We start from the raw sequence: 72089 nt of genomic DNA on the forward strand, positions 1-72089 counted from the left end.
ACGCTTTTTGGTCCCGGTTGGTTCTACCAACCGGTACCAAAGCCCCCCCTGCCTAGGCAAGCCGCAGCGGCCACGTGGAGCCCCATTTGTCCCGGTTCGTGGGCGAACTGGGACTAAAGGTTTTAGGCTTTAGTACCGATCCTTTAGTTCCGATTCCCGAACCGGGACAAATGGGCCTTATGAACCGGGACAAATGGGACTTTTTTCTACTAGTGGCCCTAGACCAACTTAGGCGAATAGCCTAAGCTTGGGGGAGTACGTATTTCTCACCGAAATTACATTCATGTTCACACATTCATTCCGGTTGTTGGTGTTTATCCGTTTTCATTGTATTATCCATGCTAGTTTATTTTTCTGGATTTCTTCTTGTGTGTTTGAAAAACTTTGAGAAAATCCAAAAAAATTAGTTGTCGCTTCTTTTTAGTTTTTCTTTCTAGTTTAATTAGTAGAAGTATTAAAAGAAAACCCCAAAAAATTTCTCATTCTTCTTTTGCTTGTTGGGAGCTTTCCCGTGTAAATAGTTTTTCTCGTTCTTGTTTTTGCTTTCTTCAGAAAAACAAAAACTTAAAAAAAATTCAGTGTGTTTCTTTGAAATTCTTTTCTTTGGGTCGAAAGGAGAAGACCACAATGAAAATGATGAGCGGCTCTCATATGCATTATTGTTGATCTAATAGAGAGCCCATATTACCTTGTCTTCTTCTTTGAATAAATGTTTGCAGATTCCAGCTTAGTCCAATGCACGTGCACTCTTATTATTATCCAGACCGTTTGATCATGCAAGTGAAAGGCAATAATGATGATATTTGATGAAATGATTGAGATGGAGAGAAGCTGGTATGAACTCGACCTATTTTGTTTTTGTAAATATGACTAGCTCATCGTTCTTGATTCAGCCCATTATGAATGAGACATGTTTGCAATGACAACTAGAGATTATAGTTACTCATGTAGTGCTTAATTACCTAGGAGTTTATAATAGTTTACCTTGCATGCCAACATGCTTTTAAAATGGTTGTGATGTAGTATGATAGGATGGTATCCTTCTTTGAATGATTCGAGTGGCTTGACTTGGCACATATTCACACATGTAGTTGAAACAAAAACAACATAGCCTCCACGATATTTATGTTCATGGTGATTTATATCCTACTCATGCTTGCACTCAATGATGGCTAATCTCAATGCATGTTTATGACCGTTCTCGCTCTCTAGTTGGTCGCTCCTCAATCTTTTACTAGCATTCACTTGTACTAAGTGGGAATACTGCTTGTGCATCCACGTCCTTAAACCCAAAGTTGTTCCATATGAGTCCACGATACCTACCTATATGCGGTATTTACCTGCCGTTTCAAGTAAATTTGCATGTGTCAAACTCTAAACCTTCAAATGATAATCTGCTTTGTATGCCCGAATCGCTCATGTAGCGACTAGGGGCTGTCAGTATCTTCCATGCTAGGTGGGTTATTCTCACGATGAGTGTTTATTCACTTGTCATTCACGAGAAAGTGGCTGGTATTCGGGATTCCCAGTTCCATGCTCTAAATCAAATCAAAATATAAATATCAAACAAAACTCCCCCAGGATTGTTGTTGGTATGGACGGTACCCGTGGATTCGGTTAGCCGTGGAGTGTGATTGTTGGTGGAGGGGGGGTAAACACTTTACCATTCTGTTTGGGAACCGCCTATAATGTATTTAGCATGGAAGATAGTGAGATCTCTTGGTTGTTATGTTGACAATGAAAGCATACCACTCAAAATTATATTCATCTCTACTTTAAAAGCTCGAGCTCTGGCACCTCTGCAAATCCTTGATTCCCTCTGCGAAGGGCCTATATATTTACTTTTATTGTTGAGTCATCATCCTATTATAAAAACACCAGTTAGAGAGCACCACTGTCATTTGTATGATTTGTTATTAATTGATATTGAGTATGAGTGTGACTGGATCTCTTTTGCCATGAGTTATAATGTCTAGTCAGTCCTTGATCTTTAGGTGTGCTCTGCATTTATGTTTTGCGGTCTAAGAAAGGGGTAGCGAGATACCATTTTTTCATATCATATCATGATTGTTTTGAAAAAGTGTTGTCATCCGAGATTTATTATTATGGCTCGCTAGTTGATTATGCCATTGATATGAGTAAATGTGAGACCTAAATGTTATTGTGAATATGGTTAGTTCGTAATCTTTGCTAAAAACCTGAATGTTGGCTATACATATTTGCAACAACAAGATCAAACAGAGTTTGTAAAAGTTTTTCTTTGTCACTTTTAGTTTATCAACTGAATTGCTTGACAACAAGCAATGGGTTAAGCTTGGGGGAGTTGATACGTCTCCATCGCATCTACTTTTCCAAACTCTTTTGCCCTTGTTTTGGACTCTGACTTGCATGATTTGAATGGAACTAACCCGGACTGGCGTTGTTTTCAGCAGAATTGCCATGGTGTTATTTTTGTGCAGAAATAAAAATTCTCGGATTGACCTGAAAATTTATGGAGAATATTTTTGGAATATATAAAAAATATTGGTGCGAGAAACAACCAGAGGGGGGCACCCAGAGGCCACAAGCCCTGGGGGCACGCCCACCCCCCTTGGGCATGCCCTGCAAGCTTGTGGCCCCCTGGAGCTCCTCCAACCCTAATTCCAACTCTATAAATACCTATTCATGGAGAAAAAAATCAGAGAGAAGGATTCGTCGCGTTTTACAATATGGAGCTGCCGCCGCCTCCTGTTCTTCATCGGGAGGGCTGATCTGGAGTCCGTTCGGGGCTCCGGAGAGGGGGATTCGTCGCCATCATCATCACCAACCTTCCTCCATCACCAATTTCATAATGCTCACCGCCGTGCGTGAGTAACTTCATCATAGGCTTGCTGGACGGTGATGGGTTGGATGAGATTTATCATGTAATCGAGTTAGTTTTGTTAGGGTTTGAACCCTAGTATCCACTATGTTCTGAGGTTGATGTTGCCATGACTTTGCTATGCTTAATGCTTGTCACCAGGGCTCGAGTGCCACGATTTCATATCTGAACCTATTATGTTTTCATGAATATATTTGTGTTCTTGATCCTATCTTGCAAGTTGTAGACACCAATTACAAGTTATGATCCGCATACCCCAAGGTGACAATAATTGGGATTCTTTCCGGTGATTACCGTAGTTTGAGGAGTTCATGTATTCACTAAGTGCTAATTCTTTGGTCTGGTTCTCTATTAAAAGGAGGCCTTAATACCCCTTAGTTTCTCCTAGGATCCCTGCTGCCATGGGAAGGTAGGACAAAATATATCATGCAAGTTCTTTTCCATAAGCACGTATGACCATATACAGAATACATGCCTACATTATATTGATGAATTGGAGCTAGTTCTGTGTCACCCTAGGTTATGACTGCTACATGATGAATATCATCCAAGACAATTATCATTGTCGGTCCATTGCTTACGAGCTTTTCACATATTGATCTTGCTAAGTTACTTTCGTTGTTGTTGTTGTTACAATCACTACAAAACTGCTACAGTTACTTTTGCCATCATTACCGTTACTTCCATACTACTTTGCTACTAGAAACTTTGCTGCTAATACTTGAGAATATTCTTTGGCTCCCCTTGTGTCGAATCAATAAATTTGGGTTGAATACTCTACCCTTGAAAACTGTTGCGATCCCCTATACTTGTGGGTTATCACTCGGCCTCGAGGGTACCAACCTTGTTACGTAGCTGACCCTGCTCATCCTTGCTCTCCTGGAGCTGATCTCGCAAAGCCCCGCACGCATCCCACTCACTTGGATGCTTGGCTCTAGATCCTGCTTCGTCGTAATGAGGCCGACGAGCTCACTCTAAGCAATCCACACAACCTCGTAGGCTTTGTGGCGCGCCTTGGTTGCCTCCTCCAGCTCATGCTAGATCTTGCAGCCTCTTCGAGGGCTGCAAGAGGAACAAGGTCTCAAAATTCATCAAAGACACTATGAAAATAGATGTGGAGCACGAGGCAAAGCAGCAAACTTACACATGGCAGAGTCACGATGGCGCTCCACGTCTTTGTTCACCTCCCAGTGTGTCTCAAGCTGCTGCGGCAAGCCCAACCTTCCAAACAGTGTAGCAGAAGTACTTCGTCTGCTCCCTGACGCCCTCGGTCGTGGTCTTGAGCTCCTTTGGGACGTCGGCCCCCAGCTCACTGGCCATTGGGAAGGATGGCAGCCCCACCACTTTGAGGTCCGCCCCGACCACTTCCACAAACCAGATTTAGAAGCGTCGGCCACAGGCATCAAGGTTGGCTATTGCATGACAAACCAATCCTCCTCTTTTTCTTTGTCTCTTTATTCCACATAAGCAAAAGTGCCATTCAAGCGAGCTTATAGCCTTTTATTGTACATGCTCCAAGAGTGTGGTTAATAGTATAGCCATTGTTGGTTATATCATGTTGCAACTTCATCTATTGTCAATCTTATAGCTAGCAAGTATAGTTGTTAGATATGAATGTGTACTACTTTATTAATACAATGACCCATCTCACTCTTTCACAAAGTGTTTAGGAGCACACGTTCCAGCTGACTCTGCCTGCTTCTCTTCTCGCTCCTCCAACTCAATAAAATATAATATTTAAAGTATTACGACCTACTTGTGTCATATTATTATACTTGTTCTAATAGTTGGTCATACTTGCATACTTTGTCATTACTACGTGGCCCACATTATTCTCTCACAATGGGTGTTGATATCCATGTTCCAGCTGGCTATGATCCTACATCCTGCTTCTCTTCACTTTCTTCTTCTCTCTTTCAACTAATAAAAAGAATATGATGTGGCATTTTTATTGCTCCCCTATGTCACTATTTTACTTGCTCTAATAATGTGACTCTTGATGGCATGACATGTTTATGTAGCCACCAACTTCCTACATTCCTCGAAACAGGCTTGCGCTCTTCTTTATAGATAAAGAAAATATCAAAGTATACGGTCGAACGATACATGGGTGAGGTAGCCCTCTTACAAAGAAGATTCTGGAACAACCGGACCATGTAGAACGCATGCGACTACTCTGCCGAAAGATAATACAGGAAAGCCTTGATACAACGCCATGCTACGCCCTGGTACACCTAAGCTCCACGACAACACACTCACGAGGGAGAACGCGCTAAGCGTCGCTACTGTCGAGTCCGACATGGACATGGGTCTTCACCCGGAACCTTGACACAGAGAGGAGAACCACAATGACATCTTCAAGAAAAAAAGCGACGCCCGCAGCCGCAACCACCGTCGGCGCCAAAGCGCGGAGCTTTTGCTTGGCAGCTCACTCGTGCCACCATGAGGTCTTCAGGACAACCATGACGAGTTCAGGCCCCCAGATTTGGATCTAGGCATCTCCGCTGCCAATGACAGAAAGCGAGCCTGAGCCACCCAACACTGCGCTCCACGTCGCCAACAAGACCAAGAGGCCAAGCCACCACCGCTGCTATGATGCCCGCCGGAGAGCCAGCCATGTGAACCACCTCTCAGGGCCACCGTCCCGGCATCCATGTCCCGCGACACCGCCGACCATCCTCGGCATGGCACACCAACCCCAGCAGGAAGAGCATATGGTAATCCTTCCACTCCTAGCCCGGCATTACTCCGTGAGTCTGGGTCCACACCTCCACAGGAGGAGCTGTTGAAGCCCGCGTCCCCATACTTGCTCTTAGAAACAATTGTTGATGCACTTATTGTGTCTGTAGTGACATGAATGACACAAGAATAATAAAATACTACATATCCTTGCGAAGAGCACAACTCAAGGAAATCTCCATCCGCTAGGTGGAAATGCTATGCCTATCCGTGCTTCGCTTTACGTGGATGACGCCGTTGTTTTTCTTGCGCCTATTAAGGAGGACGTCCAGTTTTTCGCCAACACTCTCAAGCACTTTGGGGAAGTCACCGTTCTGGTCACAAACTGTTTCAAAAGCTTTGTTGCCCCAATCCATTGCGAAAATGTGGATCTCCCGGATATCCTCCAATCCTTCCCGGCCATGCGATGCTCCTTTCCGATGAAATACCTTGGGTTGCCTTTGTCTGTCAAGAGACTGAAGAGAATTCACTACCAGCCCCTTGAGGACAAGGTTGCAGGCCAACTCACTCCTTGGGTGAGGAGGCATGTTGTCTCAGCGGGTCGCGCTGTCTTGGTAAAGTCGGTCCTCACAGCAATTGCGATCTACTACATGACGGTGTTAGATTTACCAGTGGAGGTCAAGAAGAAAATTGATGCCCTCAGGCGTGCTTTCCTCTGGGCAGGTTGTGATAAGGTCACTGGTAGAAAATGCAAGATAAATTGGGAGCAAGTGTGCAAGTCCAAGATGCATGGAGGTCTTGGAATCCTAAACCTTGACAAATTTGCCACTGCCCTTCGCCTTTGGTGGCTGTGGGACGAGTGGCTTCACCCAGATAAGCCATGGGTTGGCTTGGGAACCCCTTGTGATGACAATGACCGAGATATCTTTGCCGGGGCTACCAAGGTCCAAGTTGGGGATGGCGTGCGTGCCAAGTTCTGGGAGTCTCCTTGGCTTGATGGGATTAGGCCCAAGGACATAGCTCCCAAAATCTATGACTTGTCGAAGAAGAAGAATTGCTCGGTTCGGTTGGCTCTGCACGATAACTTCTGGACTTCCCAGGTGGACATTCTTCAGGGCATCACAGTTCAACACCTCTCTGAGTTTGTCTCCCTTTGGGAGAGGGTCTCACATGTCCACCTTGACGTCAACACGCCGGACACTATCACTTGGAAGTTCACTACTAACGGCCACTACTCGGCGGCGTCGGCCTATAAGGCGCAGTTCTATGGCCATACTGACACGGCCATGATTCCGACCATTTGGAAGATTTGGGTGCCTCCTAAATGCAAGTTCTTCGCATGGCTGGCAATCAACAATAGAATTTGGACGGCAGACAGGCTTCAGCGTCGTGGGTGGCCAAACTGTAACCTTTGTCCACTATGCAAGCAAGTTCAAGAGTCGGCAGCCCACCTTCTATTTCAATGCCGATACACTATCAGAGTTTGGCGTATGATCAAAGATTGGCTTGGTCTCCATGATGTGCATCCTTCCGATTGGAGTGACGCGACTTCTGTTAAAGAGTGGTGGAGCCACAATGCTAACAAGAAGACCCAATCGCGAAGGCCGCTTGCTTCCTTGATGCTGCTAATCTCCTGGGAGTTATGGAAAGAGAGGAATGCATGAGTCTTTCGTAATAATGCCGTTCCAGTGGGAGTCGTCGTTGCTAGGATTAAAGAGGAGACCTCACTTTGAAGCATTGCGGGAGCAAGGTATTTGAATAACATAATGCCGCGAGAGTGATTGTTGTAATTCGGCCTTTGGCCTTAACCTCTAAAACTTCTCTCTTAATCAATGAAAATGATAAATCTTTTGCCTAGTTTTAAAAAAAAATACTACATTCACATCCATTTCGGCATCAAGTAATTCGGGACGAAGGCAGTGTATGATAGAAGTGTATTACTAGTAATACTGTACTCACTGGTCAACACCATCTCCACCAGCCAATACGTACTAAAACCTTTCGAGTCCGCCCCTTACCAGCTCAGCACGACTGCACAACGTATTCGCGTTTCTGCACCGGCTTCTTGCATATTTTAGTTTTCTTTCGAGCTGCCGTTTGGCCTCCCGGGAAAGCCGAGGCTGATCCGGACGCGACGTCTCGTACCTCGTTGACACTTACTGTTTTGTTTAACCAAATCCCCAGATCAGCGCATAGCTCCGGGCGCAGGCGATCACCTCCCCAGTTGCGCACGCCGGAATCCACAAAACTAACAACGATAGCGCGTCGCCGCCGCCGCCGCCGCCGCCGTTTACGTACGTACGTATGATGATCGAGGCTGCTGGGCTGCTGCTTCCCGAGCTCGCACGACGGCGGCAGCAGCCATGTGCCATGGTGCACGGCGTTCATCTCCGAACGACCTCCGGCCGGTTACCACCTCCCTCTCCACGTCAACCATCTCTCTCAGCTGTTAGCTGTGACTCTCTCACCTGCATTATGCAGCGTAAACAATTAATGGCACACCCTGCTCCTGATCGCTTATCATGCATTGGAGGAATATATGATTAATTAGGTTTGTTCGCGGGGTTTCACTGGCTCTTGGAGATACCCAAAAGAGGGGGGAGGAATCTTGCAGCGGATAGAGTTCGTGAACGAGCGATCTAAATTAGTTTTTGCTCAATAATTGCTCGCAGTTTGACCCTGGAGAGATCGACGTGTCTGCTACTTAATTAGTGGTACGATGTGGCAGCTTCTATCTTCGTCCGAGCTTGTGAGAACGGAGCGGCCAGATCGGATGGACGGCTTTCCCGCACACACATGGGATTATCTGTCAACCAAAATGTATGATACGTTTTCTTGAGGAAAGCAGAAAAGTCTGATGAAACTAAAAAATACTGTATGAAAATAGTAGTGGTGGACTTGTATTGCTAGTTTCCGGCTCAGGGAGGCTCCATCGTGATTTTCTAACAATATGCACTACCTGATCACAAAAAAGAAGAGAAATACAAATGCAGTCAAACTTAGTTTAACGTGGAATATACGATCTCGTGCCTGGAAGAGCCATGATCGATATGTGTGAGCTTACTCGACCAAGCAAGCAGGAGTACCTGCTCCTGATGCCAACCCGGCTCTGTGAATCTGGTTGGGTTACAGTATAATAAACTATACAAAACATTGCAGGTTTCAATCCTCTTGTACGTCGTAATATTTTTCAGATAATGAAAGAATTTATCTCCCGAGCTCTGCATGAACAGAAGCACATAGCCGAAACCTTCTTGTCGTACGTCACTAACATCCGATTCACATTAAATTGTAGACAGTGTTTGGCAAATACCAGCAGCCCCTGCAATGGATCGGTTGTCTGATCAAGATGCAAACACAACCGTTTGCCGGGCGCCTGTTACCTAAGCAGGAGCCGAGATCGATCGAGCTAATCCTCGAGATACATGATTACCAGTATGCCCAGCTCACAAGTCAGATTCTCTTCTGCCCGCTGCATCCAGTCTCACACCATGTGATTCTCAACAGTCACACTGGCATGCATGATCTGCAAGCTCATGAGCAGAAATAAATCATGGGCATGATTATGTTGTATCTTGGTGAACCTACAAAATTTCGAGGACATCAAGCAACGTGCTATGGCGTTCGCCCCGGCCATACCCACGGAGGGTGTTGGCTGATGGGGCCTTTCGTTGTTCTAGGCCCTTAGGGTTTTGCCATGTTCCCTTCAAAAACATGTGCACTTTTTGTACATTGGTTTCTTCTTTCCCTTCTATATGAAATAGGCAGTGCTCTTGTTGGTTCCTCAAAAAAAAAAACCTACAAAATTTCATCCAAAAGTATGACCATCTATAGTGTGTGAAGAAAGATGAGACATAAGTGCATGGTATCATATGCTATTCACACATAATTTGTTCTTTCTGCACGGGTAACAAAATGGTCCTATTTTTGGATCAAAATTTATAGGTGTGCAAAGCCGGTAGACATTATTTTTTATTTGCATTTTCTTGAAATATGACAACATGTGTGCAGGCACAACTAGTTGCAAACTGTATCTAGTTTCCCTCGACTATACATGGCTGTAATGTCGGAAGGGAACTTATAACTCTGGGGTGCCTTCGCAACCTATATGCACAAAATAATTTAGTAATTGCAAAGAAGTCAAAAAACATGAAACTATTTTGGGAAAAATATGATCAAGTATTTTCCTAGCGTAAAAAGTTTCGCCAAGTTTTTGCCAGGTTTTGTTCAATTAATTGGGCATCTCTCCTCGCAATTAATAAATAAAGCAAAACTTTTGCTTGCGCTTCAAGAAGTTATTGTGTTTGTTTTTTGAATTGTTTGGATTGCTTACCACATGTGTCATGTGGTAACTTGCTGTGTTTGCTAGTTCACCCAAGAGTTACGTTCTGAACCGGGTCCTTGTGCACTTTTACCCCAAAAGGCTAGGTTGAAAGATGGAGGTGCAATCGTTAGTCTTATACCTCAGTTCATCGCCAAAAAGAAAAAGAAAAAAAAGTCGTATACCTCAGTTAGCGATTGGTTGCTTCCAATTATTTTCCCTGCCGCCTGTATACAGGCATGCATCACCAAATATGGCTTGTCCCACGGATGCACTGCATTAGCCCTTGCGACTGCGGAACGACGAGATAAGCAAAGTATTAACTAAACCCTAAACGAGACAAGCAATCAATCAAACACACTTGCGCGGCACACATCACATCTTATGATGTGGCAGAGATCAAGTCAAGGAGATGATCCTTGAATCGCCAGGAAAAGTAGGTCATTAGGGTTTGTGGCCTGTATATTCTCTTGCTTAAAATTTGAGCTGCCCACTGGATTAATCACTGACGACGTGGAGCTTGTGACACTCGTGTATAAAATCCAGTGGGCTGGACGCCTGGACATGGATCCTCAGACGCTTGTGGTTCTTGGCTGTACTGGACGTACGTATGTAACGCATTGTGCTTTTGCTGTATATATAAAATTTGGGAGTAGTGACAATATTGATGAACGTATCAGTACGTAACTCATGGCCCCATCAGTTTGTGTAAGTAATTTATGGGTCCATATAATTCTGATTTTTGTTGGCTGTGTGCATCATCTAGCGTCCGGCGGATAGTTTTTTCTATTATCTAATCTATAAAACCTCCACTCAGAAAAGAAATCTAACCTATAACCATATTTGGCTTTACCATCTTTTTAGTTATCCAAGAGTTATCATTACTTTGGGGCTTGTTCCACTGTGCCCCAGCATGACTTTGTACCTTGTTTTTACTGTGTACTGATGTGTTGGATTCTTGGTTCGTTGCTTTATAATATAAAACGGGAGAAATCTTTTTTCTCAAAGTTATCATTACTAGTTCGACCGAGTTGCATATCTCGAATGCTACCACCTTGTATCATTTCAGCCATTTATGTTTTATCTATAAAGAGGGATGAATGCTTGTTTCATGTATTTATGTGAATAATTCACATGAATACCACAGATATGGCCTCAGAAATCAAATATAAGTATACAATATGAGGTATTAATTATACATATGGACAATGGATCAATTGCTGCATTTTTTGTTACAATGAATACCAAGGAGTAAATTCCTGGTTCTACCACTGACCTAAAGTTGCATGTAAATAGTAAAACATGCCACTATAACCGGTTTAGACATTTACCTTAGGCTGTATGCTTGAAATTCGTTTCCAGTATATTTCATTTCATTTTTTGCTTTTAATTTCACTAACTATCTATACTGACAACTGGTCGATTAACAACTACTGTAACTGCCGTATCATATTCTATCACCCATTTGCATTACATTAGGTATGGTGTCAATTCTAATTTGCAAGTTGCTGCTATAATATGTCGCAATACGCCAGATACTCGAAAACGTGAGCGCGCTTGAGAAAGAAACTCGAAGATGTAAACGAACAGTCAAAGCTCAATTAGCTAAACCAAAAATGGGTGGAATTACAGATATATCCAGGAGAAAAAACTCGAAGATGTGAACAAGCATAAGCATGGAGTAGTAGTCAATTATTGTACAAAAATGCACCCACTTGTTCATGCTTTTCTTCCTTTCTTGAGCAGAATGCATGGTCGTCATTTTACCTGGCTTGCATGCAGCATGCAGCATGCATGGATCAGCCAACAGTTACAATTTTTTTTCGCATGCATGTGGGACATATATATGCCTTGCTCATCCATTAACCTAGCTTAGGTAATTAATTACGTCTAGCACACTGCAAGTAAGCAGCTGGCCAGTATACGCTCGTACTGACACACACAGTTATAAGGATCATGATTCGTTTCTAGTTACTGCAGGGGAATCCAGTTCCCAGGTGAACCTTCTCCAAATCCCGCCTTAACTACTACATCATGATCCTTTTTCTCCAGGTGTAATTGCCCCACGAACGCCCTATATACTACTGGGGTAGTGGGTAGCTGAGATCCTTCCTTCAAAGCCGAGAAGAAGAGGAAAAGGTAGACACCGGTAGATGACTAAGATTAGACTAGAAAGCTAGATGGGCACATGCAGAAAAATTGACCGTGACACTGTAGATAACTTATGATCACATTGTACAGTAGCCAATTTTTTTTATTTTTTGCGAGAATAACTTCGGATCTATTCATCAAGTGGCAAGGTAGTACAAAAAATACTAGAAATAAAAAATTGCATCTATGTCCGTAGACCACCTAGCGACGACTACTAGCATTAGAGTGAGCCAGTAGCCAATTTTGACAGACAGTACAACCAATGCCTAATTGTTCGTCAAAAATATAAATCTTAAATGGCCGGACGTCAGTGAAATTACATGCACTTTTTATCCTCCACTAAATTTGATAGACGAGCCAGTCAACAACAGGTGAAATCAGAGGCACTTTGATAGAGCAGGATGGAAGGAACTCAGGGAGGAGATACTGATTCCCCCACATAATGCACTTGTTTACAATAAACTAAGAGATCGAGACTCACCACCACCTAGCTCAGCAAGCAAAGGTGGGAGGAGGATCTCTCCGATCCCGGGCAACCCGAATCCCGATGCAAAGATCCACCACCGTTCGGCTATAAAACGGCACGCCTGAGGACCACCACTGCCATCACCACCACCACCTTCCCTTCGAGCTCGAGCCTAGCTATAGCGCGCGCCACCTGTCCCGGCTGCTGGTGCTGGGTTGATCCTGCGCCATTCCGGCAGCAAGCGCGCGAGAGAGGGACTAGCCCTAGCTTGGTGACCATGGGCTCGGTGCTGCCGGAGATCGCCGCGGAGGGCAAGGGCATCCTCACGGACGCCTGGGACAGCAAGGGCCGTCCCGCGGCCCGCTCCACCACCGGCGGGTGGGGATGCGCTGCCATGATCCTAGGCGCGGAGCTGTTCGAGCGGATGACGACGCTGGGCATCGCGGTGAACCTGGTGCCGTACATGACCGGCACCATGCACCTCGGCAGCGCCGCAGCCGCCAACACAGTCACCAACTTCATCGGCACCTCCTTCATGCTCTGCCTCCTCGGCGGCTTCGTCGCCGACACCTACCTCGGCCGCTACCTCACCATCGCCGTCTTCTCCGCCGTCCAAGCCACCGTACGTCCATTGCCTCATCAGTGACAGTTGCATGCGCTCCTAGCAGCTAGTATTACGTACGTACTAACTAGCGTATTTCGATGGATGCAGGGTGTGATGGTACTGACAATCTCAACGGTTGCGCCGGGGCTGCGCCCGTCGACGTGCGGGGACGCGACGGGGCAGAGCCCCGACTGCGTTCCGGCGAACGGCACGCAGCTCGGGGTGCTGTACCTGGGGCTGTACATGACGGCGCTGGGGACAGGCGGGCTCAAGTCGAGCGTGTCCGGGTTCGGGTCGGACCAGTTCGACGAGTCCGACGACGGCGAGCGCAAGAAGATGATGCGCTTCTTCAACTGGTTCTACTTCTTCGTCAGCATCGGCGCGCTGCTCGCCGTCACCGTGCTGGTGTACGTGCAGGACAACATCGGCCGCCGCTGGGGATACGGCATCTGCGCCGTCGGCATCCTCTGCGGGCTCGGCGTGTTCCTGTGCGGCACCAAGATGTACCGGTTCAAGAAGCTCGTCGGGAGCCCGCTGACACAGGTCGCCGCCGTGACGACCGCCGCGTGGAGCAAGCGCACCTTGCCGCTTCCGTCCGACCCGAGCATGCTCTACGACGTCGACGATGCGGCCGCCGCCGGTGAGGACCTCAAGGGCAAGCAGAAGCTGCCCCACAGCAAGGAATGCCGGTAAGTACTTTATTAATCACTAGGCAGTCTCCTATCAACACTGACAAACTAAGCAGCAGAGAAATACGTCGTCCACTACCTCCATTTTATTATCCGGGAGCTCATCATCTAGTCCACGGCAACATTCGCATGTCTACCACTACTAGTCATATTCTTGTGTGGACCAACACGTAGTCTGCTACGATATGTTGGCTGTCATCATGACATGGACATGATATGTAGAGCGACATTGTGCATAGCCAATGGCACTAATTTCAAGTTTGCAACTAGTACTAGTCAAATTTGAACCTCACACAAATGTGTACTTCTGTTGTGTTGATATTCAGTTTAGTGATGAAACTAATGGGATGTACATATATGCAGATTCCTAGACCATGCGGCCATCATCGACCGGGCAGAGGCGGCGTCGCCGGCGGAGGCGAGCAAGTGGGCGCTGTGCACGCGGACGGACGTGGAGGAGGTGAAGCAGGTGGTGCGCATGCTGCCGATCTGGGCGACCACCATCATGTTCTGGACCATCCACGCGCAGATGACCACCTTCGCCGTCGAGCAGGCCTCCCTCATGGACCGCGGCATCGGCGGCTCGGGGTTCCTCATCCCAGCGGGCTCCCTCACCGTCTTTCTCATCGGCTCCATCCTCCTCACCGTGCCCCTCTACGACCGCCTCATCGCGCCCGTGGCCCGCCGCATCACGGGCAATCCGCACGGCCTCTCCCCGCTCCAGCGCGTCTTCGTCGGCCTCTTCCTATCCATCGTCGGCATGGCCGCGGCGGCGATCGTCGAGCGCCACCGCCTCACGTCGTCCACTCACGGGGTCACGCTCACGGTGTTCCTGCTCATGCCGCAGTTTCTGCTCGTCGGCGCCGGCGAGGCGTTCACGTACATGGGCCAGCTAGACTTCTTCCTGCGAGAGTGCCCCAAGGGGATGAAGACCATGAGCACGGGGCTATTCCTCAGCACCTGCGCGCTCGGCTTCTTCTTCAGCACGGTCACAGTAACCATCGTGCACAAGGTCACCGGCCACGGGCCACGGGGCAGCGGCGGCTGGCTCGCCGACAACCTCGACCAGGGGAGGCTCGACTACTTCTACTGGTTGCTCGCCGTCATGAGCGCCATCAATATCATCTTTTTCACGATGGCGGCAAGGGGCTACGTGTACAAGGAGAAGCGCTTGGCCGATGCCGGCATCGAGCTCGCCGACGAGGAGGCCATGATCGTCGGTCACTGATCGATGCATGCTACTTGCGGTTCTTCTTTTTCTCGCTTCTCTGGTGTGTATTGACTTGTTTTTGTGTGTATTCGGTGGCGTATGCATAATGTATATTGGCAAGGTAACCATACATACAGTTTGTTTGTACATGTGGGTACGTTTTCTTTTCCTTTCATTAAACGGGTTTGCTATTTCTCAATAGACTGAGAAATAGGTATAGCTCAATCGATGCTATAGCCTTCAGATTATGCGCGTCATGCTAATTTTTGTTTTTTAGTTTTTGGTCCTTGTTTCTCTTTTCTACTCTCTCCGTTGACAAATATAAAATGTTTTGAATATTTTAATATAAAATACATACCGGCTGAAATGAGCCAACGAACTCACCAAAACGTGTCTATATATATTCGATTCAAAAAAATAGATTAAAACATCTTACAGTTATGAACGTCGGATGTTGTAGCCTTCGGATTATGCACATGGCGCTAATTTTTTACGGTTCTTGTTTTCCTTTTCTACTCTTTCTGTTTCAAAATAAATGTCGTTGTTTTAGTTCAAATTAAACTTCCCTCACTATGCTAAACAATAGCTCTAACTGAGTCAAATTCTACAATTTCTGAGAATGATATGTTTTTTATTTTCCACTATGAAAACTTCTCCCAATCCCTAGTCTTTTCTTTTCAGACTTACCTGGTTCTGGTTGATCACCCACATTCATTCATTGTGAGTTCTGTTGTGGAATCAAATCATAGAGCTAGTGCAATTGAGATCTAGAGTCCCGTGCGTGAAACTAAAGAGAATTTTTAGTCCTCTGCTCTACCAAACAAAACCTAAAAGGACACTTTAAACTTGATTTGCCACAGCTAGACTGAAAACACTGCTTGTCATGGGCACATACGCTAATATCTTTTTTTGACCCGGTAATCCGCGTCGTGGTTTTAGTATTGTTTTTTGAGGAAGACGATTTGATCCCTAGGTTCTCTTTCATAACATGAATTTTTATGTCTTCATTAACGAAAGTTAAATGAGTCTTGCACTGCCTCAGAGAATAGTTTTTGGACATTGCCCTCTTAGCTACATGTTGTATGGAGCAAAGCTTAGATGGCCTAGCCCACCCTGATTCAAGTAGTAGACTTGTCACTGGTAGTCATGTATTTTCTAAAATTATGACATGCTTTCACTCGATATTCTTTTGGTGATATGACATGCCCGTTGATTATGAGGTGTATGTGGTGAGTTGTCAATCTCAAATCTATTGGCTCAGTCTCTTGGAGATACTCATATGTGTGTGCGCACGTATATTCACATATGTGTGTGCGCACACATGCGTGGGTGCGCACACACATGTCAAGATGATGCTTCTCAAAAAAGCTAGATGTTAGCACCCGGTAGACAGTTCGGAGTTTCCAGCCAAGGGGGCTATGCTTTTCTTTTTGGGAAATGCTTCTCCTCACTCGAAAGATAACTGGGTTTCATCCGCTGCCTCTGTTGCATGACGCATGTTCATGTTGTTGGGGAACGTTGCAGAAAACAAAAAATTTCCTACAGTTTCACCAAGATCCATCTAGGAGTTCATCTAGCAACGAGTGATCGGATTGCATCTTCATACCTTTGTAGATCACGCGCGGAAGCGTTCAAAGAACGGGGATGAGGAAGTCGTACTCGACGTGATCCAAATCACCGGAGATCCTAGCGCCGAACGGACGGCACCTCCGCGTTCAACACACGTACGGTCAGCGTGACGTCTCCTCCTTCTTGATCCAGCAAGGGGGAAGGAAAGGTTGAGGAAGATGGCTCCAACAGCAGCACGACGGCGTGGTGGTGGTGGAGCTGCAGTACTCCGGCAGGGCTTCGCCAAGCACTATGGAGGAGGAGGATGTGTTGGAGAGGGAGAGGGAGGCACCAAAGGCGTGTTGTGAGAGGCCTTCCTTTCCCCACTATATATAGGGAGTCCAAGGGGGGGGGCGGCCCTAGGAGATCCAATCTCCTAGGGGGGGTGCGGCCAAGGGAGGAATCCCTCCTCCCCAAGGCACCTCGGAGGTGCCTTCCCCCTTTGGGACTCTTCCCTTCCTTATCCCTAGGCGCATGGGCCTCTTGGGGCTGGTGCCCTTGGCCCATGCAGGCCAAGGCGCACACCCCTACAGCCCATGTGGCCCCCCGGGATAGGTGGCCCCACCCGGTGGACCCCCGGGACCCTTCCGGTGGTCCCGGTACAATACCGGTGACCCCGAAACTTGTCCCGATGGCCGAAATAACACTTCCTATATATAATTCTTTACCTCCGGACCATTCCGGAACTCCTCGTGACGTCCGGGATCTCATACGGGACTCCGAACAACATTCGGGTTACTGCATATACATATCCCTACAACCCTAGCGTCACCGAACCTTAAGTGTGTAGACCCTACGGGTTCGGGAGACATGTAGACATGACCGAGACGACTCTCCGGCCAATAACCAACAGCGGGATCTGGATACCCATGTTGGCTCCCACATGCTCCTCGATGATCTCATCGGATGAACCACGATGTCGAGGATTCAATCAATCCCGCATACAATTCCCTTCGTCAATCGGTATGTTACTTGCCCGAGATCCGATCGTCGGTATCCCAATACCTCGTTCAATCTCGTTACCGGCAAGTCACTTTACTCGTATCGTAATGCATGATCCCGTGACCAGACACTTGGTCACTTTGAGCTCATTATGATGATGCATTACCGAGTGGGCCTGGTGATACCTCTCCGTCATACGGAGTGACAAATCCCAGTCTTGATCCATGTCAACCCAACAGACAATTCCGGAGATGCCCGTAGTATACCTTTATAGTCACCCAGTTACGTTGTGACGTTTGGTATACCCAAAACACTCCTACGGTATCCGGGAGTTACACGATCTCATGGTCTAAGGAAAAGATACTTGACATTGGAATAACTCTAGCAAACGAACTATACGATCTTATGCTATGTTTAGGATTGGGTCTTGTCCATCACATCATTCTCCTAATGATGTGATCTCGTTATCAATGACATCTAATGTCCATAGTCAGGAAACCATGACTATCTGTTGATCAACAAGCTAATCAACTAGAGGCTTACTAGGGACATGTTGGTGTCTATTATTCACACATGTATTACGATTTCCGGATAACACAATTATAGCATGAATAAAGACAATTATCATGAACAAGGAAATATAATAATAATGCTTTTATTATTGCCTCTAGGGCATATTTCCAACACATGTAGGGGCCCACCTAATACTATAACACACAACCTTATCCTAGCAAATGTGGCTATCCACACGTTTCCCCTTCATCGAGTCTTCTTCTTCCTTGGAAACCCCCCTTCAATTTCTTCTCATCACTAGCCACGCGCCACACGTTGGATGTCACGAGACACTACCACGGTTGATGCCATCATTGACCAAGCAGGTGACCATGAAACATTGACCAACACTATCGTCGAGGTGTGTCAGTGTTGCACCACAACTTCCTGCCATTTAGGCATAGGCTGTGCCGCCACGCCCTCCAACGACAGAGTCTGCATGGCGGTGTCGCGACTGCAACGGTGATGGGGTTGTGACTGCAATGGTAGTGGTTTTGCAACTATAAGCCCCCCGGGGGGGGGGGTCTTGTGAGTGCGAGGCAGTGGTGTTTTTGCGCAGCAACGACTGAAACGGTGGCCGTGTTTGCGCGGATGACTGCAACAACGATGAAACTGTGACCGCAATGGTTTTAGAATTTGGTGTTTTGCAACCGGGGCTATGTTTCTGAGACATTTGTGTTGTTGCAATAGTATGTAACAGGGGCCAATGTGTTTTGAAACATGTGTAATGTTACAATGGCGGCCACGATGCACTTTTGCAACATTGGTCTTGTTTCAAAGGGTAAAACGGTTCAAGAAAGATTGCAACAATTCTCCTGCTTCAGAGAATCAAGCGCAACACTAGCCTTGTTGCAAAAGCTGGCCTTCAGGCTGGAGAGACCAGACGGCTATTCGAGAATGCATCTAACGGCTGCCGAGGCGGTGGATCTATTTAGATTATCACCTGGCCGACAGCGCTGCCCTTTCTTTTCTTTTTTTCAAGATTAAATTTCGTTTTGCATATTTATAATTGGTGGGTTAGCAATACGTACGTGACAAAGAAAACAAAAACAAAAAAGAGCTACACGTGTATACACGGACACATGCATGCAGCACGGGCAGCCTCAGTGACCGACGATCATGGCCTCCTCGTCAGCGAGTTCTATGCCGGCATCGGCCATGCGTTTCTCCTTGTACACGTAGCCCCTGGCGGCGATCGTGAAGAAGACAATATTGATCGCGCTCATGACGGCGAGCAACCAGTAGAAGTAGTCGAGCCTCCCCTGGTCGATGTTGTTGGCGAGCCAGCCGTCGTTGCTCCCGTGGCCGGTGACCTTGTGCACGATGGTGACTATGAGCGTGCTGAAGAAAAAGCCGAGCGCGCAGGTGCTGAGGAACAGCCCCGTGCTCATGGTCTTCATCCCCTTGGGGCACTCGCGCAGGAAGAAGTCGAGCTGCCCCATGTACGTGAACGCCTCGCCGGCCCCGACGAGCAGGAACTGGGGCATGAGCAGGAACACCGTGAGCGTGACGCCGTCGGCGGACTCGGTGAGGCGGTACCGCTCGACGAGCGCGGCGGCGGCCATCCCGGCGATGGACAGGAAGAGGCCGACGAAGACGCGCTGGAGCGGGGAGAGGCCGTGCGGGTTGCCGGTGACGCGGCGGGCCACGGGGGCCACGAGGCGGTCGTAGAGGGGCACGGTGAGGAGGATGGAGCCGATGAGGAAGACGGTGAGCGAGCCCGCCGGGATGAGGAACCCCGAGCCGCCGATGGCGCGGTTCATGACGGACGCCTGCTCCACGGCGAAGGTGGTCATCTGCGCGTGGATGGTCCAGAACATGATGGTGGTGGCCCAGATGGGAAGCATGCGCACCACCTGCTTCACCTCCTCCACGTCCGTCCGCGTGCACAGCGTCCAGCTGCTCGCCGCCGCGGGCGACTCCCGGTCGACGACGGCTGCGTGGTCGAGGAATCTGCATTCGCACATCAAAAGCCATTAGCCAGTGTACATCAGTAGCGATTTAACAATGCCAGTTACTGAAGTAGTACTAATTGAGTGAGTCCACTGCGTTTTTAATTGAATCTTTGGGCTGACGAGATGCGTCCCGTTAAAACTGAGTCTACTTCTCGCGCATCGATCTCCGTCCCGATTACTCCAGTACGTAGTACGTACGCGACTCGTGAGCACAAGCACACGAGACATATGATATGATATGATAATGCCCTTGGGACGATGCCAGGAGCCACTACTGGAACGTGTGCAAGCGTGTGGTCGAGCACTGCACCAAGTCACCAGCTATCTCGCACAAAAGTCGATGCTGATGCACGGAATCTTGCCAGTCTTGGAGGAGGTGTTCTCAGTGGAGTGACCTTTGGGCGTGGCAGCGAGCCCGTGAGCCGTGAGCCTGAGCAAAGCTGCATATTGTCATGTGGCTGGGCAGTGCCACCCGTGGGAGTTGGGCAGGCAACTGGCCGGCCACGAAAACTTACAAGGAACTAGCTCGCGACCACTCCACTTGGCTTTGGATCGGTCGATCTCGGCCGAACCCAAAAACGCGATGCATTGCACGTTTCTCTCGCAGGGAAGCCGCGAGACGCCTCTCACATAAAAGCAGTGGCTGTGGGCTGTGGCTGTTTCTTGCGCCGAAACTTTCCCTAAATTGACCCATCAAAGTTTCTATGTAACTTTCCGACTAAAAAAAAGTTTCTCTATCACGGTTGGAATTGTACCAAATCAATGACAATTAAGATGAATCGGAGTGAGTACAAGTTTTTTGCTGGTATATACAGTAGTACTCACTCCGATCCAAATTGAGTGTCGTGGTTTTAGTTTAAATTTGTAATAAAACTACCACACTTATTTTTGGATTGGAGGGAGTAATTTTTTTTCCGGGTATTTTTTTTCTAGCTAGCTTGTTAGCGATTCGTGGCCGGTCACGTAGCCTGCCTTATCTGATACGGCGAGCGGGGAACGTATCCGGCTGACAGCTACACGCTTGGACGTTGGAACTGAATATCTCATTTAAATCCCATCGATTAATCCCGGCTAGCTAGATTTCCGCAATACGCGATAGATGTGGCACGATCCATGGGGCCATGGCCGTGCACTGTCGCTCTACACTACACATCGTGTCCATGTCACGTATTAGTCACCGTGGGCCGGTGCCAACTCAATCGATCGCGTGCCCAAATTGTTAATAATTGGCAGGCCGGGCTTCGCCGCGACACACTACTGTACGTGTTGGCCCACACATGCGTGACATGAATGTACAGTAGATAGCCCAACACTAGCTTTGCTTGACACTTGCTTACAATCACTGGACACTGGACCATTGCCTAGTGTCTATTCTAGCTAGCTATTTCTGAACTAAGATTCAGGAAGTACTGTAATGTTCGGACTTGTATAAGCTAGATACGTGAAGCATTGCTACAACCCTTTTTTAGCCAAAACAAATGGGCCTGCATGTGTTGTGACCGGCTAGAGAGAGAGAGGGAGGCAGAGAGTTGTTTTGGTAAATGAAGAGACATTTATTTTATTTATGGACAATGGGTAGGGATGTGAATGTCGCACTGGGCCATGCTAGTACCACCAATGATGAGCTCCCTGGCTGGATACTCAAATCTCAGTTTAATCCCATTTAAAGTAATGGGAGTATCAGACAACCTGGCCTGATACAACTTTGTCAGACGATTCATCTCCTAGAACTCGTCTAGCAGGTTAATTAGTTGTTAAAGCAGCAGACTAGGCAATTTAGGTACGAGGAGCGATGCTCTTGAGCGAATGCTTACCGGCACTCCTTGCTGTGGGGGAGCTTCAGCTTGCCCTTGAGGTCCTCGCCGGCGGCGGCCTTGTCGTCCACGTCGTAGAGCATGCTCGGGTCGGACGGCAGCGGCAGGGAGCGCTTCCTCCATGCCGCGGCCGTCACGGTGGCGACCTGCGTCAGCGGGCTGCCCACGAGCTTCTTGAACCGGTACTTCCGGGTACCGGACAGGAACACGCCCAGCCCGCAGAGGATTCCCACGGCGACGACGCCGTAGCCCCACCGGCGGCCGACGTTGTCCTGCACGTACACCAGCACGGTGACGGCCAGCAGCGCGCCGATGCTGACGAAGAAGTAGAACCAGTTGAAGAAGCGCATCATCATCTTGCGCTCGCCGTCGTCGGACTCGTCGAACTGGTCCGACCCGAACCCGGACACGCTCGACTTGAGCCCGCCTGTCCCCAGCGCCGTCATGTACAGCCCCAGGTACAGCACGCCGAGCTGCGTCCCGTTCGCCGGCACGCAGTCGGGGCTCTGCCCCGTCGCGTCCCCGCACGCCGCCGGCCGCAGCCCCGGCGCCACCGTCGAGATCGTCAGTATCATCACGCCCTGCATCGATGTAGCTATGCAGGTCAGTACGGGGACAGATCCTAGGCGTGCAACTGTGGGTTGTGTGCAAGTCACGTACGGTGGCTTGGATGGCGGAGAAGACGGCGATGGTGAGGTAGCGGCCGAGGTAGGAGTCGGCGATGAAGCCGCCGAGGAGGCAGAGCATGAAGGAGGTGCCGATGAAGTTGGTGACGGTGTTGGCGGAGGCGGCGCTGCCCAGGTGCATGGTGCCGGTCATGTACGGCACCAGGTTCACCGCGATGCCCAGCGTCGTCATCCGCTCGAACAGCTCCGCGCCTTCACCAAAACCAAGATCTCAGTTCTCCATTCGTCCCACACCCACACGATCGATCGAACAGCATCCCACGAAGCGGCCATGCAGCAAAACGACAGGGGCGCTCGTAAGATATACCTAGGATCATGGCGGCGCATCCCCACCCGCCGGTGGTGGCGCGGGCCGCGGGGCGGCCCTTGTAGTCCCAGGCGTCTGTCAGGGCGGCGCTCTGCTTGCCGGCCTCCGCCACGGTCTTCGGCAGCGCTTCCGAGCCCATCTCTGCCTCAAGATCAAGCCTCTCACGTGCTCGTGATGACAGGATCGAGCGAGCGGCCGGGGGGACAGGGAGTGCGGTGACGAGGAAGCTCGGGCTCGAGGGGGAGGTGATCAAGGATGCTGGTGGAGTGGTCCTGCGGGGTTGGGGGGCTTCTTTTATAGCGGGAAGCCGGTGGATCTCTGCCTCGGGATTCGGGCTGCATCTCACCTTTGCTTTCGTTGACGAGCTAAGTGTGATTAGTTTGTGGTTAATTAGTCGTTGTCTCCTTCTGCCACAAAAATAGCCACCGTATCCTGCCTCCCAGGGCTCTTTTTCACATGACTCTGGCACTCGTTAATTAATCGCTCGATTATTGGCTAGCTTGTTTTTCTAACACAGTTCAGACGTAAGCGTTCATACATACAAGCGCATCGTCAGAAATTCTGAAATAATGCAAACACCAGAACTTAAACCTTGGTGGGCTGGAGATACCACTGCCCCTCTAACCATCCAATCACAGGTTGGTTTGCTTGTTCTATTTTCTTAAAAAAAAGGTTTTTATCATTCATTTCACTACTACTCTGAATTGTGTACCCGCTACTCTGATTTGGCACTAGGAATTTTAACTGTTAAAAAATATTATTGCTTCGTTAGGGCATGTACAATGGACCAACATGCCAGCTCTCCCTCTATCTCACTACAATAAAGTTTGGGTCCCATTTGATCCCAACATTGTTCTTATTTTTCTGTAAAATTATTCGCTTGCTTACTCCTGACAAGTGGGGTCACACTTATCATTGTGAGAAAGAGAGAGGTGACATGTGGGTCTAGAGGTATTTTTGTCATATAACATGGTCAACTGGTTTGACTTGACAATAAGAATGCCTAATGATATTTTTGAGTAAACATCTAATGAAATGATAGCATTTTTAAAATATTTAATAGTATTGTTGAGCAAGCATCTCACGGAACGATGACATTGAGCAGTTGTAACTTTAATGACAAAAATGAGTAATGAGACGTAACTAGTGGTATAAATGATAAAAATCCAAAAAAGAAAGCATGTTTTATTTTCCAAGAAGCTCAAACAAATCAGATCGGGAGTAGGCTATTGGCTGAGCAGGCGCCCGGGGAGCTAGCCTACCGGGACGAGATGACAAAAAAAATATATTTTCTTAAGGCATAGTTAATAGTAGAGTCAACAATGACGAAAATTTCATTTTAGAGCTCGAGCTATATGGAGCTCGTTTTTGTAAAACATTCAAAACTAATGTTTCAGTTCTTAAAAAAAAATCCAGTGTCATACAGACGTATACTACATGCCTGCAAAAATTCACAACGAAATACATTGACATGCGGGCTACACAAAAAAGACAAATAGTTGACATTGGAAACGGCAAACAGTGTGTACTGTTCGTTTAGAAAACCAACGATTTTTTTGGTAGCCCCCGAATCAATGTCTTTTCTGATGAAACTATACAGAAGTGTAGTACACATTCATATGTCGGTGTGGAATTTTTTTCAGAATTTTTTGTAACTTTGAAACGTGAATTTTGAATGAAAAATGGGCTCCATGTAGCCCGAGCACCAACGCTTCACTCCAACAATAGGCCCTATCTGTAGTACCCCCCTTCGGTTTGGTTTATAAATTAGACACAGATTTTAGGTCTTTGATTTGGCTAATAAATTATGTATAATGTGTCACAAAAGTTATATAGTTAGAAACTTCATTTGAAACGATGTAAAAAGATACATGTACTCAGTACAAATACATATAAAAATTCAGATGTCTAGATGCACGTGTAATGTCAAAACAAGGTATCCATACGTTTACACACCTCTTACTTAAATTTATTTCATAAACTCCTATGATTATCTCACCACAACAGACCAGGTCTCTTTTTTTTTGAAAATGAGATTAAAACGCCCAGCCTCTGCATCAATTGATGCATGCAGTCATCTTTATTTATTGTTTCACCAAGGTCTAACAAGTACATACATCAAGCCACCCGAAGCCACCACTCACACCTACAAAACTCGATAATGTGGAGTGCTCTCACTCCCCATATCTAAACCGGTGTTGTCGTCGATCCATCCACATAACGTATCGGAACGAACAGCCGGTGCAACAAACCTAAAACATACACCACATGCACACGTTTTACCGCCATCATCTGCGGACCACTGACCCATCTTCAGGAGAGAGATCTACATCATTCTTGCCAGTTCGTCCATCCGTCGACGCCACCACGGAGCCTAATGGCGTCACCGTCCCGCGCTTGTCCATCCAGACGCGAAGATTCTGAAAGATCTGTCGTGCGTAGCACCTGCCGACCAGGCATGACACAGCGTAGCACCTGTCGTCCAGGTGACATCTCCACCGAAGCTCCATGCAAGACGAAGCTGCTCTACCGCCCGCCTCTTTCTTCCAGCGCTGCTCCAAAACGATGCTCCCAAGAGAGAAATGGCACCGCAGTATCGCCATCGTAGGGTTTTCCCCGGAGCAGCACGAGTGGGTTGACAGTCATTGCACGACGATGCCTTCATCAAGGTAACGGCGCAGAACACCGCCATCGCGTGCCATCGGCTCGGTTTTCACCGGAAAACTATGGCTTCCAAACTCGCAACCAGAACTAGATGACGGATCCCGAGATCCGACCATCCAGCCTCAGGCGGACCAGCTCCGACGGAGGAGATGGCCACCACCGCCGGTTGCACCGACCAGATCATATCTGATCAGAGGTGCCGCCAAGGCCCACCAGGCCCTCCACACCGCCGCCGATCCGAAGCCGGATGACGCTCCGCCGCAGCAAAAGTCTCCGCTGCCCGAGCAGACAAGCCGCCGCCCACCTCCGCCCGTGACCGGGCTGCCCAACGCACAGTAGTCGCCGTCGCCCGCGACAGGGCCAGCTACCGCCGCCGCTGCCGCGACCAGATCTGTCGCGCCTCCGCACGTGCAAGGGCTCTGAACCACCCGTGAGACACAGGAGAGAGGAGGATCCCTGCCACCGCCGTCGGCCCCCGGGCACATCCCGACGGCGTCCTCCGGCGGCGGCGGGTTGAGGGAAGGTGGATTCGGGAGGAGCGGGGATGGCTAGGGCTGGGTACTCGCCAGGGTCGCCCGAGCAGGGGCAACGCGGGGGTAAAAGAAAAGGGAAATATAAATATAATGTTGTGTTGTACAAACAAAGTAAGGCCATACATGACGAACTATTTGTGTATGTATATACTTTTCACTCTGTCACTATTTCAAGTAATAGTTTTTGCCATGATAGGCTTATTTTGAACATATTACATTATAACTATGCACATTCATCATCCGATAATTTTTCACACAACATATTAGGTAGGAGATATCATGATGATGTATATTACCTCCACGTAAATTTGTAGCAGGCTGCAACACAGGCTACAAAAAATATTATGGATGGATCAGGCAGTGATAAAGTAGTAAATGCCAATAGCAAACTATTAAATGAGTTGGCTATAGATGGCATGACTATTGGGTAGAGCCCGCGGTTGGTATGTTGCTTTGAACCTAATGGCCATGTTATGATTATTATGATCTAATGGACATGATATGCTTAGGTATAGTTACCAGGAGCTAATGCTCATTATTTGTAGGTACAATTATGAAATTAAATGTCGGGATATGATTAAGTGCAATTATAAAGATCTAATGGGTGTAATTTATTCTATCGTAGCTTGCCACATAACTAGTTAAGGTTTTCAACTATGTAAAAGTTTCCAAAAATACTAAAACAACACACTTATCAGGGTGATGGCGGAGGCCCATCCGGGGCTCGGCGCGGTGGGGCTTGCAGCGGCGTGGCTCCAACCTCATGGTCGGCCTGGTCTTCCCGCGGCTCCGGACGAACATGCTCCGGCGACGGTTCGTCTACGATTGACTTGGGGTGAGCTCTCTCCATCTTCTATGATTTCAGCTACAGGCTCATCAGGCCGGGTTGGCTCCATGGTGCGGTGTGGGTGCGTGCGTGGCCTGCCGGAGGTGACAGGGGACTTCGGGAAGGGGGCAGGGTGCCCCCTTCGTGGCATCTGGCGACTGCTTTGGGTGGCTGCCGGAGTTCCCCTGGCCCAGATCTGGCCGCCGAGGACACCAATCCTACCAAGGTGTCAGCTTTGGGGAGGAAGGGAGTCTTTTGCTCCATTCCGGTCGGCCGTGTCAGTTTTGGTTATCCATGGATGAGGGTGGGGCTTCGATGCCGTGGCGGCGGCCCGGTTTGTGGAAGCCAGGGTGCTCATGGGCGGAGCACGCGGCTCGGGCGCTGTCCGATCAGCATGGCCGTGTGGTAGGCATGTTGACCGGGGTGTGTCGTTCAATGGCGGCGTTGCGGTTGTTTGTAACCCAATCCGATGACGGTGAGTGTTGGCCGGGGTGGAAACCTGCTCTGTCTTGCCAGGCCAGCGACAACATTCTAGCGTCGTTCCCTTCTTGAAGGCACCGTCGGGGCACCTCATCTGTCACCTTGGTGCTCCGGGGGAAACCCTAATCCTTGGACTGGGCGGTGGCGACACTACGATGCCTTTACCTGATAACCCACAAGTATAGGGGATCGCAACACTTTTCGAGGGTAAAGTATTCAACCCAAATTTATTGATTCGACACAAGGGGAGCCAAAGAATATTCTCAAGTATTAGCAGCTGAGTTGTCAATTCAACCACACCTAGAAACTTAGTATCTGCAGCAAAGTATTTAGTAGCAAAGTAATATGACAGTAGTGGTAACGGTAGCAAAAGGTAACAGTAGTAAAAGTAATGTTTTTGGTATTTTGTAGTGATGATAGCAATAGCAACGGGAAAGTAAATAAGCGAAGAACAATATATGGAAAGCTCGTAGGCAATGGATCAGTGATGGAGAATTATGCCAGATGCGGTTCATCATGTAACAGTCATAACCTAGGGTGACACAGAACTAGCTCCAGTTCATCAATGTAATGTAGGCATGTATTCCAAATATAGTCATACATACTTATGGAAAAGAACTTGCATGACATCTTTTGTCCTACCCTCCCGTGGCAGCAGGGTCCTTACGGAAACTAAGGGATATTAAGGCCTCCTTTTAATAGAGTACCGGAACAAAGCATTAAAACATAGTGAATACATGAACTCCTCAAACTACGGTCATCACCGGTAAGTATCCCGATTATTGTCACTTCGGGGTTAACGGATCATAACACATAATAGGTGACTATAGACTTGCAAGATAGGATCAAGAACTCTCATATATTGATGAAAACATAATAGGTTCAGATCTCAAATCATGGCACTCGGGCCCTAGTGACAAGCATTAAGCATAGCAAAGTCATAGCAACATCAATCTCAGAACATAGTGGATACTAGGGATCAAACCTTAACAAAACTAACTTGATTACATGATAGATCTCATCCAACCCATTACCGTCCAGCAAGCCTACGATGGAATTACTGACGCACGGCGGTGAGCATCATGAAATTGGTGATGGAGGATGGTTGATGATGACGATGGTGACGGATTCCCCTCTCCAAAGTCCCGAACGGACTCCAGATCAGCCCTCCCGAGAGGTTTTAGGGCTTGACGGCGGCTCCGTATCGTACAACGCGATGAATCCTTCTCCCTGATTATTTTTCTCACCGAAACCAAATATATAGAGTTGGAGTTGAGGTCGGAGGAGCTCCAGGGGGGCCATGAGGTAGGGGGCGCGCCCTAGGGGGGCAGGCGCACCCCCACCCTCGTGGACAGGTGGTGGGCCCCCTGGCCTTCATCTTTTGCAAGGATTTTTTTATTATTTCCAAAAAGTTGTTCCGTGAAGTTTCAGGTCATTCGAGAACTTTTGTTTCTGCACATAAATAACACCATGGTAATTCTGCTGAAAACAGCGTCAGTCCAGGTTAGTTCCATTCAAATCATGCAAGTTAGAGTCCAAAACAAGGGCAAAAGTGTTTGGAAAAGTAGATACGACGGAGACGTATCAACTCCCCCAAGCTTAAACCTTTGCTTGTCCTCAAGCAATTCAGTTGACAAACTGAAAATGATAAAGAAAAACTTTTACAAACTCTGTTTGCTCTTGTTGTTGTAAATATGTAAAGCCAGCATTCAAGTTTTCAACAAAGATTATAACTAACCACATTCGCAATAACGCTTAGGTCTCAAGTTTACTCATATCAATAGCATAATCAACTAGCGAGCAATAATAATAAACCTCGCATGACAACACTTTCTCAAAACAATCATAATATGATATAATAAGATGGTATCTCGCTAGTCCTTTCTGAGACCGCAAAACATAAATGCAGAGCACCTTTAAAGACCAAGGACTGACTAGACATTGTAATTCATGGTAAAAGAGATCCAGTCAAGTCATACTCAATGTAAACTAATAATAATGAATGCAAATGACATCGGTGCTCTCCAACTGGTGCTTTTTAATAAGAGGATGATGACTCCGCATAAAAGTAAATAGATAGGCCCTTCACAGAGGGAAGCAGGGATTTGTAGAGGTGCCAGAGCTCGATTTTGAAATAGAGGTGAATAATATTTTGAGCGGTATACTTTCATTGTCAACATAACAACCAAGAGATGGCGATATCTTCCATACTACACACATTATAGGCGGTTCCCAAAAAGAATAGTAAAGTTTATACTCCCCCTTCCACCAACAAGCATCAATCCATGGCTTGCTCGAAACAACGAGTGCCTCCAACTAACAAGAGTCTCAGGGGGAGTTTTCTTTGCAATTATTTTGATTTAGTTTGCATAAAGCATGGGACTGGGCATCCCGGTGACCAGCCACTTTCTCGTGAGTGAGGAGCGGAGTCCACTCCTCTTGAGAATAACCCGCCTAACATGGAAGATACAGACAGCCCTAATTGATACATGAGCTATTCGAGCATACAAAACAGGATATTTATTTGAAGGTTTAGAGTTTGGCACATACAAATTTACTTGAAACGGCAGGTAGATACCGTATATAGGTAGGTATAGTGGACTCATGTGGAGTAACTTTGGGGTTTAAGGGATTGAATGCACAAGCAGTATTCCCGCTTAGTACAGGTGAAGGCTAGCAAAAGACTGGGAAGCGACCAGCTAGAGAGCGACAACAATCATGAACATGCATTAAAATTAATCAACACCGAATGCAAGCATGAGTAGGATATAATCCAGCATGAACATAAATATCGTGAAGGCTATGTTGATTTTGTTTCAACTACATGCGTGAACATGCGCTAAGTCAAATCGCTTAAATCATTCAGAGGAGGATACCACCCTATCATACCACATCATAACCATTTCAATAGCATGTTGGCACGCAAGGTAAACCATTATAACTCATAGCTAATCAAGAATGACACAAGAAACTATGATCTCTAGTTGTCATTGCAAACATGTTTATTCATAATAGGCTGAATCAGGAACGATGAACTAATCATATTTACAAAAACAAAAGAGGTCGAGTTCATACCAGCCTTTCTTATCTCAGTCAGTCCATCATATATCGTCATAATTGCCTTTCACTTGCACGACCGAACGATGTGAATAATAATAATAGTGCACGTGCATTGGACTAAGCTGGAATCTGCAAGCATTCAATAAATAGGAGAAGACAAGGCAATATGGACTCTTTTGTCAGATCAACAATAACGTATATAAGAGCCACTTCAACAATTTAATTATGGTCTTCTCCTATCGACCCCCAAAGAAAAGAAAAGAAATAAAACTATTTACACGGGAGAGCTCCCAACAAGTAAAAGAGTAACATGAAATCTTTTTTGGTTTTCTTTTTAATTACTACTACAAGCATGGAAAGCAAACTAATTAAAAGCTACAACTAATTTTTTTTGGTTTTTCTTAAGGTTTATCAAACACACAAGAAGAAAGCATAAAAAGGAAATTAAACTAGCATGGATGATACAATGAAAAAGTATGAGTACCGACATCTAGCAATGAGTGTGTGAACACAAATGTAATGTCGGTGGGAAATACGTACTCCCCCAAGCTTAGGCTTTTGTCCTAAGTTGGTCTATGGCCACGGCTGGCCCGACGGATATCCATAATAATAGCTGGGGTCATACTGAGATGCAGTGGCTATCGCCTCCTGAGCTGCAGCGTGGCGACGACCTTCGCTCTCCTCTCGTACTCATCTGCCTCCTCTCTGGTAATAACATATCTTCCTTTTGCCTGATGATTAAAGAAGGCAGGAGTAGGGAGAGTAATATGGACAGCACGACGTCTGTCAAAAATTAGTCGATACTGGAGAGGTGATTCATTCCTCTCGACAAACTGATGGTGAACCATAGCATTAAAGTCTAGGTAAGCAGGTGGTAATTCAATATCATCTTCGCGTATGGCTACACCAAGAAATTAGCTATGCGGGTTGCATAAATTCCTCCAAAGAAATCTCTATTAAATCTATTAAGATGCAGCCTACGTGCAACAATGGCTCCCAAATTATAAGATTTATCTCCTAACACAGCACTCTTAAGAATACTGAGGTTAGGGACACACATGTGACATGCCTCATCTTTACCATTAATGCATCTACCTATGAAGAGAGTAAAATAATGTATAGCAGGAAAGTGAATGCTCCCTATGGTAGCTTGTGTAATATCTCTAGATTCTCCCACAGTTATGCTAGCAAGAAAATCTCTAAATTCAGATTTGCGAGGATCCCTTATACTACCCCATTATGGAAGTTTGCAAACAGTGGTAAAATCCTCTAAGTCCATAATGTAAGAATTTTCATAAAGATCAAATATGACAGTTGGAGAATTATGTGAAGATGAAAATTCAAACCTCCTCACAAAGGTACTAGTGAGATTGTGATACTGACTGCACTTCTCTTCCTCGAAGCTCACAAGATCAGCGTCACGCAAATATGCGTTGAATTCTTCCTTAATTCCCGCTCGATCCATAAAGTTTTCAGAAGGCCACTCACAAGAACGCACTGGAGCGTCTCTTGGTGGCTCTTCATTAGCATCACGCATTGCAAGCCTGGGTCCTTGCTTCCTTGAGGAACCACCTTGGAACATTTTCCTAAGCATTTTTCTTCCTTTGAAAAATTCTGAATTTTTTTAGTAACTTCAAAATAAAAGTAAACCAAACTCAATAATATTGATAGCAACTACTCCTACAAGTGCCTAGGGCCTATATCATGCATCAAAACTACTTTTGACCATATAAATTTGACATGCAAGCTCAAGAACAGGGTCACCTAAGCAACAAAAATATGCAATGAATAAAGTACTAGAACAAAAACTAATTGGACCAATAGAGGAGTCACATACCAAGGAACAATCTCCCCAAGCAGTTTTGTGAGAGGTGCTTTGAGCAAGGAGATCGAAAATGGCAACAAAACGAGCTTGGACTCGGGTTTGAGCTGGTTATTCGTGTTTGGGGGAGGAAGAAGGAGTGTGTGGGTGAAAGGATAAGTGGAGGAGGGCCACCGTGGGCCCACGAGGCAGGGGGCACGCCCAGGGGGTAGGGCACGCCCTCCACCCTCGTGGGCAGGTGGTTGACCTCCCTGATGTGTTCTGAGTGCCAAATATTCTCAAATATTTCAGAAAAAAATCATATTTAATTTCAGGGCATTTGGAGAACTTTTATTTTTGGGGTATTTTTATATTGCACGGATAATCAGATAACAGACAGAAACATGCTATTTTTATTTTATTTAACTAGCAAAAATGCCCGTGCGTTGCAACGGATGAATAAAATGTCATATGCATCTAGCCCATAATACATTAGCCGACAAAGTATTTGGTGGTTAGTTCTTTAAGGGCGACGCTACGCGTCCGCCGGCGGAAATTGCAAAATGATCCGCCGCCTCACTGCCCGTTGGATGGACACATTAATGACTCGGATCTACCAATGTAAGCAACCATCCTTTGCAACAAGAGTGGTGTTTCCGCAACAGTCTGCTTGTTGCAATCACCCGAGCGTGTTTTATTTTTATTTTTTGCAACATAGATCTTATTACAAGAATTTTTCGCAACAAAGATCAACCTTGCCTGTATTTTTTAATTTTCTGCAACAGAGATCGTGTTTAAGAATTTTTTTTCACAACAAAGGTCTTGTTGCAGAATTTTAAAGATCACGCAACACGAGCATGTATTTTTTTTATTTTTTGAAACAAAGGTCTTGTTGCAATTTTTTTGCAACAAAGATCTTTTTGCAGAAAAAATTAAAGATCGATTGGCGTGCTACGCGTCGTCCGTTGGATCTTTTTAAAAGATCCGCCGCCCCGCGGGCCGTCAAATCTGATGTAAACATGAGTCAAGGGCCGTTCTTCACTTTTCCCACTTTTGCAACATAGGTTTTGTTGCGGAACTTTTTGCAACAGGCGTCATGTTGCAGAAAACATTTGTAACAAAGATTGTCTTGCAGAACTTTTTGTAGATTTTTCTTGCAAGAAGGATAGTGTTGCAGAGTTTTTTTGCAACAAAGATTATGTTGCAGAAAATTTTTGTCCGCATCGTCGCAACGTCGTGTTGCCACTGCAACATTCCCATGTTTCAGAAATATGGAGGTTGTTGCAAAACAATAAGACACACAGTGGATGAGAGTAATCCACACGTGGTTGGCTCTCGAGGCTGTGTTGCCTGCAACATTCCCCATGTTCCAAAAACATGGAGGATGTTGCAGAATCCTAATACATACAGTGGGTGGGACTAATACACACGTAGTTGGCTTCCGAGGGCGGTGGACGCGAGGCGTAGAATTTGTTGGTACACGTAGTCTGTCGGATCAACAGTGATCCAACGGCTCCACGCACAGCGGACGCGAGAGCGCGATCCGTCGGCTGAAAGGTAACGTTTCCCTTTAACAATCACTTTTTCATGTATGTATGCCTTGTATTGTTCCTCTACTGCATCGACTATCATTAAAAAAGATTAAAAGCTTCAGATGGAGAAAATGCTAGATTCTAACTCCTACTCTTCGTATGTCTACGACGGGTTCCAGTGGGTCAAGGGGGAGGCAGGGCCGGTCCTGAGATTTTAGGGGCCCGGGGCGAAACTAAATTTTGGGGCCCTTAATAATAAATTAATACATGTATATATAAAAATGTTTTTGGTGAACACTTGATATTTGTGTTATTGTGATCTTACAAGTATCCCTATATATATAGAAAATATGTGAATGTCGTTATCAAAAGACATCTTTGGAAATATGAAGGCATGTTAATTATCAAGGTTACTAGAACGATGGAGCATAGTTATATGGTTTCAGATACAGAAGGTTCGAAGACAATGACTCCATGAATAGTGCTAAAAGAAATTTGATCAAAAAGCATAGTTGTTCTTGGACTGCTTAATGGTAAGATTATTATTCTATAAATAGCAGTGTCCAAGAAATTAAGATTAGAGGAGCAAATAAATAAAAATGATATGCAAAATATTCTTCATAGATTAGAAATCAAATCTGCAACCATGAAAAGTTACTCCTACTAGTTGTGCAAATTTATTGTGCCATCCTATAATTCAACCCAAAACTACTCGTCACGATTTGTGTCCAGAACATCATCCTGTTTTTAATCTATTTGAGATCTACACCCTAAAATCCTTGTTCCCAAACTGTAGAAGCATATCGGTCAGTGATACGTACAGCGGAAGACATTGACCTGGCAGACAACGCTCAGATCCACAAACTACACGCCGTGCGCCGCCGGCTCCGACGCGCAGCCATGTATCTTTGGGTCTCCTTCTCGAGCAAGCGTTAGGTTAACTGTGGCGATCTCATAGCTAGGCAAAAAGGGCAGCGCGTGCTAGTGGAATGTGCCGTGGCTCCTAGCCCCTGATCCTGACCGACGGTCCAGCTTTATTTAAGGGGATTAGACACTCCAGATAAATCAACGTAGCTATTACTTCTTGGGCTAGGTGGAGCGATCCAGTATAGGCCCAACTACCTTGGGCATTCAGCGATCGGAGAAGAATGAAAGCACTACATGCGCTCGGCTGCATTTTCTCCACACACAAAAACGTGCGCTTGGCTGCACTACGTGCGTACGCTACAGGCTATACGTACGTACCTGGGAGGGGGCCCCTCGATCGTGGGGGCCCGGGGCGGTCGCCCCTTCTGCCCCCCCTCAGGACCGGCCCTGGGGGGAGGGCATTTGCCCATCGGCACGGACTTTGGCGGAGACCTTGACACATCACACTTAGATGATTCCGCTCTTGACGATTGTGACGACGAGCTGATCAGCAAGTCGAGCCCTCGCTAGTTCCTCGCATCCCGTGAAATGCCTCCCTAGTGCACCGTCTATACACAATGGGTTGCCGAGACATGGATGTCGGTGGACATTGATCTGTCGCTCGCATCGTAACGTCCATCTCCTTGCCACGTCGGGAAGAAATGGGATCAATGGGGAAGGACCAGAGGAGGGAGGATGTATCGCGGGAGAGGTGGGTTGGCGGTGGATCAGTACGGACAAAAAATGGGCGTTTACTCAAGCAATAACATGTTTTCCGGGTACAAAGAAAACCTCTTCCTGTCCACCGCCAAGCATGCCCCGTTTAATTATGCGACCGATTTAATTGATGGTCTCTCTCCTAGTACGTAGGTGGAGAGCCCATGCATGACCACAAGTACATTCGTTGCTAACCATGCATGTCCTCCCTAAATCTGAAGACTCTGCCAACCATATTTGTACACGACTTTAGCCATCTTTTGTGTGTGAGCGCGCATGTTTTGATCTCAGGTTAGATCAGCTTGGTGCTTTTTTTTTCGAGAGTACGCCTAGGCATACCATAACTTTATAGAAGGCAGAATTTAGTTACAAGAAAGCTATCACTCGATGCGAACAACGAGCATAGCATGAACACCACACCCGGCAAGACCACAGACAAACACCCCCGCTAGACAAGCTACAATGCAAAAAGCCTATCCTAAACTGATACACAGCACCGCGTCTCTACCGACGCCAGACACCTCCGAAGACCACACTTCCGCAAAACTTCTTTTGTCGACGCACCATCCACCCTTAGCGCCTAAGAGAAAGTGGCAGATGAATGGCAGGACTCGATCCAATCTGGGAAGACACCGTCTTGGACTCACCGACAACAAACGTACATAGCGCCACCGAGGATCAGAAAAGGATAGCGGCGAACACCGGAGGAGAGCAACGAGGAGCCAGTCATGTCTCCAAACACAATGCTCCCAATAGAGGAGCGGCGTCGAGGACGCCGCCATCGTGCCGATCCGAACATCGAATCTAGGCTTTCGCCCGGAGACATTCACCAACACCAAGAGCGCGAGGGATGAGGCAAACACGCACGACGATGCCTCCAAGGAGGGGAATGACATCCACGGGTGCCATCACCGCCGGCCCGGCAGAAGCCGTGCAAGATTTTCATCCGCGCGTCGCCCATCTCCACGCCTCCATGGGATTGGCAGTCCCTGCCAAGAAGCCTCACACCGCCGCCACCGCAGCACTTGCCGATGTAGCTGCATAGCCGAGGACCGACGACCGACCACCCAGCAGGCAAACCGTGGCAACACCATCCACACCCAGCCTGCACAAGGGTCCGCAGCCAACCAGCACCTCCGGCCAGGTCCAGGACTGCCCGCGACGGCCGTCGCCCACTCCAAGGGACGGCCTTGCGACGATCAGACCCGCCTCTCCACGGAAAAATCCCAGGCCGGCACCACCAGGAAAGCACCACCGCTCGCCACGCCGCACAGGGATGACCGACCGCTCGCTGCTCGCAAGACTCCATCTTGGCCGAGCCATCGCAGCGCCGCCACCAACCTGCCCGTGGGAACCCAGCACCGACTCCCGCTGGCGCCGCCGCCACCAGAACGAGCCACCTCTCCGCTTCCAGACCCCGACAGGCCCTCCGCATCACCACCTCACCTGCCGTGCATCGGCCATAAGCCCTCACCTCCGGCCAGCGCAGATCTGGCCTAGCTCGAGTGCCGCTGCGGCGAGGAGCACCAAGCCGCCCCCGGCCTGCGCACTCCGCTGCGATACGCCATCACCCGCCAGCTGCGCCGGGCCTCCCCCCCTCCACCCAGAGCCCACCACTGAGCCATGACGAGTCGACCAAGGAGACACCTCGCGAGCCTCGTTGGATCGAACCCCGCACGACCGGACCAGCAGGAAGACCATCGCGTGCTCGACCCCGCCACCACCACGTGCCGGATCCGGGCTGAGCAGCCCCGGATCCACTCCCCGACGCCGGCAAAGTGGCCCACCGTACCGGATCTCGCAGCGCCGCCGAAAAGGTCCCCCGCTAGTTGACGAGCGCCGACGCAAAGGAGCCCCGCCGCCACCATCCCTGGGGCACGCGCGGCTTCGCCGGCGTCCTCTCCGGCAGCGGCGAAGCGGATGGGTGTGTGCGGGGGTGGGCTAGCGGCGGCGCGACAAGGCTGCCCCCGAGCCGCCAGAGGAGGCGGCGCGGGGGAGGGGAAAGGGGGGCCGAGTATTCAGGTATGAGAACCACCTCCCTAATACGGTGCTTTTCTTTTGGCTTGCCTTGTTACGTTGCCGTGTACCAGGCGGCCCGACCATGCATCGACGGGAAAGCTCCCTAGTGTGGCCCTGCTTGGCCGCTGCCGCCTTGTATACAAGGCCGTCTTGTATACACATACGTCTTTTGTATGCATGGCAGCCCACAAATCAAAGCACGTCCAGCCACAATCTACCCTTTCCAATCAAGGCGCATCCTCTGTTTAATGAGATTCCAATCAATTTATTACGCTACTTGTTGATATTTTAGCCAACTTGCGATCATATATAAATTGATGGGATTTGATTTAAGAAATCAAGGTGGGACTATTTAATTGAGAATATTCATGCATCCTCTGTCTTTATCTTATTTATATATATCTCTTTTACAATAACAAACATGTAAGCGTTTAGCTGGTTATCAGTATCAAGACAAGACTTGTGTATGAGGTTGCAAGTTTGATTCTTGAAAATGCACAATTTTTTTAGCTGATTAGTTGTTACGGGAGAAGGCAGAAAACAACGTGGCTTTGTTGGGCCGTTAGCCTGGGTGTAGGCTCTAGGCTGAGTCCCAGGTGAGCGTGGCCTAAACAGAAACTTACGGGAGCAACTTGGCCCAACGAAGTGACGGACGAAAATTAAAAATTTAGTACCACCTCAGATATAGTAATAAAAATTCTAAAATAATATTGGGTGAACGGATGAAAATATTGAAGAAACGCACTTTGCTTTATTAGTAGGTATAGATATGGATATAAATAACAGAAAGTAAAAGGAGGGTACAGAAGGTTGTGCCTTCTAGTTTCATCCATCTCATGATCATCAAAAGAAATTCACTAACAAGGTTGATCAAATCTTGTTAACGAACTCATTTCGAATAACATGGAACCGGAAAAATTTCAAATACTACTATGTTACCTCAACGGGATATGCACATCCCCAATAATAAGAATATCATATTTCTTCTTGACAGTAGGAAGAGCAAATTCAAGACCTCCAAATATAATCGATGGAATTTTTCCAATAGAGTTGATACTATGAACTTGAGGTTGTTTCCTCGGAAAGTGTACTGTGTGCTCATTACCATTAACATGAAAAGTGACATTGCCTTTAGTGCAATCAATAACAGCCCCTGCAGTATTCAAAAAGGGCTTCCAAGAATAATAGACATACTATCATCCTCGGGAATATCAAGAATAATAAAGTCCGTTAAATAGTAACGTTTGCAACTACAACAGGCACATCCTCACAAATACCGACAGGTATAGCAGTTGATTTATCAGCCATTTACAAAGATATTTCAGTAGATGTCAACTTATTCAAATCAAGTCTACGATATAAAGAGATAGGAATAACACTAACACCGGCTCCAAGATCACATAAAGAAGTTTTAACATAGTTTCTTTTAATGGAGCATGGTATAGTTGGTACACCGAGATCTCCAAGTTTCTTTGGTATTCCACCTTTAAAAGTATAATTAGCAAGCATGGTGGAAATTTCAGCTTCCGGTATCTTTATCTTATTTGTAACAATATCTTTCATATACTTGGCATAAGGATTCATTTTGAGCATATCAGTTAATCGCATACGCAAAAAGATAGGTCTAATCATTTCAGCAAAGCGCTCAAAATCCTCATTATCCTTTTTCTTGGATGGTTTGGGAGGAAAAGGCATGGTTTTCTGAACCCATGGTTCTCTTTCTTTACCGTGTTTCCTAGCAACAAAGTCTTTCTTATCATAACGTTGATTCTTTGATTGTGGGTTATCAAGATCAACAGCAGGTTCAATTTCTATATCATTATCATTACTAGGTTGAGCATCATCATGAACATTATTATTAGCATTATCACTAGTTTCAGGTTCATTACCAGATTGTGTTTCAGCATCAGAAATAGAAATGTCATTTGGATTCTCAGGTGGTTCAATAACAGGTTCACTAGAAGCATGCAAAGTCCTATCATTTTTTTCTTTCTTTTAGAAGGACTAGGTGCATCTACATTATTTTTCTAAGAATCTTGCTCAATTCTCTTAGGATGGCCTTCAGGATACAAAGGTTCCTGAGTCATTCTACCACCTCTAGTCATAACTCTAACAGCATTATCATTATTCTTACTATTAAATTCATTGAGCAAATCATTTTGAGCTTTAAGTACTTGTTCTACTTGAGTGGTAACCATAGAAGTATGTTTACTAATAAGTTTAAGTTCACCTTTGACATTAGCCATATAATCACCCAAGTGTGTTCAAGCATATTTGAATTGTATTTCAATTGTCTACCAAAATAAGTATTAAAATCTTCTTGCTTAGCCATAAATTTATCAAACTCATCTAAGCATGGGCTAGCAAACTTAGTAAATGGGATTTCAGCTTTATCATATCTATAGAGAGAATTTACCTCTACTACCTGTGTCAGGTTATCAAGACCATGAGTTTCTTCAATAGGTAAAGGATTAAGATCATATGTTTCTTCAACAGGCGGTAAATTAAGACCATGTATTTCTTCAATAGGAGGTAAATTCTTAACATCTTCAACTTTAATACCTTTTTCTTTCATAGATTTCTTTGCCTCTTGCATATCTTCAGGACTGAGAAATAGAATACCCCTCTTCTTCAGAGTTGGTTCAGGAATAGGCTTAGGAATTGGCTCCGGAGGTGTCCAATTATTTTCATTTGTCAACATATTATTCAATAGAATTTCAGCTTCGTCCAGTGTTCTTTCCCTGAAAACAGAACCAGCACAACTATCCAGGTAATCTCTGGAGGCATCGGTTAGTCCATTATAAAAGATATCAAGTATTTTATTTTTCTTAAGAGGATGATCATGCAAAGCATTAAGTAATTGGAGAAGCCTCCCCCAAGCTTGTGGGAGACTCTCTTCTTCAATTTGCACAAAATTATATATATCCCTTAAAACAGCTTGTTTCTTATGAGCAGGGAAATATTTAGCAGAGAAGTAATGAATCATATCCTGGGGACTACGCACACAACCAGGATCAAGAGAATTAAACCATATCTTAGCATCACCCTTTAATGAGAACGGAAATATTTTAAGGATATAAAAGTGGCGAGTTCTCTCATCATTAGTGCACAGGGTAGCTATATCATTTAATTTAGTAAGATGTGTCACAACAGTTTCAGATTCATAGCCATGAAAAGGATCAGATTCAACCAAAGTAATTATATCAGGATCAACAGAGAATTCATAGTCCTTATCAGTAGCACAGATAGGTGAAGTAGCAAAAGCAGGGTCAGGTTTCATCCTAGCATTTAGAGATTGCTTATTCCATTTAGCTAATAACCTCTTAAGTTCGTATCTATCTTTGCAAGATAAAATAGCTAAAGAAGCTTCTTTATCAAAAACATAACCCTCAGGAATAACAGGCAAGTCTTCATCATCAATTTCATCAGTATTATCAGATTCAATATTTTCAATCTCTCTAGCCCTAGCAAGTTGTTCATCAAGAAATTCACCAAGTGGCACAGTAGTATCAAGCATAGAAGTAGTTTCATCATAAGTATCATGTATAGCAGAAGTAGCATCATCAATAACATGCGGCATATCAGAACGAATAGCAGAAGCAGGTTTAGGTGTCGCAAGCTTACTTAAAACAGAAGGTGAATCAAGTGCAGAGCTAGATGGCAGTTCCTTACCTCCCCTCGTAGTTGAGGGATAAATCTTGGTTCTTGGATCTTTCAAGTTCTTCATAATGATAAGCAGATATAAATCTCAAGTGACTCAAAGAATAGAGCTATGCTCCCCGGCAAAGGCGCCAGAAAATAGTCTTGATAACCCACAAGTATAGGGGATCGCAATAGTTTTTGAGGGTAAAGTATTCAACCCAAATTTATTGATTCGACACAAGGGGAGCCAAAGAATATTCTCAAGTATTAGCAGCTGAGTTGTCAAATCAACCACACCTGGAAACTTAGTATCTGCAGCAAAGTATTTAGTAGCAAAGTAATATGACAGTAGTGGTAACGGTAGTAAAAGGTAACAGTAGTAAAAGTAATGTTTTTGGTATTTTGTAGTGATGATAGCAATAGCAACAGGAAAGTAAATAAGCAAAGAACAATATATGGAAAGCTCGTAGGCAATGGATCGGTGATGGAGAATTATGCCGGATGCGGTTCATCATATAACAGTCATAACCTAGGGTGACACAGAACTAGCTCCAGTTCATCAATGTAATGTAGGCATGTATTCCGAATATAGTCATACGTGCTTATGGAAAAGAACTTGCATGACATCTTTTGTCCTACCCTCCCGTGGCAGCGGGGTCCTTACGGAAACTAAGGGATATTAAGGCCTCCTTTTAATAGAGTACCGGAACAAAGCATTAACACATAGTGAATACATGAACTCCTCAAACTACGGTCATCACCGGTAAGTATCCCGATTATTGTCACTTCGGGGTTAACGGATCATAACACATAATAGGTGACTATAGACTTGCAAGATAGGATCAAGAACTCTCATATATTGATGAAAACATAATAGGTTCAGATCTGAAATCATGGCACTCGGGCCCTAGTGACAAGCATTAAGCATAGCAAAGTCATAGCAACATCAATCTCAGAACATAGTGGATACTAGGGATCAAACCCTAACAAAACTAACTCGATTACATGATAGATCCCATCCAACCCATCACCGTCCAGTAAGCCTACGATGGAATTACTCACGCACGGCGGTGAGCATCATGAAATTGGTGATGGAGGATGGTTGTTGATGATGATGGTGACGGATTCCCCTCTCCGGAGCCCCGAACAGACTCCAGATCAGCCCTCCCGAGAGGTTTTAGGGCTTGGCGGCGGCTCCGTATCGTAAGACGCGATGAATTCTTCTCTCTGATTTTTTCTCCCCGAAACACAATATATAGAGTTGGAGTTGGAGTCTGAGGATCTCCAGGGGGCCCACGAGGTAGGGGGCGTGCCCTAGGGGGGCAGGTGCGCCTCCACCCTCGTGGTCAGGTGGTGGGCCCCCTGGCCTTCATCTTTTGCAGGTATTTTTTATATTTTCCAAAAAGTTGCTCCGTGAAGTTTCAGGTCATTCTGAGAACGTTTGTTTCTGCACATAAATAACACCATGGTAATTCTGCAGAAAACAGTGTCAGTCTGGGTTAGTTCCATTCAAATCATGCAAGTTAGAGTCCAAAACAAGGGCAAAAGTGTTTGGAAAAGTAGATACGACGGAGACGTATCATTACCTTGCAGAAGACGCCGCCTTGTAGCCCATTGTTCGTCATACAGGGCTTCCCCTCTTCGCGGTGGCTCTCCCAACGTTGAGGGCCCCGACGACTTCGTAGTAGTGCTTAGGTTTCATCTGATGTTTGTTAGGAGTTTTTTGGGGTGGTGTTGCTGTTTTCAGCGTCCTTGTATCCAGCCTAGTGTGTGTGTGTGTGTGTATCGGCTGGTTTCGGCTTGTTCGATGATGGTTGCTTTATATATAAAGCGGGGGAACCCTTTTTCGTCAAACAACACGCTTATAATATAATATGATCCAACACAGTGATTGAAAAAAGATTACTAAAGTATGAAACAATTGCTTGGCTTGTCATCGGGGTTGTGCATGATGAGAGCATTCTTGTGTGACGAAAATGAAACATGACTAAAATATATGATTTTGTAGGGATGAACTTTCTTTGGGCATGTTATTTTGAGAAGACATAATTGCTTAGTTAGTATGCTTGAAGTATTATCATTTTTATGTCAATATGAACTTTTGTCTTGAATCTTTCGGATCTAAATATTCATACCACAATTAAGAAGAGTTGCATTGGAATTATGCCAACTACCATTCCACATCAAAAATTATTTCTTTTATCATTTACCTACTCGAGGACGAGCAGGAATTAAGCTTGGGAATGCTTGATACGTCTCCAACATATCTATAATTTTTGATTGCTTCATGCTATATTATCTACTGCTTTGGGCAATATTGGGCTTTATTATCCACTTTTATATTACTTTTGGGACTAACCTATTAACCGGAGGCCCAGCCCAGATTTGTTGTTTTATGCCTATTTCAGTGTTTCGAAGAAAAGGAATATCAAACGGAGTCGAAACGGAACGAAATCAACTGGAGAAGTTATTTTTGGAAAGAAACCTACCGGATAGACTTGGACCCTACGTCAGAAGATGAAGGAGGTGCTCACGAGGGTAGGGGGCGCGCCCCCTGCCTCGTGGCACCCCCTTCGGTCCACCGACGTACTCCTTTCACCCATATATACCTACGTATCGTAAAACTTCCAGAATAGAGATTAGATCGGGAGTTCCGCCGCCAGAAGCCTCCGTAGCCACCGAAAACCAATCTAGACCCGTTCCGGCACCCTGCAGGAGGGGGAAATCCTTCTCCGGTGGCCATCTTCATCATCCCGGCGCTCTCCATGACGAGGAGGGAGTAGTTCTCCCTCGGGGCTGAGGGTATGTACCAGTAGCTATGTGTTTGATCTCTCTCTCTCTCTCTCTCTCGTGTTCTTGATTTGGCACGATCTTGATGTATCGCGAGCTTTGCTATTATAGTTGGATCTTATGTTTCTCCTCCCCCTCTACTCTCTTGTAATGGATTGAGTTTCCCCTTTGAAGTAATCTTATCGGATTGAGTCTTTAAAGATTTGAGAACACTTGATGTATGTCTTGCCGTGCGTATCTGCGGTGACAATGGGATACCACGTGATTCACTTGATGTATGTTTTGGTGACCAACTTGCGGGTTCCTCCCATGAACCTATGCATAGGGGTTGGCACACGTTTTCGTCGTGATTCTCCGGTAGAAACTTTGGGGCACTCTTTGAGAGATTGTGTGATGCATATCGTATAATCATACCCACGGATACTTGAGGTGACATTGGAGTATCTAGGTGACATTAGGGTTTTGGTTGATTTGTGTCTTAAGGTGTTATTCTAGTACGAACTCTAGGGCTGTTTGTGACACCTATAGGAATAGCCCAACGGATTGATTGGAAAGAATAACTTTGAAGTGGTTTCGTACCCAACCATAATCTCTTTGTTTGTTCTCCGCTATTAGTGACTTCGTGGTGACTCTTTGTTGCATATTGAGGGATTGTTATGTGATCCAATTATGTTAGTATTGTTGAGGGAACTTGCACTAGCGAAAGTATGAACCCTAGGCCTTGTTTTCTATCATTGCAATACCGTTTACGCTCATTTTTATCATTAGTTACCTTGCTGTTTTTATATTTTCAGATTACAAATACCTTTATCTACTATCCATATACCACTTGTATCACCATCTCTTCGCCGAACTAGTGCACCTATACAATTTACCATTGTATTGGGTGTGTTGGGGACACAAGAGACTCTTTGTTATTTGGTTGCAGGGTTGCTTGAGAGAGACCATCTTCATCCTACGCCTCCTATGGATTGATAAATCTTAGGTCATCCACTTGAGGGAAATTTGCTACTGTCCTACAAACCTCTGCACTTGGAGGCCCAACAACGTCTACAAGAAGAAGGTTGTGTAGTAGACATCAATGTCCTAGACAAAAAACAAGTAGTTCGTATATATTTATGTCGTTGTGAGCTGAAATGCTTGTTTTTTGCCGAGGACATGTAAATGCATGTTTTGACAATCCCTCTGTTGGATCATCTTATTACATTAGATAGATGCTCCACCATTTATTTCATAATTTTTAATAACTTTTAAACCGTCAAAAGCTTAGCGAGACTAAACAAGTTTTGTAGCAAGCTATGATAGACACAGTTGCGTGTGTGTGTGTGTGGGGTACACTAAATCAATGGCGGATGTTCTGCTTTTTGTGAGAATTTTCGGCGATCTCTCTCATTTGTATAATGCATCATTCTTTTACCATATATTAAGAAACATCACAGTACACCAACAAAAATATGCAGGGCCATATCTAGAAGAGTGGCATTTTAGGTATAGTTGTTAGTAAGTGCACCTAGTGCCCCCTAGTGGGTTTTGGATGATTAGAGGCAAAATCATTAAGGGACTAATATGTTTGTGAGTACACATATCAAAGTACCTAAGGATATGGTTTAACCATTGGGTTATGACCCCTAAAAATGTTGTTAGAACATTGAAGTTCTAGGAATGCCCATTGAGGAATTGGAAGTTGTTGTGTAGACTTTTGTTACCGGTTTCTCTATTTATTCATTGAGTCGTAGGGCAAACCATATTATCAAGGGGGTCTTAGAGAAGCAAGATTGAAATCTTCGTGTAGTGCTCAATTATAACCTATGGGACACCAAGGTTAAGTTCCACTCTAAGGAGTTGGATGTATTGCCCCGCATGACAGTCCCGGGTGTTCAAATTTCTAATTGTTGCCATGTGTTGGCTTCTGGATGGGTGTGTCCCTACAGTGGCCATATCTAGCCATCATTGTGTCTAAGCCCCTGACTATAAATAACCCCCTATGTCAATCAGTTGTGCTTTATTGCACCATGACAAAATTGACAAGTGTTGTCTAGGGAACCTCTCCTCACACTTGTTGAGTAATCTTAAGCTAGAAAAAACCCGGAGCCTAAAGTAAATTATGATTGAGTATCACCGAAGAATTTGACCGAGGCTAGCTTGGACTTGTCTCTATGCATCCTCTAGTTAGTTACGCAACGTTCAAGAGCATACACCATGTGGATTAGCCGAAGAACAAGTTTTTACCGGTCTGGTGACCATTCCAAGATCTACCACGAGTGTTGGGCGAGCTCTGAAGAACTTACTTGAACTACTTAGGGTGAAGATTTGTGTGTTTTACAGCAAAGTACTTAGCCTCATCACCCTACACGTAGATATGCCATCAACTTGAAATGGTGTAAACGCATAACTCTTTCTTTGCCAAGCAACATGTTCTAATTCCTCACAACTCATTACTTACTGTTTTCCTCTGAGTTCCATAGAATTTTCCCTTCCTCCTTTGTCTATGATTACTGGGGGGACTTTTGAGTAATTACTTTTATTTTTGGCTGCTTATTTTTGTTAAGTGTTGTACTTTGTTTACTCCGTGAAGACTTTGTTACTGCATAGCTTGTGAAATTACTCACACCTGTTGTGTGTTAGTTTTTGTTCATGTGATAGCTTGTATTTTGTTATTCTGTTTAGTTAGTAGTTTTGTGTTGCATTCTTCTAAGTCTTCTAGTATTTCAGCTAGATTCTCGCATTTTTGCTCCATTGCTATCCTGTTATTTTTCAATTTATCAAAGAATTTTCATTTTTTGAAATTTTTGTTAAAATTCCCCATTCACCCCACTCTCGTGGGATAACTTTGGTTCTACATTACTGTTTTTCAAAATTAAGCATTTACTTTGCTTTTCAGGCAAAATAGTTTGCAGATAGATTGTGCAACTCTAGATTTGAGAATGTGCAATTTGATATAGTGAGAAAATAAGAATCACAAGGAGTTGGATATTGTAATATTAGAATATATTTATTTAAGTATAACACCATTGCTTTATTGAAATTGGTAAAAGAAATCCCACGGGCAATTAGTTTAACATTTCGGGGCAACATATGCTACTTTCCCCTTTACAAAATATAAGGCTCATATATAAATTAGTCGTAAGCCACTATCCTAAGTTTGGCCAAGTTTACAGAAAAATATTAATATAAACCATACCAAATAAATACATTATATATGGATAGATCTCAGGTATCTATTTCATATATTGTACTCACCGATTTTTTCTCCCTCGATAAACTTGATTAAACTTATAATTTTTGACTTAAGACAAAAAAATGTACTACCTCTGTAAACTAACATAAAACCTTTTAGATTAGAGGGAGTACTCCATATATTGTGTGAATGAGGGAGTGTACGTCGCAACAAACAATAATTAAAAGGTGTAAAGGTGGCATGAAGAAAGATCTAAACTTTAATCCAAGATTCCTTTTTGCTCGATCTATCAGTGCAACAGGTGAACTTTGGATCTGTCCTCGACTAGCTTGTCAAGCAAGTGGTATATGCGTCCATGAGTGACAATGTTTCTTCTGCTATAGATACAAACAAAGGTGTCAATTGCTGATGGACAGCAGCTACGACCTAGCTAGTTCCTACAACGGCGACACCCGTTGACATGGCGACTCTCAGAACCCATCAATTTTTCTCGTGGATTATCTCCTCCAGTAGTCGGCTGTTGGTGTTGATCATTCATACTGCAGAGGTCCGAGAGTAACTTTTACTAGTAAACCAATATTCTTTTTTTTGTGGGAGGGTGCAATATTCATATATTTACTCATGACTCGTCATAGTATTTACATTATCTCTTCTTGCGTAGGATACAAATACACATTATTTGTTAGACAAAGTTTTCTCATGTGTGCCACAAATACCCATGTAATCTTGTTAGTTCCCGAAAGTTGATCCTAGCATTGTGTGCTTTCCCTTTTTCCATTTTGTAAGATTTGAAGATGTTTGTTACTTTGCTTTTAATAAAATTGGATGTGTGCATGGTACGATGTAGTGGTCAGGGAGAACCCTCGTTTAAAAAAAAGAAATGATGCAAATACCCATGATTTTCTTATACAAAATTTCAAGTTATGACGTCTCAACATTTCTCTACTATTTAGAAATCACATCTTACTCCAAAATCTACAGTAATTTCAGACAATATGAGATGTGAATGTTATAGTTTACCGATGTAGGATGACGCGAATAGCCATGATTTTCTTATACGAAGTTTCTAGTTATTATATTCTACGAAAGAGGGGAGACATTCTGGGATTTTATTATATTTTACGAAAGAGGGGAGACCTCCTGGGCTTTTGCATGGACTGGTGCACACAATCTTTTATTGTTTATTTCAAGGTTCATCATCCGAACATCATAAAATGAACAAAAATACTGTCGCACATGGTTGCACCAAGGCAAGTAAAAGAGAGTAAAAAGGAAAGATGCGAGATGAGCCTCATGCATCACAAATCCTACTAATAGATCGTCAACCAAATTGGTTGAACAAATCCCGAGAGACCATCTTCCATCGACACCCAAAGACCATGGGCGCTTGACAAAGTTTCTGGTTATGACGTCTCAGCATTTCTCTAAATTTATTTAGAAATAACATTTTATTCAAAATTCTCTTTTCCTTCATTAAATGATTGAGGCCTTTGGATTCGTCTTTCGAAAAAGTTTGCCGACGGGTCATGTGTCTTTTTTCTTTATGAAAATTAGACACCCCGCGTGTTGCTGCTGGAATCGATTGATGAAATTTTGGCTTAATAACATGAGAACCAAAATTGAAAATACATATGACTTGTACTACTCCCTCCATTTCACAATGTAGTGCCTATAGATTTTTCTGAAAGTCAAACTTTGCCAACTTTGACCAAGTTTATAGAGAAAACTGTATACATCTACAATACCAAACATGCACATTTCGAAAATATAACTCATGATATATGCAATGATGTGCATTTGGTATTCTAAATGTACCTATTTTTCTCTATAAATATGGTCAAACTTTGTAATGTTTGACTTTTGGAAAAATTTATAGGCACTATATTATGGAACGGATGGAGTATTTGATTATGTATAGCTGTAACAATACTCACTGAACATAAGTAGAATAATTGAATGAAAATCATTTTTTTCATGCATGGTTGAATAATGTAGTGGGGTTTTTCTCATGCATGGTTGGATGTCTATGTGAGCCTTATCCCATTCATAATTGCATGATGAGGTGACATGCTTGTATGTTGAGACAAACAACTTACTAATGCTAATAAATCTATTAGTTATATGGGATTAGCAGATAGAGGCAATAAGAGCATCTCCAGCCGCGCCCCCAACAGGCCCCCCAGGCCCCTTTTTCGGCGACGGCGTTCAAAAAACGGTCCAGTCACGCCCCCAGGAGCCCATTTTTCGCCGGTCAGGCACGAAACTGGCGCTGGCGGACCCAGGCCAAACCCGGCACCCTGGGGAGTGCCCGGGGGCGCCGGGGCAATCGTTTTTTACGCGAAAGAACGGCGGGCCCGCCGAATCAGCGACCCCCTAGCCTCGTCGTCCTCATTGCCTCGGTTTCCTGTGAGGAATCAATGCCAAGGCTGCCGCCGGTCAGCCTTCCATTGATTCCTCACGGGCGGCGCGGTGAGGCGACGCGCCCCCTCCCGCCACGCGTACACACGCGTTGCCACCCTGACCGCTATAAAAGCCGCCTCCTCCCTCACCGGTGGAATCACCCTCCCGCGGCCGTCCTTCTCTTGCCACCGACGCCCTCTCTCCCCGTCTAGCCACCGCGTGCACGCATACCCCGATGGGTGAACAGTTTCCTTGCGACGTGGCGGCGGCCAACGGCTTCGGCCGCCGCTCTCACCACGAGTGGGAAGCTCACCTCCTCCACGAGGCGAACTACCCGACGCTCCCCAACATATGCGTGCCGGGGCGGTGGAGGCTCAGCGCCGGGGGCGTCCTAGTCCCCCCTATGCCCGACGTCCAACACCCCGCATACTTCCACGCCGAGATCTATGTCCTGTTTGCCGAATTTTGACCGAATATCTTTTACAAAATGTTTTAAAAAGGGCGTCTGGGGGCGACCCTGGGGACAGCGGCTGAGAACCCGATCGCCCCCACGGCAAAAATATCGCCGGTTCGCCTCCAAGTGGCGCTTTTTCTAACCCCTGGGGGACGAACGGATGGAGATGCTCTAATCTTGTTCATACTAGCTAAGACTATAGCAGAGGGCACATCTTGGTCCCACGGGATCTTTCTATCTTTTCTCTTCTGCAGGCAAAGAATCTTTCAACTACTTTGACTGTACTCAGAGTCTCATGGCTGAACATCATGAAAACATAGTTTCACTGTAGAGCTCGATTTAGAGTCAGCTAGCTGAACAGAGACAAAAGAGTGGATATGATGCATGCATGTTTAAGAAGAATCTATTTGCTGGTCTGTCATGTACAGACCATCCAGTACTGGCCAGGCTAGCGACCAGCCTATCAGAGTGTATGTTGATCGCCTCACATGTGTTCTTGTCTCTTGATGAAGGATTAAGGCCAACAAGTAGATGCAACTTGTTGTACCTAGCAAGGCCCAAGTGGCCCGTATGTGCGATGGATTTAAGCACACAAAAATAAATGTGTACTCCCTTCATTTTTATTTACTTCACACACTAGCTTTCTCTTGAATCAAACTTTTAAACATCGATCAAGTTTATATGGAAAATTATAAACATCCACAATACCAAATCAATATTATTAGAATCATCATTCAATAACATGGTCAAACTTTATAAAGTTAGTCTTAGGTCAAACTAATGTGCGGAGTAATTAAAAATGAAGGGAATGCTGTATTACTTGCACATTATTTGCTAGATTATTTCGATTTCCTACTAAGTATATATACTCCATCTCAGATTTTTTCTGTTAAAAGTGGTCTTGCGACTGAGTGTAATTGATATCTTTTCCATATTAATATATCCTCTTGGCCGGAAAAAACTGCCTAGGATAAATATGTGAGTAGCTAAGTAAACAGAGATGTGCAAATTAAGCTTAGCTATGTCCACCACATGCGCTTGCAGGGACAGGTAACTAATTTATTCATGCAGGGTCAACAATTTTAAACGACCGTTAAGTATATGTAGGGTGAGGATGCACACCTTCTCGAGTTTTTCTCTCAGCTGGATGAGGATGCATCATGCATAGTCGTGTTTTCTCTGGCTGCGCTTCTCACGGATTCGAGTTTTGACTTTTGCCTTATGCGTGATATATTTATAGTTTCAGCCATTTTCTCTTACCTAAGCTAGCTTGATTATTCGTTCACGTATTCGAGTTTCATTCTTTAGTAGTTTGAATTATACGCCATTTTATAGCGATTAGCATTGACCCGATGCTTAAACTAATGCAAATTGGATATGCATACAGGCGGTTATAGTAGTTGCTAGCTTCTCATCAGTCAGTTGATTGCATGAATTGGGGGTGTAGATATAACTAATTATATTTCACGATGAATATTATTAATCTAGTTCAATTCATGTGGTATGAAAGATAGGTTTTCACAATAAATTTTTTCCTTCGAAATATACGGCTTTCACACTGAATATTAATCCTCTACGAGTCTTATGGCGGCTGAGTTCAATTCAAAGATAGGGTTTTTTTTTCAGCACAATATTTATGTGCTATGAAAAACAATTTACACATAGCAATGGTTCTGTCACTGTCGTGTCCTTGTAATGATCACAGCACAGCAAAACTGTCATTAATTAACCTGAATTTCCTACTGCAAAAGCTTGCGTTACATGCAAATACAGACACCACAAGAACCAAGTGTGACATGGATTCAATAGCCGTGAGCAGGTACAGGCCACAAACATAGGTGACGGTTAGGTCACGGCCTAATTAAATTGACAATTTGGTCTTGTTTATGCATCTCAGCTATTGGACTTGAACTGTTAGATCATAGGATGTGTCGTGGAATTGTCACGACAGAAGTCCTCTTATAAGGACTTGATCGTGGAGCCATCGCAACTACGAAGCTTAAAGGGGTTAATCGGGATAAAGGACACGCGAGGTTTATACTAGTTCAGCCCCTTACGGTGAAGGAAGGCCTACGTCTAGTTGGGTTGGAATTGCTTGAGGTTTCGATGACCAGGGAGCGAGATACGCTATGCCCGATTCTCGATCTCTTGCTTAAGGCATCCGCCGCCTCATTCTTCCTTCGATCAATGTGTTCCACTACGTAACCCTTGAAATATCCAGCCACAGCATCGACTTCACGACAGTAAGCCGCCATGAGGGGATCTTTAGAGTCCCACTTGCCTGACACCTGTTGAGCCACAAGGTCTGAGTCTCCTAAGCATCTTACCCGGCTCAAGTTCATCTCTTTGGCCATCCGGAGACCATGGAGCAGGGCCTCATACTCAGCTGCATTGTTAGTGCAAGGAAACATAAGCCGGAGCACATAACAAAATTTGTCACCTTGAGGGGAAGTTAATACAACTCCAGCCCCCGAGCCTTCCAACTGTCTGGACCCATCAAAGTGAATAATCCAATAAGTGTTATCGGGCTTCTCCTCAGGTGCCTGTAGCTCTGTCCAGTCGTTGATGAAATCCACCAAAACTTGAGACTTAATGGCAGTGCGCGGCGCGTACTTCAGACCATGAGGCCCGAGCTCGATGGCCCATTTGGCGACTCGTCCTGTAGCCTCTCTGTTCTGAATAATGTCTCCCAAGGGGGCAGAACTTACCACAGTGATAGGGTGACCTTGGAAGTATTGCTTCAGCTTCCGGCTTGCCATGAACACCCTGTAAACAAGTTTTTGCCAATGAGGATATCTTTGCTTTGACTCGATGAGTACCTCACTGACATAATAAACCGGCCGTTGAACCGGATGTTCCTTACCAGCCTCCTTGCGCTCTACCACAATCGCCACACTAACGGCTTGTGAATTAGCAGCCACGTATAACAGCAAAGGCTCTTTGTCAATGGGAGCCGCGAGAACCGGCGGCTCAGATAACTGCCTCTTTAAATCCTCAAAAGCAGCATTAGCGGCATCACTCCAGACAAAGGTGTCTACCTTCTTCATTAATTGGTACAGCGGTAGGGCCTTCTCACCTAACCGGCTTATGAACCGGCTCAAAGCGGCAACACGACCCGCCAATTGCTGAACATCATTAATACATGCCGGTTTAGCCAAAAAAGTGATTGCCTTAATCTTCTCCGGATTAGTCTCGATGCCCCTGTTTGAGACCAAGAATCCCAAAAGCTTGCCTGCAGGCACACCAAATACACACTTCTCCGGGTTAAGCATCATTTTGTAAACCCGGAGATTGTCAAAGGTTTCTCTGAGATCAGATATCAAGGTTTCCGCCTCTCTGGATTTCACTACTGTGTCATCCACATAAGCATGAACATTGCGCCCAATCTGACCGTGAAGACAATTCTGTACACACCGTTGATAAGTTGCCTAGGCACTCTTGAGCCCAAACGGCATAGACACATAGCAGAAGGCTCCAAACGGGGTGATGAAAGCCGTTTTCTCCTGGTCCTTAACTGCCATCTTGATCTGATGATAGCCAGAATAAGCATCCAAAAAACTCAAACGTGCACAACCTGCCGTAGCATCAATGATTTGATCAATACGGGGGAGAGCAAAAGGATCAGCCGAACAAGCCTTATTTAGGTCCGTGTAATCCACACACATCCGCCAGGTGCCGTTTTTCTTGAGTACGAGCACCGGGTTAGCCAACCATTCTGGGTGAAAAACTTCAACAATAAACCCAGCCGCCAAGAGCCGGGCGACCTCTTCTCCTATAGCTTTTCGTTGCTCTTCATTGAATCGCCGCAGAAATTGCCTGACCGGCTTATACTTCGGATCAATATTAAGAGTGTGCTCAGCGAGTTCTCTCGGTACATCCGGCATGTCAGAAGGTTTCCATGCAAAGATGTCCCGGTTCTCACGGATGAACCTGATGAGCGCGCTTTCCTATTTAGGATCCAAGTTGGCACTGATGCTGAATTGCTTAGATGAATCGCCTGGAGTGAAATCACCAAGCTTAGTCTCTGCAGCCGATTTAAACTTCATGGCCGGGTCATGCTCCGTAGTCGGCTTCTTGAGAGAAGTCATATCTGCCGGGTCAACGTTATCTTGATAAAACTTGAGCACCTCTGCTGCACAGACAGACTCGGCGTAAGCCGCGTCGCCCTCTTCACACTCCAGGGCCACCTTTCGGCTTCCATGCATAGTGATGGTACCCTTGTAACCTGGCATCTTGAGCTGTAGATACACATAACATGGCCGTGCCATGAATTTTGCATAGGCCGGCCGTCCGAACAAAGCGTGATATGGACTCTTGATTTTGACCACCTCAAAAGTTAACTTTTCCGCCCTAGAATCATGCTCGTCTCCGAAGGCCACCTCTAGCTCAATCTTCCCCACAGGATACGCTGACTTACCGGGCACCACTCCATGGAAGACGGTGTTGGAAGTCTTTAAATTCTTGTCAGTTAAGCCCATGCGCCGAAAGGTCTCGTAATAGAGGATGTTGATGCTGCTACCTCCATCCATGAGCACTTTAGTAAACTTATAACCACCAACTTGCGGTGCCACCACTAGGGCCAGTTGACCCGGATTATCAACCCGGGGAGGGTGATCCTCCCTGCTCCAGACAATAGGCTGTTCCGACCACCTCAAGTAACGAGGGACTGCTGGTTCAACAGAATTCACAGCCCTCTTATGAACTTACTGATCACGTTTACACAAACTTGTGGTGAACACGTGATACTGACCACTATTTAACTGTTTTGGATGGCTCTGATAACCCGACTGCTGCTGCTGCTGACCTCCTTGACCAGACTGCTGTTGATTATAACCACCCTGGTTTCCCTGAAAACCGGATCCTGAACCACCGCCCGGGCCATGAAAGCCGCCGGCTCCTGAACCGCCGCCTGGGCCTTGATTGCCATCAAATGTGTTAGAATTCTTGAAGGCTTTCATGATTGCGCAATCCTTCCATAAATGAGTCGCTGGTCGTTCCCGGGTGCCGTGTTTCGGGCAGGGTTCATTGAGTAGTTGCTCGAGAGACGGACCTGACCCACCAAACCGGGGTGGCTTTCCTTTGCGCTTCTGATTGTTACCCTGTGCATTGGCCACAAATTCCGGGTTACTGTCCGCCTTACGCTTATTGCCTCCTTGACTCGCCGGGTTATGTTGCTGACCCTTTCTATTGCCGTTCTTCTTTCCCTTCCCTGTCTTTTCCTCATCAGACGCGGGATCCTTGGTACTATCAGAATCGACATACTTGACTAAAGCCGCCATCAGCGTCCCCATATCATTGCAATCACGCTTAATACGCCCCAACTTCTGCCTCAGATGCTCAAAGCGGCAATTCTTCTCCAGCATGAGAACTACTGAGCCGGCATCCATCTTGTCAGACGAATGTATTATATTCTTGACCCGGCGCACCCAATGAGTCATAGATTCACCTTCTTCCTGCTTACAATTTGTCAGATCCACAATTGACATAGACTGCTTGCAAGTATCTTTGAAGTTCTGGATGAAACGGGCTTTTAGCTCCGCCCATGAACTAATGGAGTTGGGTGGCAAACCCTTTAACCAAGAACGGGCCGTTCCGTCCAGCATCATGGTGAAATATTTAGCCATCGCCTCATGACTAACCTCTAGCAGCTCCATAGCCATCTCATAACTTTTAATCCATGCCCCAGGCTGTAAATCGGCCGTATAATTCGGCACCTTCCGAGGCCCCTTGAAATCCTTGGACAGACGTACATTCCGTAGAGCCGGTACCAGACAAGGAACTCCTCCGGTTCTAGTAGCAACTCCCGCTTCAACGGAAGTTGCCGGGTAAGCCGGTGAGTTCTGTTGGGCTGCTAGTTGAGCCGCCAGCTGAGCCGCCCGCTCGTCCACCTGACGTATCCGATCCTGAACCGGGTTATACCCACCGGGCTGGTTCCGGCGCTGAGCGTTACTTGACAAGGCCTCTGACTCCATGTGTCTACTGTAACTCGGGCTTCGATTTTGACGAGGCGGAGCTAACCAGGGCGGAGGAGTCGAGTGAATCCTATCCCAGCTATAGGAGTAGGTTTCTTGCTGAGCCAGGGCTGTTTGGACAAGTTCTCTGATCTTCTGGGTTTCCACCGCTGTCGGATCATCCCCATCTACCGGGAGAGCCGCCAAATGTGCTGATGCTGCGATTAAGTTCTCCATGGGGTTGGAGAAGTGACCCTGCGGTATTGGTACGTAATTGGGCGGTGCCATATTGCCGTGAGGCGATGCCATCCCCTGAGGCCGGACTGGACCTCCTGCTCCGGATGTAATAAGCTGATTCGCACCTAGCGGGTTACTTGGGCCGGCCCCGGGTGTGGCAAAGAGATTCCGAGGATCATAATTCTGAGGTAAACGGGACTGAGTTTTCTGATGTCTCCTCCTCATTACCTCATTAGATGCGTTTAGGCTCAACGTGAGCTGCAAGGCCTCTGCCTGAAGTTGATGCGCCCATACGTCCAAAGCCGCCCGCTCTGTTGCTAATCTAGCGTCCTCAGCTGCTAAGGTTTCCTTAACCCGGGCGATCTCGTCGCGAACCTGTGCCACCTCAGCCTCATGCTCAGATTGGTTCGTAGGGATGACTGTAACAGTTAACAAAGCCGTAAGCTTATCCATGAGATCCATTAGCACCTGAGCCGGTGAGCTTGGGGCCTCCTGCCCCGGCTGCCCCTAACCCGGACATTTTCGCCGCTGAAGCCATAGAATTTTGGCCGGGTTGAGTACCAGCCATGAAGACTCCTGCCCGGTTCGGCGACTCTGAGAGGTCCGGAATAGTGCTGCCATCGGAACAACCCCCAAGCACGCCATCTTGAACTTGATACAGCGAATCTGTTGAGCCGGCGGATGAATCATCGTCAGAGAGGACGGCCGGCTCACCATCACCTTAAGATCCTTCAGGAAGTTCACCTCCATGGATGCAACCCACAAAGGCACGCTTCACGACGGGTTGAGCTCGGGCAGGTTTCGCACGCTGAGCCGTCTCGACGAGGTCGGTGCAGCTATCCGGCTCAGGGCCCGGCTCACCAATCCGGCCGATGAAGACGTGAATTCCGCCAAAGGGGACTCGGTAGCCGTACTCAATTGAACCGGCGTCGGGGCCCCAGCCTTCGTCGTCGATGTAGATCTTGCCGCGACGATTCTTGGTCATCCGGCCAACTGCGTATCCCTTGAGCCCTTCGAAGCTGCCCTTCAAGAACTCGAATCCACCATGCGCTGGCCCCACGGTGGGCGCCAACTGTCGTGGAATTGTCACGACAGATTTCCTCTTGCAAGGACTTGATCGTGGAGCCATCGCAACTAGGAAGCTTAAAGGGGTTAATCGGGACAAAGGACACGCGAGGTTTATACTAGTTCAGCCCCTTACGGTGAAGGAAGGCCTACGTCTAGTTGGTTTGGAATTGCTTGAGGTTTCGATGACTAGGGAGCGAGATACGCTATGCCCGGTTCTCGATCTCTTGTTTCTTGTCCCTAAGCCGCCAGCGGGTCGTCCCCTTATATACACGGGTTGACGCCCTATGGCTTACAGAGTCCCGGCCGGCTCATAAACAGTGTCCGGCTCGGTGACTAGTTATTTCTACCTTACAATACAAGTTGCGCCCTCATGGTGGCTTATCACCATGGGCCCTAAATCGTCTGTGGGCCTTTAGACCCTTTACTGACCGCCATCTTCACATCTTGGTCTTGGGCTTCAGATGGGCTTCTCTTTGCGTAACCCGGCCCCTCCTGGCCGGCTTACGTACATAATTATATCCCCAACAGGATGTGATGTGTATATGTGTTTGGTTACTTGTCGCTTCTATGGTTTAAGTAATTAGTCGATTAGTATTTGATTATCCCGTCCTTCCGCGATTGGAAAGGCTAATACAGGCGTTCGTGGGCAGGCAAACCATTTTTGGTGCGTACAGGCCGCAGCGGAATTTGGACCAACCAACGCGAACCCTATAGCACTACAAAAATACTAGTAGCACTCTGGATGCATAGGTTCCATATTAAAGCCATATGATACTACAGGATTCATGTTAAAACTTCCGAAAATGCATCTTAACTATGCAGAAGCCGGGTATGTGCTCATTGCGTTTGTATCCTTGATGCTACATTTTGAGTTAATATAAAAACAACTCTTTGTCAAAAAATAACTTTCAAAAATGGCGAAAGAGGTCTCTTTTTTTTCCGAAGAGTGGATAACCATGGCATCCGTATCATCATGATACACACAACTATTTCTTTAACGAGCTAAATACCTATGTGTTGCAACAAGGACAATTTTATTCTGGTGGTTAAGCGTTAATTTTTTATTTGAGTGGAGTGCATTGAGATTGAGATATGTTATGAGGGAATCCATATGTAAAGGTAAGAAAATATTTTTTTGGAGTGGATTGAGATTGAGATTGTGTACGTACAACTATATGAGTTGATTTGGTTGTTTTCCTTGCAAGGAATTTTTTGCTATTGGTGGTATATTTCATTTCTGTTCATTGCTTGCAAGGGATTTCTTTTCTAATAAATGAGAAGGTGGGGGTTGGTTTGGGAAAAAATAGTGAGAGTTATCGCATGGTTTGGAGAATCGATGGGAGGAGTCATGCGTCGATGAGAGGGCTGGATGCGACAAACCAACAATCTCCCTTTAGTAGTAGAGATAAAGTATCAAACACATGCTCTCAATCATGAAAAAAGTTTAAAAATGGGAAAATATTATACCACAATCCATAACGGCCAACATGGTAAGGTTTAGGACTCTGTGATTATCATGCCAACCCCTGGATTGATTTGCTAGAATACACGATACTGATGTGATACCAAACATAAATGCATCATTAACTATTACATATTAGGATTCAGAATAACATAGTTTAATACAAACCACTAGGTAGAGCTAGTCCAATTAGAGTACCATTACAACAGATAGCAAATAACTCCAATGAGCCCCATATACACCAAATGTGAACCCGTCTACACCAAATGTGAACCATGTCGAGTGGAAACTTGCGACCCTACGTGCTTTCATTCATCATCAGAATCACCTGCAACATAATACGATGGAGCCATGATATACCAAACTTATCTCACCCACATGCATTTGGGATACATGGAGGTTTGAATTTTGTTCTACAGAAAGCAACAATAATTCCGTCCTAACTTTGTAATAGGTGGATGTAATTTAGTATACAAGGACTTACTAGTAAAAACCTAATAGTTGTCCTAGACAAAGTGGTAAAACTCGACTACTAGTCATATTCCCTTGTTCAAACTCATCAAGTTTTAGTTGAGAAAAAATGGGTGACGAGACATTCAAAATCGTTTGAGGCCAAGTTTCTCAAAGTTGTCCACATGGTTAATCCCGCATGACCCAGTCAACCCCATTTCCCACTAGACTCAGTTGCAAAGTAGCCAGAGAAGACCAAGATGGAACTGTCCAGAGGTAGTAACCTAGTACGTAGTTGCAGTTTATTCTACCTTGAATTACTTTGTGCAAGCTTATATTGTTGTGCTTATATGCTAGTTTATGGTTACCATGTTGATCTTTGCATATAGGTTGTCCATCTAGTTGCATATCTAGATAACCTATATTCTTGTTGTAAGCCTAAAATAAGAGAAGATGTTAGAAATGGTTAGTTGCCTAATCAACCCCTCCCCCCCAAGTCGACCATATCGATTCTTTCACTAGTCATCACTATTTTATCATGTTTTTCTATCCTTCTTTGCAATACCCAAAGGTATATGGAAACTGGTGGAATTCAACCACTCCAGATTCTTCTAGTAGGGCGATGAGCACAAATGCAGCTAAGTGGGGTATTTGGTTTAGGCAAAAGGATGAGTGTGGACATGGCATTGAGGATCTTGCTACTTAGTAAATGGCCATACAACTTACTTACCGAGGATAAAGGTGTCTGACAAGAGTTCCTATGAAACAAATACCTTTAGTTTAAGACTAATCGTAGGTTTTAGTGAAGCCGTTGACTCCCCTTTCAGAAGGTTTTGATGCGAGTTAATGCTGAATTTTTCATCGAGGATCCTTTGTGGTAGGTAATGAGCATATCACGATATTTTGGGAGGATGCCTACCTCGGAGATGTTCTACTTGGCCTTCAATACCTGCATTTGTGTAATATCATGCAACAAAAAGATGTTTTTGTTTCTTCGTACTAGAAGAAGGTCCTATGAGTATGCAGTTTCAAGCTCTAACTCATGAAAAGTGGGCCGCGTGGCTACATCTTGCACATATGTCGATGTTGGTCAATTTAACACATGAGACTAGCGTAGTCCACAAGGTGTTGCACATTTACTGTGTTTTTTGGGTCAAATCTAGTATGTCGATCTCGTTAACGTTGAGCTAGTTTTTACAAAGAAGAAAACTATTTCAAAGATCAAAGTACCTTTAATGATAAATATTTTCTTGTAGAATTCGGACAAAAATGTGATTTTTATGTAGGATGATCTCACGAAATGCGGATAGCAAGGCTGTAAAAATGTAACTTTTGTGACAAGGAGGAAACAATCCATCGTAATTTTTCTATCATGCCCGCTCACCACACTTTTTATGATGTACAATCCATGCACGTTTAGCCTGCCTCCACCAATTAGCACAACGAACTTGTTCGAGAACTGATTGGTTGAGTGCATCTGAAATGAAGCTACAAATATGTGTGGAAGCATATGGGAAATTTGAAATTGCCAAAATGATCGTGTTTTTACTAGAACTTCATGATAGATCCATATGTGATACCCTATGTAACCTGCGGAGGATCATGCATATATGACATTGGATGCAACTGTTGGAAGATGGAAGGATGGGCTACGTTCAGTCGGTATGGATGGCAATGTACTAGTAGGTTATGGTTTGGATCATGTAACCCTATTATTAGTCTATTGGCTCGACATTTCTTCTTTTGCTTTGTATTTGTTTGGGTGTTTAATGTGGTATTTTAATAAATATAATTGTGTGCACTATTTCCTTTTTGAATATTTTGGATTGCTTACCACATGTTTCACGTGGTTATAATTGTGCCATTTATAAAATGGAGAAAGAATGGCTTCATAATCTCATTAACTATCTAGATTTAAAAACCGAGGTCAGTATGCTCGACATGATTGAATGTATTGCTAAGTGAGAGGCGAAGAGAAGCTAGGAAAGCTTCTAAGAGAAGAAGAGATAAATTGGGAACTCAGAGCCAAAATTCGGTAGGTGGTTCAGGGGGGATAATAATACCCAATTTTGCCATATCACTACGCATTTAAAACATAGGAAAAAGAAAATTATCCAACTATAATAGGATAATGGTACAATTGTAGGGCATGATGACATAAAAGTATCCAACTAAAAGCTCTTTGAGGCACCGGAGGATACATTTCACTCCACAATAAAATGGTTGGTGATCTACCTCAACTAGGTGCCGATGATAATGAGATTCTATCGGCATCCTTCTCAGAAAAGGAGGTGTTTGAGGCAATAGGAAAAATGAAAAATAACAAGGCACTGGGCCGAATGGTTTTCCCATCCACATTTTACAAAAGGTGTTGGGATATCAAGGGGATCCTATGCCCATGTTCCATGATCTGTTTAATGGCCTATTCCAGTTGTTTAAACTCAACTTTGGGACTATTACGTTTTTGCCAAAGAAGGAGGAGGCGGTTCACATTGAGCTGTTCAGACCAATATGCATGCTTAATGTCAGCTTTAAGATCTTTACCAAAGTTGGTACTAATTTCCTCATGCAGATTGCGCACACTATGGTGCATTGACTCATCCGCTTTCATGTCAGGATGAGATATTCTGGAGGGTGTGGTCATTCTACATGAAACCTTACAAGAAGTTCACTCGAAGAAACTAGATGGACTTGTTGTCAAAGTGGACATTTGAGAAGGCCTCTGACAAAGTTAAGTGGCCATTTTTGCAGTAGGCCTTGCATACAAAGAGTTTTCATGTGGCTTGAAGGTAGCAGGTCGAATCCTTTGTTCAAGCAGGCAACAAAGGGATAAAGGTCAATGATGACATGGGTCATTATTTCCAGACGCAAAAGGGACTGAGGTAGGGGGATCCGATGTATCCTATCCTGTTTAATGTCGTCGCTGACATGTTGGCAGCTCTCATTGGTCGAGCAAAAGAGGATGGAGAGGTAGGTGGACTCGTTCCACATCTCGTTGAGGGTTCGCTAATTCTAATAAACTATGTGCTTACAAGTATTTTGATGTTCCCTTTGTCCTTCTTTAAAGTACTTGCGGTGGCACAAAAAAGGTTGGACTTCTATCGATCACGATTTTTCTGGCAAAGTGATGAAAACAAATCAGACTATAGACTAGCCAAGTGAGATATAATTTGTAGGCCGAAGGACGAAGGGGGTTTAGGTATTGAAAACCTCGAAGTAAAAAATAGGTGCCTGCTCAGTAAATGGCTATATAGGCTATGTGTGGAGATGGAGGGTGTGCATATATAGTTATTACATAACAAGTATTTGCACAGTCCAAAACCCTTGCACAAGTCACGGTACAACTGAATCATTCTCCTTTTTCAAAGGGGATGATGAGGACAAAGATTGTCTTCTTCAATAGGAACAAGCTCATAGTTGGGAATGGTAATACTACTAGATTCTGGGAGGATACATGGCTAGGGGAGACGCAATATTTATCCCTTTATAATATTGTTCAACCTAAAGACACTTCCATTAGTACAATACTAGGATCAGTTCTCTTAAATATTCATTTCAGGAGATCCCTCATGGGGGAGCGATGGGATATGTGGCTACATCTTCTGCGTAGGTTGATGGAGGTTAACCTTTCTGATGAGTCAGATACACTGCACTAGAAATTTTCGATGTCATGTATGTCGATTTGATTAACACTGGGACAATCCTAAAGTCACTTAATATTTGGAAAATTAAGGTACATTTAAAAATAAAGGTATTTATGTGGTTTGTACACAAGCAAGTGATCATGACTAAGGACAACTTGACAAAGCGTAGCTGGGAGGACAGTAAAAGGTATTGCTTCTGTGATCTGGATGAAACCATACACCATCTTTTTCTCCAATGTCCACTAGGCAAGTAATGGTGGCGTACAATACATGTGCCCTTTAATGTCAGTCCTCCAAATAGCATTGCCACTTTATTTCGGACATGGCAAAATGGGGTAGAGCCTAAGACAGCGGTGCATATTTAGTCGGAGTGTGAGCATTAGTTTGGGATATTTAGAATTGTCTGAATAATGTTATTTTTAACAGACAAAACATCACAAATGTTTTGCAGGTTATCTTTCCGGCGACTAGCTGAATCCATACGTGGTCGTTACTCAATCGTGCGGAAGTCACAGAGCATATGGCTTTGGATGATGGTCCAACAATAGAATAAGTGTCTAGTCATCCTGTCTTATTTTTACCGGTTGTGACAGGTTACTATTTTATTTTTGGTTTTGCTTGCCAACTTGCATCGGATTACGTACTTTGTGAAGAGTTTATAGCATCTACAACTGGACCCCTCAAACCCATCTCAAATGCCCGGGTAGGCCTCCCGGTCACTACCCAGACACAATTTTTTGACCTAGACGGGCCTCTCAAACGGCCCTCAAACGGCCGGGCTGACCGCACCCCCCATACCCAGCCCAAATATGGGGCGGATATGGGGGCGCCCATGCGCGCCCGCCACGTCGGACCCGACAAACCGACCCCACTCCAAATTGCACCAAATCCACCAAACCCTTCCTCCTCCTCCCGCCGCCCTCCAACCATTCCTGCGCCTGGTCCCTTGTCAGCCTCCACCCTTGCTCCCAATCCTCACCTCTGGTCCCGATCCACCGCTAGAGATCTCGTCTAGCCTGAGCCACACGTCTGCGACGGAGATGCAGTCCGCCTCGTCTGTGGGAGGCACGGTGTCGTCGGTGAAGACTTGCAAGGTGGAGAACGTCGCCCGCAAGTTGCGGTGACGCCGACAGCGAGAGAGGGAGGCGGCGGCGCAGGGAGGTTCGAATGTGGTGGAGCAGCTGTCTCTGATTTCTACTACGCAACTTTATTCTTGTAGACTCGTGTTGGGCCTCCAAGCGTAGAGTTTTGTAGGACAGAAGCAATTTTCCCTTAAGTGATGACCTAAGGTCTATCAATCCGTGGGAGGCATAGGATGAAGATGGTTTCTCTCAAACAACCCTGCAACCAAATAACAAAGAGTCTCTTGTGTCCCCAACACACCAAATACAATGGTAAATTGTATAGGTGCACTAGTTCGACAAAGAGATGGTAATAAAAGTGTATACTGATAGTAGATATTGATTTTTTTAATAGGAACAATAAAAAACAGCAAGGTAGCAAGTAACAAAAGTGATCACAAACGGTATTGCAATGCTTGAAAATGAGGCCTAGGGTCTGTACTTTCACTAGTGCAATCTCTCAACAATGCTAATATAATTGGATCATATAACCATCCCTCAACGTGCGATGAAGAATCACTCCAAAGTTCTAATCTAGCGGAGAACATAAGAAGAAATTGTTTGTAGGGTACGAAACCACCTCAAAGATATTCTTTCTGATCAATCTATCCTAGAGTTCGTAATAAAATAACACCAAGCTATTCTTTCCAATTGATCTATCCAAGAGTTCATACTAAAATAACACCATATGATACACATCAACCAACTCTAATGTCACCTAGATACTCCAATGTCACCGCGAGTATCCATGAGTTAATTATAGGATATGCATCAAACAATTTCAGATTCATAATACTCAATCCAACACAAAGAACCTCAAAGAGTTCCCCAAGATTTCTACCGGAGAAACAAAGACGAGAACGTGCATCAACCCCTATGCATAGATTACCCCAATGTCACCTCGGGAATCTGCGAGTTGAGTGTCAAAACACATATCAAGTGAATCAATATGATACCCCATTGTCACCACGGGTATTCATATCAAGATATACATCAAGTACTCTCAAATCCATCAAAGTATTCATTCCGATAAAACAAAATCTCAAAGGGAAAACTCAATTCATCACAACAAGATAGAGAGGGGAAAACACCATATGATCCAACTATATTAACAAAGCCCGCGATACATCAAGATCGTGCCATCTCAAGAACACAAGAGAGAGAGAGAGAGAGATTAAACACATAGCTACTGGTACATACCCTCAGCCCGAGGATGGACTACTCCCTCCTCATCATGGTGGCCATATGGATGATGAAGATGGCCTCCGGTGATGAATTCCCCCTCTGGCGATGTACCGGAACAGGGTCCAGATTGGTTTTTTCGTGGCTACAGAGGCTTGCAGCGGCGGAACTTCTGATCTAGGGTTATTTCTGGAGGTTTCTGTATATATAGAATTTTTGGCGTTGTTTTCATGTGAAGATGCACTGCAAAAAATACACTTCCATGATGATACATGTTTGTCACAGTAGGTCACATTTTTTGTCATGCATTTATATCCATGACGATTTTATGATGGAATCAAGATAGTCATATATGTGCTGTCGTAGAAGTGTTCCATGACATTACCAAAATTATCATCACGGAAGTGTCCACTTCCATGAAGATAAATGGCGTGTCATGGAAGTGTTTTCGTCAAGGGTAACCGACACATGGCATCCACCGTAACGGGTCGTCGTTAAGCTATTGGGTCCGGTTTTGGATCCGATAACCCGTTAATAGCCCGGACCAATGGGGATTTTCCACGTGTAAAATTCTCATTGGTCGGAGGAAACACGTGTTGGCTCACCATTGGGACAGTCATCCACCCATTGGACAGGAGGCGCCTATGATACGTCGACACATGGCACGACCCAACAGAGGCTCATTCCGGTGAAAAGGCCGGCCCATTTGACTTGGTCAAAAGGTAACGGTCCGGCCCACGGAAAGCCTGTTAACGACATGTTCGTATATAGCCCATTTACGACCCGCTAACTCATGGCCCATTAGGGCCTATCGGAATTAAGCCCAGTAGCTTCATCTGGGCCATCCAATATGATTCCAGCCCATGTATGGCTCATGATGTCTTTCGGCCCATATGAGGCCCTTTGTAACTCTTGACCCATTAATAGCCCGTGGTGAAACTGGCCCGTAATGAACAGTGCATTGCTTTATACCCATTAATGACCCATTATTCCATTGGTCCGTTTCCAACCCATGTTATCTTTTGGCCTTCTCAGGGCCATTTATTCTTGGGCTCATTTCCAACATTCATTACTTGCGGCCCGTTACTGGCCTTTTCTGCTTGTGGGCCAAATTCAGCCTGTGGTTACAATCGGCCCGTTTGCGGATCGTTAATCCATTGGGCCGTTTTTGTAGCATCATCAAATACGACAATTAACGACGACTCGTTATGGTCGGCCCATGGACGGACGATTCTAACTCTAGCCCGTTCACGGCCCATAATGCGGTCTGTTATTGGCCCATGTTTGGCCAATCGATCATACGGCCCATAGAAGGCCCATTGATGCTACGGCCCATAGAAGGCCCATTGTTTCTATGGCTCGTAGAAGGCCCATTGTTTCTGTGGCCCGTAGGAGGCCCATGGTCACTGCAGTAAATATGTAGCCCATGGTTATTGTGGCCTAGTTTTAAAAAATAGGTTATTGCGGCCACTAGCAAACCGCGAAAAAAGAATTGCACTGACTACAAGCAAACGAATAAACAAGACAACAGGGAAATAAATAAGAAAGCAACATATGCTAGGCTATCATGACTATTACACATATTACATCCACTGGGCATCAAAGTTTGCCACCAGTGCAAATATAGGGAACAAAGCAGCATATCACATACACTTGTTGTCAAAGTTGGCGATCAGTGCAAATAAACACCGCAGCAAAACAAGTCCAGAACTGAAACCACTTTAGAAGAGCTCAAGAAACAATATCCTGGGTACCCATAATGCTGGCAAGATGCTTAGCAAGCTTATTAACTTTATCTTGTTTGGCGCTTAAATCCTCCAGCACTTGCTATTGCACCAGAAAGTATGCATCTGAATTCTACAGGGACTTCCTCAGTCCTTTGGCTTCCTATCGCATAACATCTGATCGATGTCTTTCAACTTGAAGTTGAGACTCAAGAAGCCAAACTGATTCAGGCAGCGAGTTCGAAGAGCTGGTGCCAGCAGTAGTAGCTAGTAACTCGAACACTACATCAAGACAGGACTTTGGGGGTTGTCTCAGTGTCTTCAATATAGTTTTTATCAGCTTTCTTGGAGACCAACAGGGATGTCTCACTATCTTGAACCTTATCTGCATTACTTCCTTTACCATTGCATAACGGGGTACTCTTCTCCAATATTTTATCCGCGTTCTAAAAGAGAAACAAACAAACACATCACAGGTTTACCATGAAACTCATTTTGGTAAACCAGTTCAGTAGTAAGGTGGACAGGTAATTGAATGTACAGACATTGTAAGATAGACAGGTGCAATGGATAGTAGGGAAGAAAACAGGGCATGAAATAATTCACATTTATGTTGTCTAACCAAATAGAATAGCCGGACATATTTTCACATATATGATGGCTAATTAAACAAGATAACATGACACAATTTCACATGTATGATGGCTAACTAAACAAGATAGAATGACATACTTCAAAATATGATGACTATGTAAACAGGATGACATGATATAACTATATGATGTGTCTATTAAAGTGGTTGGCATGCCATAAATAACAAATATGCCGTCGATGGAAACATGATGGATGATATAATTCACGGATAGAATGACATAATTCAAAAAATGATGACTATGTAAACAGGATGAGATGATATAACTATATTATGTCTTTAGAAAATGGGTTGTCATGCCATAATTTAGATACATGCTGTCTATGTAAACATCATGGCATGACATAATTCAAATATATGATTTATATACTGAGCAAGTGAGCAGAGGGCAATCATATATATGATGTGTCAACTAAGGAGATGGCATTCAACATTGTGTATATGATGTAAAAATTAAGCATTGCAATACAACATATGCATGATATGAGTAATATAACCCTACCAAGTTTGAGCATACACCTCAGGGGGATAATAGGACTGGTCATCTGCCTCTGAATCCTCCTCTGAGAAGCTATCTGTAACCAGCAAGATATCTGCTTCAGCAGGTAGCATTGTCTGCTCTAAAGACCTTGTTTTCACTCCAGATTTCTCCATCACCAATTCAAATGGCTGATGCACAGGAAGAGCAGTTGAATATACAAATATTATCGACAAATGCAATGAGAAATACAAAAAAGGATGACATGATATAATTCACATATATAACGCTTGGCTAAACAACACAACATTGCATAATTTACATATATAATGCCTTGCAACAAGATAACATTGCATAATTCACATATATAATGTCTTGCAACAAGATGACATTGCATAATTCACATATATGGTAATTAGACACTAAACATGTGGCATTCACACAAAGCATGTCTAAACTAAGCAAATGACATAGCAATGCAAGACACCATACACACGATATGAGCAACATAACCCTGCCAAGTTAGAGCATGCACCTCGGCGGGGGGGTTGGGGGAATAGGATAGGTCATTTGTCTCTGAATCCTCCTCTGAGGAGCTATTCATAACCAGCAAGACATGTGCTTCGTCAGATAGCATTATCTGCTCTGAAGACCTTGTTTCCACTCCAGATTTTTCCATGACCATGTCGAATGGCTGATGCACAGGAAGAGTAATTGAATGTACTAAATTTTTTGACAAATTTAATACGTAATAAAAAATGATGGCATGATATAATTCACATATGAGATGACTGGCTAACCAGGGTGGCATTGCAAAATTCACATATATGATGCCTGGCTAAACAAGATAGCATTGCATGATTCACATATACGATAAAGAAACTAAACAAATGGCATTTAAACAAAGCATGTCTAAACTAAGCAGATGACATATTTGATGTATAAAGTAAGCAATGCAAGGCACCCTATGCATGATATTGCCAACATCAGCATGTCAAGTTAGAGTGAAGACCCTAGAGGGTAATTGGGAGTGGTTTTCTCCTTCTGAATCCCCCTCAGAACAGTTATCTTCCTCTTGATTACAATACGAAATGGGTGGAGGGGGCGTTGCCTTTGTGTCCACCGTGTAGCGACGTCTGCTTGAAATTTTATTGGCACGCAAGGCTCGTCTCTTTTGCTCTACATGTTCAGTTCCATTGTGTACAATAACTGACATGCATAGGAATAAAACATAGTGAGATTATGTAAGGAGTTCATGCACAAATCTAGAGTGATGGTACCAAACTGTGGATAGACCCAAAACCAATGATAGCAGGCAGATAATAGCTTTAGTTAAAAAATAGAGATAATGGCTCCTTTAATGTTTGTTTGCACCCAACATGAAAATCATAGTAGACACCCGAGATTAACCAGATAGTAGACAGATAGTACTGATTGCTGCCCCAATATGTACCCCACAACCATTTAAAAACTCAAGTTTCAGAATTAGTTTGGACCTGACTCGGAGTCTAATAGGTGAACACGACGATAAAGTAGCATGTCATCATATTAAGCGATGCATAACGTAAGTAGACACGGAAGAGTCCGACCTCTCTTGCGGACCCGTGTAGTCCTCAAGGTCATCTGGTCAGTTGATGATGGCAATGCAATTGTCGTGGCTGCCGGCGGCGGGGAAGAAGATCTGAGGCGGTGAAAGACAGTCTGGAGAGCGGATCCCTGCTATGGTGAACCCTTCCGTCGTTGGAGCAGCTGAGCTGGGGTGGAACACATCGCAGCAGGAGCAGGACAAACCACACAAGGTTTTCTTTAACACATATCTGTAACAGAAGTGATTGTGTAAGGGCTCATTTGAATTTGAGGATTCTAACAATGCATGGATAGGAAATACACATGAGTAGGATAGGAATGCACATGCAAAATAGAGAATTTAAAAACACAGGATTTCTGTCAATCTGGGTGTTTGGTTCACAAGAATTGGAAGATCACATGATGCAAAGAAGCATGATGAGATTAAGTCGAACCACAAGAAAATGTACAGTTATAATGCTATTATGCTACTATCTCTTAGTCTTGTGCTTCATGAATAGGAATTTGAAAAGGAGGACAGGTGGATATTAAATTTCCTACGGTTTTTCTTTCAAGGAGACACTAAAGGAACAAATCCTACATTTTTTCCTTTGCTCCATTCCTTTGAACCTAATGCATGAATAGTAGTACCATAGGAAACTTTCCAATTTCTATGTTTTTCCTTCACTTTTCCTTTCAAGCACTGGCGATTCTAGTAGGCAGGCTTGAGCAGGGAAAAGCCTACACTCAAAAAATGTTTTTGTGCTACTTCTACTACTTTGGACCCAGGCCACTGCCCTACTAGGTCAACTCCCAGGCCCATCGACAAATGCACAGCTCAAACCCGCAGAGATAAATAATGATGGCGTTCAAGAGAGCCCATCACGGATAGCTAAGTTTCTTGGTACCTCACTACTTGTCATAGATTAGGAAAAACTAATCGTATTTCATGTTAGTACATGTGCTCAGTGGACAATATATATAACATATAGAGTAAAAAAGAGATGCAACAAGTGTACAACCTCTTTGGCGAAGCCATGTCGATCTCAGCGTGATTGGGTTGGTCGGTGAGGATGCTCCGGCTGACTTGGTTGTCGGAGGAGGGGAAGAAGATCTTAGTTGTCTGGAGATCTAGCCCGGAGTACTGCACCGCTGTGACGGAAGATTTCATCGTTGGAGCAGCTCTGGTGAGTTGTACGATAGCGAGGCTGAAGTAGGACAAGAGAGACAACATTAACCTGAGTGGAATTCTAATAGCATCTCCAATAGATGATGTAAAATACATAACCACAAAGTGTTAGATGTGAAATACATTAGCCGCTCATCTCTGAACTTAACTTTTGAAACTGAATTTAATTGTCGAAACTGAACTTTACTGTCAAAACTGAATTTTGCTGTCGAAATTGAATTTTACTGTCGAAACTGAAGGCACTAGTAGCAGAAAAGCAGTAGCAGCAGTCGCAGTGCCCGGAGCAGCAGCGCATGCGAGAGCCGGGGCAGCTGGTGAGTCGATTTTCTAGCCGTTGGATACAAAATCAAGGGTCTCTAGTTCATCTTCAACCTCCACCCCCCTGAGCCGCCAGCCACCACCGGCCAAACCGCTGGCCCCCGCCGCCCGCGGCCGGCGGCGTGTCACCCCGCCCGCCCCTAAACCACTCCCCACCGCCGGTCCGCTGCCGCCTCGGCCATCCCTATAGCCCCCCTTGCGCCGAGCTTTTTCTCCGGCGATCCCCATGCCACCGCCCCACCACCGCCGGCAACCACTGCCCCACCCTGAACCCTAAGATAGATAGTGGGGCACCTCTTCGGCGAGCCCACTCCCAGCTGTGGCTAGTTCTTCCTTAACTCCAGCGAGCCCCCCACCCCCTGAAAATCGACTGACCCAAAAGTCGATTCAGTCGACTGAAGTGTAGCTAAATCAGGGAAGCATCATAAGCAAGAGCAAGAGCAGCAGCGCAAGAAAGAGCAAGAGCGAGAGCAGCAGCGCAAGAAAGAGCAAGAGCTAGAGCAGCAGCGTGAGCAAGAGCAGACCAGGCAGGGGACTGAGAGCAAGAGCAGAGCAGCAGGTCCTACTGATGTGGACGTCGCCGCCGAGGGAGTGACACAATGGAGGAAGTGGCCGGCGACGTTGCCGTGGATGGAGCCGCGCCATGTCGGCTCGGGACTGAGCGCCGGCAGCAGCGTGTGATACGTCTCCAATGTATCTATAATTTTTGTTTGTTCCATGCTATTATATATTCTGTTTTGGATGTTTAATGGGATTATTTATACACTTTTATATTATTTTTGGGACTAACCTATTAACTGAAGGCCCAGCCCAAATTGCTGTTTTTTTGCCTATTTCAGTGTTTCATAGAAAAAGAATATCAAACGGAGTCCAAATGGAATGAAACCTTCGGGAGCATGATTTTTGGAACAAACGTGATCCAGAGGACTTGGAGTGGACGTCAAGCAACCAACAAGGAAGCCACGAGGCAGGGGGTGTGCCTACCCCCTGGCGCCCTCCACTCTCGTGGGCCCCTCGTGGCTCCACCGACCTACTTCTTCCTCCTATATATTCCTACATACCCAGAAAACATAGGAGAGCACCATGAAAACCTAATTCCACCACCGCAACTTTCTGTACCCGTGAGATCCCATCTTGGGGCCTTTTCCAGCGCTCCACCGGAGGGGGCATTAATCACTGAGGGCTTCTACATCAACACCAT

General features: G+C 45.3%; 2 protein-coding genes across 2 annotated transcripts; one reads left to right on the forward strand and one right to left on the reverse strand.

Annotated features, from left to right (window-relative positions):
- Positions 1–12622: 12622 nt before the first annotated feature.
- On the forward strand, positions 12623–15228 carry LOC125513245 (protein NRT1/ PTR FAMILY 6.3-like). Its single transcript, XM_048678301.1, has 3 exons — positions 12623–13099; positions 13190–13770; positions 14134–15228. Exons 1-3 carry the CDS (start codon positions 12755–12757, stop codon positions 14996–14998), a joined length of 1791 nt encoding a protein of 596 aa, XP_048534258.1. The 5' UTR covers positions 12623–12754; the 3' UTR covers positions 14999–15228.
- Positions 15229–18853: 3625 nt separating this feature from the next.
- Positions 18854–23113, reverse strand: LOC125513250 (protein NRT1/ PTR FAMILY 6.3-like). The gene is made up of 4 exons (XM_048678315.1): positions 22845–23113; positions 22512–22729; positions 21852–22432; positions 18854–20035 (listed from the first exon to the last, which is right to left on the reverse strand). Exons 1-4 carry the CDS (start codon positions 22981–22983, stop codon positions 19186–19188), a joined length of 1788 nt encoding a protein of 595 aa, XP_048534272.1. The 5' UTR covers positions 22984–23113; the 3' UTR covers positions 18854–19185.
- Between the last annotated feature and the right edge of the window lie 48976 nt (positions 23114–72089).

Source organism: Triticum urartu, chromosome 1 (assembly GCF_003073215.2).
Source record: "Triticum urartu cultivar G1812 chromosome 1, Tu2.1, whole genome shotgun sequence".
Lineage (NCBI taxonomy): Eukaryota > Viridiplantae > Streptophyta > Magnoliopsida > Poales > Poaceae > Triticum > Triticum urartu.

Coding starts and splice junctions, on each gene's coding strand:
- LOC125513245 (XM_048678301.1), top strand. CDS start 12,755: ATGGGCTCGGTGCTGCCGGAGATCGCCGCGGAGGGCAAGGGCATCCTC. Junction 13,100..13,189: donor TCTCCGCCGTCCAAGCCACC/GTACGTCCATTG, acceptor CGATGGATGCAG/GGTGTGATGGTACTGACAAT. Junction 13,771..14,133: donor CCCCACAGCAAGGAATGCCG/GTAAGTACTTTA, acceptor ACATATATGCAG/ATTCCTAGACCATGCGGCCA.
- LOC125513250 (XM_048678315.1), bottom strand. CDS start 22,983: ATGGGCTCGGAAGCGCTGCCGAAGACCGTGGCGGAGGCCGGCAAGCAG. Junction 22,433..22,511: donor TCTCCGCCATCCAAGCCACC/GTACGTGACTTG, acceptor ACATCGATGCAG/GGCGTGATGATACTGACGAT. Junction 20,036..21,851: donor CCCCACAGCAAGGAGTGCCG/GTAAGCATTCGC, acceptor GTGCGAATGCAG/ATTCCTCGACCACGCAGCCG.